This window comes from Armigeres subalbatus, chromosome 3 (assembly GCF_024139115.2).
Source record: "Armigeres subalbatus isolate Guangzhou_Male chromosome 3, GZ_Asu_2, whole genome shotgun sequence".
Taxonomy (NCBI): domain Eukaryota; kingdom Metazoa; phylum Arthropoda; class Insecta; order Diptera; family Culicidae; genus Armigeres; species Armigeres subalbatus.
The window spans coordinates 379,402,494-379,474,582 of NC_085141.1; the positions used below are offsets into that span (position 1 = coordinate 379,402,494).

At 42.3% G+C, this 72,089-nt stretch overlaps 1 protein-coding gene and 1 long non-coding RNA gene across 3 annotated transcripts; both read left to right on the forward strand.

Moving 5' to 3' along the window:
- Positions 1-31,631: 31,631 nt before the first annotated feature.
- Positions 31,632-35,230, forward strand: LOC134223741 (uncharacterized). 2 transcript variants are annotated; one of them, XR_009982699.1, is made up of 3 exons: positions 31,632-31,724; positions 34,905-35,015; positions 35,092-35,230. It is a non-coding gene; the product is annotated as an uncharacterized LOC134223741 (long non-coding RNA). The 2 variants fall into 2 exon arrangements; XR_009982697.1 differs by lacking the exon at positions 31,632-31,724 and adding an exon at positions 34,581-34,761.
- Positions 35,231-59,373: 24,143 nt separating this feature from the next.
- Positions 59,374-61,687, forward strand: LOC134222918 (uncharacterized). The gene is made up of 4 exons (XM_062702062.1): positions 59,374-59,751; positions 59,832-60,662; positions 60,782-61,078; positions 61,121-61,687. Exons 1-4 carry the CDS (start codon positions 59,374-59,376, stop codon positions 61,685-61,687), a joined length of 2,073 nt encoding a protein of 690 aa, XP_062558046.1.
- The last annotated feature ends 10,402 nt before the right edge of the window (positions 61,688-72,089 follow it).

The following is a 72,089-nucleotide window of genomic DNA, read 5'->3' on the forward strand; positions in this document are numbered from 1 at the left end:
GAAACTATGCAGTGGAACTGGTTGAAGACTGATGGGGAGAGTATGCTGACAAGCTCCTGGCGTACTACACAAGTCAGCTCAAGCCCGTACAGCAGTCTGCTGTCAATCAACGTAGGGGTAGTAGGGGCAATATGAACATACGGAGCAATATGAGCCACCCTTATTTTGAGCTTTTTGACAAGCTTTATCATGTAAAAGTTATATGATCTTTGGAAGAATGCTCCACATATGCCTCAACGTGAAAACCGCATTAAATTCGAACATGAAAATACCGAACCGCAATTCAATTCGAACATGAAAATACACTTGAAATTGTAAATTTTCGCTGCATAATCAGAATTATTATTAGATTTGAAGTTTATAAATGAGGTTTTGACACAAAATTGATTAAAATACAGGTCAAGAATACACCACAATCAAAAGATTTATTAAAATTGAGTATTGAAAACACATGTTTGTATTGATACAAATCTGAATTTATCATAAAACTTTTTTTTTTCCAAAACCAGTCTCTATGGGGCAATATGGGCATACCTGCACAGAGCAAGATATCAGGCCTTAAAATACGAACAAGTTCAAATTTCAGTAGTCAAATACAAGAATATTAACATATGTGTAAGATTCATTACGGAAAAATTTCAACAGCGCATTACTGCGATTGAAACAGAAAAAAATGACCATTGGCCAATTGAAATGTGGCTGTTCAAACGGTGAAGAGTGGCAAATCGATTTGGTCCGCTGTTGGGCGGTTTTTAATTTTATTTGGTATGGAATACTCACAACTGTTGTTGGAATATCATATTCTTCCATATTACGATACTTTTTTTCGCCTAAATAAACGTTTTGGATGGGTGGCCCATACTGCCCCAAATGGTGGCTCATATTGCCCCGTATAGTCGGGAACACACATTGAAATCAATACATTTTCAAAAGTGTATTCCAACAATTTCCAAACGCATTTTTCGTCATTCATCGACGTTATATGAAAGGTAACATTCTCTAGTATAAGTCAACTACATTTGAACGATGTTTTTTTGAGCTTTTCAGCGCTTTTCGGAACGATTTCCTTAGGTGGCCCATATTGCCCCGATCACCCCTACAATGAAAAAAAAACTTCATTCCGCGAATAAATTCAATATCTTGGTAATGTACACAGCAAATAATTTTGAAAATTCAACGACGTTTAAAATTGCAGCTTATCCCATCAAACGAATTAACATTCGATATATTTTGATAGAATTTTACAAGCAAGGGGCCGTCCAGAAACCACGTTGTCATATATGGGGGGAGGGGGGTTTGGAAAATGACCACGATAAGCCACATGGGGGAGGGGGTGTTGCTCTTGAACCACGTGGTTTTTTTTACACGGAAAACTTTTGGTGAATAACAATAGCAATGTAAAAAATACAAATCATTAAAATTTAATGATTTAATCATTAGAGGCAAAGCGCATCTTAGGACCGATGCCCACGTAGCGTCTTTTCAACTCAGCGTTAAAAAGACCTAGGTGTCCATCGAGAAAAACCGGTAACACAGCGTCGGTCGCAACGCCGATGCATATCTGCGTTATTTGACCATATTTGCCTTAAATCCATTTTTTTTTTTAAATAAACGAAAAGACAGGTGCGATTCAGACTCAATTTCTACAAAAATATTTTGGGAAGGAAAAAGGAAAAAATATTTTTAAAAAAATCCGCCGGCATCACGCCGCCGACACTTTTGCATCAGCGGACTGCAGCTACAATTTTGAAAAATGTTTATGTTTTTACAATAAGGCCGATACAAATATTTAAAATCCATTTTGTCTCCCCCCCCTCGGATATTTTTTGCCAAAAAATAATATTTTGATGGGGCAACAAAATAAAATTCGAATAATTTTGAGGATTTTCAAAACATTTGTTAACAAATCCGAGGAGTTGTTTTTTTTTCATTTTAATAATATTTTTTTCAATCCCCCCCTTGACCTTTCGGAGACCAGTACGACAAAAAGTTAATTAAATATTTGTAACGGCCTAATTCAAGAAAAAATCTCAAGAAAAAAACTTCAAAAAAATTTCTTGTGGATATTCAGGAAAAATCCAGTAAAGAAATTTCCTGTAAAACTTTGACATTATGTACTTCATACATTCAATGATTTTTGAACAATTCTCTCCGAAAAATTTTGCTTGGATATTTTGCTACAAATTGTTAATGAAAAAAAAAACAAAACATCTGCAGTGTAAATTCCGAAAAAAATTCCATGTAAATTCTATCTGAAAATTCAAAACAGTCCCGTGAGAAATACATATAAATTTCGGTGGAAAAAAATGTTCATATTTTCATATTTTTTTTACATTCAAATGAATTTCTTCGACAAGTTCTTCCAAATCTTCACCAGAAATTCTTCCTTATTTCCAAAAGAAGTTTTTCGTACATTTTAAGGAGTGCACTTCAAAATGTTCAGTCTCCAGTAAGCCTTGCAAGCAAAGGTGTTGGATTGCCATCCGGAGATGACGAGTTCGATTCTCGTTCCTGTCTAGGATGTTTTCGGATGGGAAACATTCTAGACACTCTAGGTATAGTGTATCCATCGTACTTGCTACACAAGATATATAATCGTGCAATGGCTGGCATATAAAAGCTTTCAATTTATAACTGAGGAAATGCTAATAGAATATACTAAGTTGAAAAGCAGCAGTTGCGGGCAGCAGGGACTATGTCCAAGGGCTTGACGATCCCTTCCCAGGCCATCTGCGAGTTGTGGATGTGGTGGGATTTGACAGTGGGCCCTGTTAAATTCCTATAAAAAGCTGCATGTATCCGCCCCACCAAAGCGACCGTGTGCCGCTCAAAGCGCACAAGCCCAAGTCCTGGTGCTAGGTAGGACGCTAAACAGCCCTGACACGACGGCCCTCCGACGAGACAGGAGGTTTGCGCAGGCACAATAAGCCGCCTGCAAAACCAATAATTACGAACAATATAAGAGATAATGCGACTCGATATAGTCGGCAAAGCGCCAAGTTATGTTTGTCTGACTGAACAGCTAGGAGGTTGCCAGCTAGTAGCGTCTGATGATGGCTGAAGCGTAGTAAGCCGAAACGCGTAACGCTAAATTTGCTGTTTTGATTTAATTGTCACCGAAAAAGCCAATTAAAACAACAAATAAGTTTCCACGGTGATTAAACTCCAGTCAGTATAGTCGGCAAAGACCTAGGCGACGAATAAAGGATCACGATTGGAAGCTTGGAACATGGAACTGCAAGTCGCTAGGTTTCGCAGGTTGCGACAGGATGATCTACGATGAATTACATCCCCGCAACTTCGACATCGTGGCGCTGCAGGAGATTTGTTGGACAGGACAGAAAGTGTGGAAAAGCGGGCATCGAGCGGCTACCTTCTACCAAAGCTGTGGCACCACCAACGAGCTGGGAACCGGCTTCATAGTGCTGGGTAAGATGCGCCATCGTGTGATTGGGTGGCAGCCAATCAACGCAAGGATGTGCAAGCTGAGGATTGAAGGCCGTTTCTTCAACTATAGCATCATCAACGTGCACTGCCCACACGAAGGGAGACCCGACGACGAGAAAGAAGCGTTCTACGCACAGCTGGAGCAGACATACGATGGATGCCCACTGCGGGACGTCAAAATCGTCATCGGTGACATGAACGCACAGGTAGGAAGGGAGGAAATGTATAGACCGGTCATCGGACCAGATAGTCTGCACACCGTATCGAATGACAACGGCCAACGATGCATAAACATAAACGATGCAGCCTCCCGCGGAATGGTAGTCCGAAGCACCTTCTTTCCCCGCAAAAATATTCACAAGGCCACATGGAGATCACCTAACCAAGAAACGGAAAACCAAATCGACCACGTTCTAATCGACGGTAAATTCTTCTCCGACATCACGAACGTCCGCACTTACCGCAGTACGAATATTGAATACGACCACTACCTCGTTGCAGTATGCCTGCGCTCAAAACTCTCGACGGTGTACAACACGCGTCGAAGTCGGACGCCGCGGCTTAACATTGGGCGTCTACAAGATGGTAGACTAGCCCAAGAATACGCGCAGCAGCTGGAAGTGGCACTTCCAACGGAAGAGCAGCTAGGCGCAGCGTCTCTTGAAGATGGCTGGAGAGATATTCGATCCGCCATTGGTAGCACCGCAACCGCTGCACTTGGAACGGTGCCCCCGGATCAGAGAAACGACTGGTATGACGGCGAATGTGAGCAGTTAGTGGAAGAGAAGAATGCAGCATGGGCGAGATTGCTGCAACACCGCACGAGGGCGAACGAGGCACGATATAAACAGGCGCGGAACAGACAAAACTCGATTTTCCGGAGGAAAAAGCGCCAGCAGGAAGATCGAGACCGTGAAGAAACGGAGCAACTGTACCGCGCTAATAACACACGAAAGTTCTATGAGAAGTTAAACCGTTCACGTAAGGGCCACGTGCCACAGCCTGATATGTTTTTTTAGCAAGGGTAAACGGAAATCTGCATCCAGACACCTGAGGAGGTTAACTCAGGTAGTGTGTTGATGGGTATGTTACCCGACCCACTAAAACCAAAACCCTTTCGCCAGTTCGTACCCCCGGCCCGCAATTAAGCAATACATCAGGGGGGGGACTATTGAGAACGCTCACGCCTATGCTAACGCACTTGACGTTAATACACATCGACTTCAAGGGTGGTAACCTCACCACCCGTCGATCGCAAGCTATGATAGTAACCTAGCGGTCCGTATCATAATCTCACGTTGGAGACGAGCACCCCGACAACAACCACCGCGCATGAACCGCAGTGACCTCTATATTTTCATACGGAGGTCCCCGCAGCCCAACCGCGACATGTTGGTTGTCGGGGTGAGCAAAGTGTTCACTGCATCACAGGTGCCCTTACTGCATTCGTTGGTTTTGTTCAAGACGCCACCACCGCTGCAGTTTCGACATAATCTGTTGAGATGCTGTGTTCAACTTCCTCCCGGCACATCCTCTCGACGAGGTTGTCCGGGGTTGTATCCATACCGCTAACAAGCAGCATGGCATTGCGTTCTACCTCGAATCGCGGGCATGCGAACATCACATGCTCTGCCGACTCTACCTCACCTACACATTCTGGACACTCCGCAGAATCTGCGAAGCCAAACCTGTGTAGGAATTTTTTAAAGCAACCATGTTCAGACAACACCTGTGTTAGGTGGAAGTTGACCTGACCATGTTTTCTATCGACCCAGTTGGACACATCCGGAATCAGTCTGTGGGTCCAACGACCTTTGACTGCGGTGTCCCATGCTCTTTGCCATTTGAGCAGCGAGGCTGCTCTCTTGACACGTCGCACTTGCACCGAGTCCCTTTCGTTGTAGCACTCCACATCTTCCTCTAGGAGTATGTCTATCGGCATCATCCCAGCTATAACGCATACCGCCTCATATGATATGGTGCGATGTGCGCTCGCGACACGTAGGCACATCAGCCGGTGTACTCTGATCAGTTTCTTTACATTGTACTCGGCCTTTAGTGCTACGGCCCATGCCGGTACGCCATAGCGGATGATAGACAATGCTACGCCCGCCATCAACCTACGCTCTTGACTATGCACCGCCGATCTGTTGGACATCATCCGTGAGAAAGATTTTATCGCCAATGAAGCCCGCTGACATGCATAATCGCCGCGGCTCGTAAAATTGAGCTTATCGTCGATCATCACGCCCAGATGCTTAAGAGACCTCACGGAGTTAACTGTGCAGGTCCCTACTCTTATCCTCGCTTGCTGCAACCCATAACGGTTATGCACCACCACGACTTCCGTCTTGTGGTGTGCAAGGGTCAACCGCCTCGAGTTGAGCCATTCCTCCACTCTGCCAATCGCGTATGAAGCCTTCAATTCGACTTCGTCGAGAGTGTCTCCTGTTACCTCTAGCATTACGTCATCCGCGAAGCTTTCTATTTTCACACCGGCCGGGAGACTTAAGCGTACTACTCCGTCGTACATAATATTCCACAGAACCGGTCCGAGGATCGACCCCTGTGGAACATCCGCAGACACTACGATCGACTTTTGACCAGCCGTGTCGTATATCAGCACCCTATTCTGAAAATAACTTTTCAGTATCCTGCACAGGTAATCCGGAACTCTCAATCGGTGCAGGGAGTCAGCAATAGCTACCCAGTTAGCATTGTTAAACGCATTTTTTACATCAAGTGTAATCATCGCCTGTTCAAACCTCTCGCTATCTTGGCCGTATCCGTTACCGATCGAATTGCTTCGACGGTGGAACGACCTTTACGGAAGCCATACTGCTTGTTTGATAGCCCACCAGTACGCTCGGTATAGGTCGACAATCTGTTCAGAATAACCCTCTCAAGCAGCTTACCAGCTCCGCCGAGGAGGCATATCGGTCTGTATGCCGAAGGATCTCCCGGGGATTTCCCAGGCTTGGGCAATAGCACCAATTTCTGTCGTTTCCAACGATCTGGAAAGTTTCCTTCATCCAGACAACGTTGGAGGCAGCTCCTGAACATATCTGGAGCGGCAAGAATCGCGTGTTTAAGGGCCAGGTTCGGAATACCATCCGGACCCGGCGCCTTATTGAGCTTAAAACCTCTTGCGGTTTCGATAAGCTCTTCGATAGTCACTAACGGGACCACGTCAACCGACCCATACGGTGTATCAGGCCAGTCTGGTGAATCATGCTTCGGGAACAGCCCTTCAACGATCCTAGCTAACATCTCCGGAGATCTCTCAGGAGGTGTGCTATTTGTTTTAGCCATCACTATCCTGTAAGCATCCCCCCATGGAGTGTTGTTTGCCATACTGCACAGCCTTTCAAAGCATGCTCTTTTACTACACTTTATTTCGTAGTTTAGAGCTCTGCTTGCTGTCTGGAATGTCCGGCGTCTATCAAGTCGATCAACTTCGTTTCTTGCACGTCGTAGTCTTCTTTTGGCTTTAAGGCAAGATCTACGAAGTTCAGCTATCGCGTCAGTCCACCAGTACGCTGGTTTGCGGTTCCCATATGGCTTACCCAGACAACCAGAATGCATGCATAATATAATTGTTTTTCGATATTGCGATGCCTATGCACACAATTTTCATCGCATGCCAGTCGCGAAAACGCTTTTTACGTACAAAAGTGGAGGCGATATATGTGTATTTCTTATCCGACGTTGCACGGTAGTGTATGCGATGTGCACGATTTTTATGCGAGTTTGTTTGTTATACATTGCGATGTAGTTTGTGATAACAAACTCTGTTTGACAGATAATCCGATTTCATTCGAGTTTGTTTGCAGGAATATGCGATGACACCAAATGAAACTGGAATTAACTCGTAAAATAGCCTACTATGCGGGAAAATTCATAAATAAACTGATGAACTTCGCACCACAAGCGATTTTGATGAAATTTGGATCGGTAAACGATGTTATTCGTGCATTCTTATGAGATGTGTGGTTGTCTGGGTACACTTCCTTGGCATAGCCATGTCGCAAGCTCGTGTCAAGACATCGGTCAACTCGTCACCATTAAGGTTCAAGGTCCGATCTTCCCACTGTAGTGATTCAATCAGCAGTTCTCGATCGAACTGTGAGGTACGCCATCCTTGGTCAGCACCTCTGACCTTTCTCGTAGCTCTAGATCCAGTGGGGGTATAGCTAACCATAAAACGAAGTTCCTGATGGTCACTGGCTGTATACCCTTCATGTACTCTCCAATCCGGATTCAACGTCCATCCCGCGCTGCAGAAGGTCACGTCGAATTCACCGTTCGGTCCTCTGAATGTTGACACATGGTCTTCATTCAGCAGGACTACATTAAGTCCCGCTAGAGACTCTAGCAGAATATGACCTCTAGCGTTGGTGAACCGGGATCCCTAGTCCACCGCCCACGCGTTGAAGTCCCCTGCTACTACTAACGGTTTTAGACCAGTTAGTTTGACCGCAAGAGTGTCCACTACGCTAGTATACTGCCCTATACTCCATCTAGGAGAATAGTAACAGCTACAAAAGTAAACTCCGTTTACCTTTGCTATAACGAAACCCTCATCGTTAGGAGATGATATTATTTCCTGAATGGGGAACCGCCCGCAAGTCCAGATTGCCACCGATCCGGACTTGTCAGCAACCCAACTGCCGTTTCCAGCAGGGATGCGATATAGGTCGGACAGCAAGGCAACATCAGCTTTACACTCAGTAACCGACTGTTGTAGCGAGGCATTCCACGGGGGCATGTCAGTCGATCCTGAGCAACCATTTCGAAAATATTTGAAACTCTGCACAGTTTTTCAATTTCATCTAAATCGTCATTTTTCGATATCAAATCTTCATATTGAGTCACGACTAACTTTTCAAAAGGGTGTATGTGAAAATGGTTCAAAAATATATAAAAAGCTGCACAGCAAAAACGGAATGTTCGATTGTTATGATTTTTTCAGCAAAGTTAGACAACTAAATGGTGATTCTTAAGAAAATGTGCACAGTAAAAAAAAAATTTGTTTTGCCTTTAAAAATATCATTTTTGTCACAAAACTCAAATATCTCAAAACCCTATCTTTTTCGAACGTAATTTTTTAGGAAAACGGTCCATTATATTAGCTATCTACCATAAAAATTTGGTGATGGTAAACTAATAAACAAAAAAGTTATGACATTTCAAACATTTTACAATTTTCAGATTTAGTAAAAAAAATTTTTTCTGTGTAAGTTATTTCGAGAATTGCAGTTTGATGCAGATTTTATTGTTAAGGGACGTGATTTAGACAAGTTGTTTTCATGATATTTTGATTTAATTATTCATAGCATCTATAAGAAACTTAGACACGATCCAGTGTTGTGATCAAAAGTATTGATAGTGTCATAATTTTCATTGCACGTGACTGGCGAAAAATTCTTTTAATAGTGTTGAAACCTGTTGATAATAACGTTGATAGAAACATATCAGAAATGTTATTTTTAGGACAAAAGCTGTAAAATCAAAGATTTATATACACGTGTACGTCTATAGTTTACCTGCAAAAATATACCTCTTAGAGAATAGACTTTATGATCGGGAGGAAACGGGTATCTTCAACAACAACAAATGCATGATAGGTACATACCATGACAATGCTCACGAAAAAGCAAAAAATTACTACTACTAAGGTTGTTAAAGATCTTATAGTAATTTTTTCTTCAGTCAAGCAAATGACACCAAACTAGTCAGTAAAAACTTAAAAGTGATTTTGTTTATTGAAATATTACGAACAACATGAGTAGCCGCTTTCTCAACTGTTGTAGGCCGTTTGATGGAAAAAGTGTTCAAAAGAGTTACGAAATCTCACCGAAAGCACCATAGATAAACTGAAAGCGACTGGTTATGCTCCAATGTCCACATTGAATACAAATTTACGCATTTGCACGTCCTGCCGTCTAAACGTTGACAAAAGAGCAATCTGTATATCATCGGTTGAGCAGAGCGCAGGAAGTTCGAAAACGACAGCAACTGAGGAATTGCCAGATGTATCGACAACAACTGAGGAATTACCAGAAGTATTAAGTGCTGAGAGCCTTGCCACCGTACCATCAGCGAAATCTGTTTCAACAAATCAATCGGAAGATGAGTGTATCCAAAAGGTCAACATCGAACGCTTTAACGAGGGCATAGCTGGGATAAAAGTGACTCCGATTAAATGGAGTAAGATGGACTACGTTTATTACCCGGAGAAAAATACCGTGAAATAAACGAAGCTGTACGAAGAAACCTCTTCAAATTAGGACCTGATGATGTGGAAAATACAGACTACGATGAGGTAATTATAAATGTGAAGGAAAGGTTCTCGAATGCAGCCACGACAAGGAAAGAAAAATTATTGATTTTGTCGATGCTGCCAAGTTCGTGGTCTATTCAGGATGCCATTGATGAGTTCAAAACCAATAGAAATACAGTAAAAGAGGCAAAACAATTGAAGAATAACTGTCTTTCAACCAAAAATACTAGGTCTAGTACTGCATTAACAGATGAGACAAAAGAAATAGTAGTTCAATATTTTGAAGATGATGAAGTAAGTCGAGCTATGCCTGGTCAAAAAGATTATGTATCAGTAAAAAAAAGATGGAAAGCGTCAAGCAATCCAAAAACGATTAATGATGACGACTTTGAAAGAAGCGTACACACGCTTCAAGGAAATTCACGATAATATTAAAATAGGTTTTTCCTCATTTGCAAGCCTTCGGCCAAGGCAATGTAAGCTTCTTTCCAATTCAGGAACACATAATGTGTGTGTGCACAACCCATGAGAATATTAATCTTATTTTACATAGTTTGGAAAGAATCAATTTAACAAAGGATATTAAAATGTTAACTGGTAGTCTTTTGTGTGAAAATACAACATCAAATTGCTATCTACGATCTTGTTCGGATTGTCCAGATTCTTCATCATTGGAAAATACTTTATTCGCTGAGTTTGAAGAAAAATATATTGATCAGTTATCATTTGAGCAATGGGTGACCACGGATAGGTGTGACATAGAAACTATTGTAAAACCTGTAGATGACCTGTCATAAGACGAGTTTGAACAATCCCATTGAATTCCACCACTTAATTGTATCCTGACAGATACGTATTTCGACCTCAACAGTAAGGCCGTCTTCAGTGTCTTGTTCTTGACTCGACTTACAAGCCACTAGCATTAATTTTTTCGCACAGCTGTGTAAAACAACTTGAAATGCATCATCAGAACCGGTGCCCACCACAATTGAGGCTTTATCAAAGAAATTTATCATGGGTTGTAGCCCCCCGAATCAGTTCATTATCGTAACAGCTACTGAAAAACGTCTCTCACGGTATGCTACCTATCGAGAGTGTATAGTATACACTGTATACAGACATGATAAGAGAGATTCTCATTCTTCTTTGGATTCAAATCCTGATTACAATTCTTTTAAACCGCAGTTATTAAATTATGGTCCGCATTTGAAAAGCAGTGTGATTTTAATTTTTCGTCCCGAGAATCTTTGAATCTTGCGCATTGGAAAATACATGGAAACATCTATGCGTGAAAAAGAATCACGACGCCTGACTCTAATTCCTCGGTTAAGCAATCTGAAAGCTGTCCATATGATTCATTGTAACGTTCATATATGATATATACTATAGTGTTAGGAACATATAATCAACAAGCGAAATGTAATCAGTATAGCTGACTACCAATTTACTTGCGTTTACATTTATAACCAATTGTGCTAGTGATATAACCTCACAAACCCAAAAAGGTAAGCTTTGAGGTATGATTCGAACAAACTTTTGTAACATTGTTCGCAATTATACTAAAAATTCTGGCACTTTAGGTCTCATAATACATCAGTCAGTAGAAGTTTGGTTTTAGAACTTTGCATCAATATGTTGATAAAGTTTGTACGTTGTTTACCTATAAAAAATGTGAAAATTCACAGAAAATTAGTAATTTTTTGAACTTCCGTACAATTTGTATGAAGCAAAAAAATATATTGAAAACTTTGCACCAATTTTTTTCAAAACTAATATTTTGTCGCTTAGAGCATCATTACCGGGCGCGAGTATTTTGATCACCCTCGCTGCGCTGTCATTTTAGTTTAGTCACTCTTTTTCGTATAGGTGACTATTTTGACAGTTGACAGTTGATAAAATAGCAGCGCTCTTACCGCGCTACCAAATTTGGTCGCCTGCCAGTTGCGCTACTGTTATTGCAGCGCGTTTAGTAGCGACCGATAAAGAATTAAGTGATGATACTGTGCTGCCAAACGCCTTAAACTCACCACCGGTAATCATGCTTTTACACCCCTTTGCATTTGCAATTGTTTATAAAAAATCAGTCAACAAGTGAAACAAATGTTAGAAATCAACAACACAATTATTGGAATAATTGTGACGTCATCTATAACAGAATGTGTTGTACCTGTTTAAGTTTCATATCTTTGCTGTGCTCATGTTTCTACTGGTATAATTTTATTTGAAATGACAGTTTTAGACTGACTTTTGAGAAGGACCAATTTTTATGTGGGATCAATGAAGGACCGACTGTTTACTTCGATGACATTTATTTCCAAGATGCAGCAGTCGTAAAAAGTGTAGACAACAACCTTCCGTGCACCATGTTTACGGTATTCGTCACTGAGTGGCGATATCGGCATTTCTATCTGTGTTGTTAAACCTACTACTCTATGTTTAGAGATTTTAACAATTTTCAAAATGAGCTAATGGAAGAATGGTAGTTGGAAATCGTTAAAATGTATGGGAAAATCAGGTATTTTGCAAATTTATGGAAAAATGTGGTGTTTAGAAAAAAGTAGTGATAAGGAATGAAGTATGAGGTGAAAAGATTATCTCCTGCATTTAGTTTGCACTGATTAGTAGTTTATAGTGCACGGTTCGTGGTTGCAAATAATCCCATTTGATTGTGCCATGATTGTGAACAAACCGTGTAAAAGTGTGAGTGAAATGTCCCTGTACACACACGCTCGCAGAAAGCCTAATGAAGCTATAAATGCTTGTAAATAAAACATTCCTAAAAGTTGACTAAAAGAGAAACTTTTACGACTCAAATAAAGTTTCATTCCGATGACATGTTAAGGTATTGCTGATCAAGTGTATCTTGACCTGACAATTGATAAATAAATGCATCTTTGGGAAGATCCATATAGTACGTCACAAAATTTGGAGATTTTCAACCCCTCCCCCTTCGTCACACTTTTGTAATAAACCTCCAATTTTTTGTATGAGTCGTCACGCTGCTCGAAACCCCCCTCCCCCTAGGAGCGTGACGTACTTTGTGGATGGCCCCTTTACATCATTAAAACTGATTAGCAATTAGAATTTAGTATGCTGATGTTTTATTGATTATGTCAAAATTCAATGCTTGATGGTAACTTGGGTGAACTTACTTTTCATATAAATAGAGATTTCATTGAATTTACTAGAGCAGGTTCTAGGTAAAACGCATACTAGTGAAGTTAGGTTGAACGTATATGTTAGTATAATCCATTCCAGTTGTCAACGCCACGGTTATACTTTTTGTTATTCATTGACAAAAAAAACCCAATAAAGAATTCGTCTCTTTTCAAGTGTCATGCAAGAATTATGCAACGAAAATTATACCATCATGCACTACAAAATGGAAAGAATGAAATTTGAAACAAATGAAGTGGGATTCTGAACCCCATTTTTATCCACTTTTCGACCAATGGATTTGTACTGAGATGTACTTCCGTTCCGTGATTAAGTTAACCTGTGGAACAGCGATGCGATAGTGAGTGCCTTCAGGCGTGAATTTCCTTTTCGGTTCATTTGCATGGCGCCCATTGTTCCACTTGACGCCTTTGTTTCAAGTGCGACGCATAATTCACATTTTGTTAATTTTAATTTTTCAATAGCACTTGTACTTGTAGGCGATGAGGAGCCACAGCTAATCAGACACATTCTCAAGTGGGGGTTGCGTCTCAATTGACTTGATAAATTGAAACGAATCCTCTTGCGTTTTTCGGCCCTGCGGTTTGCTGTGAGGCGAGTCTTTTCGAATCTGGGCCTTATTACACAATGTAAAGAAGAAACCTGAAAAAGTAGAAACATTCGTTGAATGGGACTTAATCCTAAGAAATGTTTTAGGTTTGAAAAGTTTCGAATTTTATAAACTCATAGGCGAAGAGTATAAAACAGTAAGGCAGATGCTCAGGAGATTTTGAAACTAATATCTTAGCGTAATTTATCAAGCAGCGAATTTAATTTCAATTCCACCCTATTTAATAATATACTTTTTTTTATCAAACTGAAGATCTATTTCCATTTATCTTTTATACCTAAGTACACCCGGTTCTTTTTTTACACGGGTGGGTTTTAGCTGATTACGACCTTCAGCGTTGATGAAACTATGAGTTAACCCCATGAAAAAATTCACAAAAAATCAAAGAAAATTCAGGTGGTATTTGAAAAGCTGTAAAAAATCAGGTTAACCGGGAAATTAAAGAATACCAACCGTGTAAAAAATATTAGGTGTACTGCTTCATTATTTCAGAACTCCTGAACTTATCAATTACTCTTTTCCACATTTCACTGCCTTAATAATTTTTGATCATTCTATGCTACATATATCCAAAAAGCGTACTTCCTACATACAAAACTTTATTGTTCGAAAAAGCTCAAAAATATCCACTTCCAATAACACCGCGAGCCTCCAACAACCATCGATTCGGTGATGTGGCCTGACCAGTTTTATCGACCGTGTAAATTGAAGAGCAAACAGACCGCAATTAACCTGGGCATCAATTTTCAGCATCAACACTTTTCGGGAATAAGCAGCAGAACCCGACAGACCACCACACCCCGGCGACGACGATGGGCTGCTGTGTGCAGGTGCCTAACGATTTTCCGTTGTGTACTTTGCGGTGGGATTGAACTGAACCGGAGCGCCTGCCCTGCCATCACTGAACGGACGGATGAATCCATCAGCATCAAAAGTGAGAGAACGCCGTAGAACGCCGGGTAGGTACCGCAAAAACGTCCATCCTGCTGCGTCCTGTCGGTCGGACGGTTGGTCGGTCGGAGCATTTTGGGGCCATTTTGTGTTTGTGGTGAAATTTGGATCATGTTCCATCCCTTCCGCTTCGAGTCTGTCTGAAGCGCAATTCACCGCAAAAGGGGATCAGTTTTGTGTTTACCGATTATGGCAGCTGTACGTGTTGGGCTACTTGCTCGCCTTTGTATTGCTCAAACAAGTAGGTGGTGGAGTGGCTGCGTGCATATTTTCGATGATTGACTGGAGTCAAGAGATGGACGGCCTTTGTTTGATAAGGTTCTGGGCTTGGGATCACCCTGAAGACGTGAATGAGTACCGAAATTAGAAGGATTGGTTGGTCAACAGACAAGGAGAACATACAGCACATATTGATCCAATCGTTACAATGAAGGAGGTTAAATGTTGGCATATCGAATAATCGGGAAAAGCGATATATACACCTTTTGAGTGTTTTATTTGTATATCAACAGAATCTGATTAACTGCAAGAATTGATTATTGTAAATAGGAAAGTTAAAGTAGTTTTTGTTTTCAAGAGAAAGAGTTATTAGGCTCAGTATGGCCAACTCAATGACGCTACCAGGATATTCTGTCTGGGTTTCTGTTGTTACAAATGTTTTCACCATACCCTAATTTGCAAATATTCCCAACATCAACTACCTCATCAAGACGCCAAAGTTAACAAGTACCGCCTGCATATTTCCGATGGCGTTCCAGGAAAGCTGTCTGCTATGGAAATTACCGAGTTGACATAGACGCTTATCTGTTGCTCTGTCTAGACGGTGCGCTCCAAGCGGTGCTCTTCATGGAATGTCTATTTCGAAGCATGGCGACCCTGTTGCTAAACGATTTAACATCAGTACTGACAAAACGTGCTTCAATGCGTTTTCCTCGAGCTTATGAGGCGTCGTCTCCAATGGTAATAAGTGGGTGCTGGAAACTCAATCAAAAAGTTTTGGCCATTGTCGAGGTAAGTATTTTACCATGAATTGTTTTCCATTAATTATGTCCCAACTGTTGCGGAGTTTAATTAATAAACCAACCTTAACCGCTCGCTTTATTTCGAATGGCTGACCAAAGCGCTAAAACTTTCTCCATTACACTACCCTTTGGTCCGTTTGACTGACATCGTAGCTCGCCGGGTCATCAAACATTTATTTCCTACACAATCACCGTTGAGTGTGGGATGAGAATACGACGCGAACGAGCAAAACCATGCTATGGGTGTTTCTCCGTAGGGAAAAAAAAACTTTAGAAAAGAACGATTATTTAAATTAATTTCTCACGCTGCATAGGTAACGGGAATGATTTAATTCATCACTCTTCTTAGAACTGGGAATAAGTCGTTAAGTTTGAGTACAGTGTTCGCCCAAATAGTGAGTTGTTTTGTGAGTTACATTTCCATATGTATACGATTACACCCAGGTCTTTTTTACGCGGTTGGAATTCATTAATTTCTCGGTAAACCTGAAGTTTCACAGCTTTTTAAATACCCCCTGAATTTTCTTTGATTTTTTTCGAATTTTTTCGTGGGGTTAACTCATTGCTTCATTGACGTTGAAGGTCTTTAACGACCAAAACCAAACCGTGTAAAAAAAACCTGGGTGTACTACAATTAGTATTCTTAAATGCTCGTAAAAATATCCTGCTTGACTCTACGAACTACCCATAATTCCCGAAAGCTACTACTCCAAACGCGACTACCCCGAATTCCGTTACCCCTAATGGGACACTACCCCGAATGAGCCAGTACCCTGAATTAGTCATTATTTCAAGTTTATACTAGTTATTCAACATCGCTTTGGAAGGGGTAATACGAAGGGCAGGGATCGACACGAGTGGTACGATTTTCACGAAGTCCGTCCAGTTATTTGGTTATGGCACGTAACTTTGAGAGGATCGATGAAGCCTACATCAGACTGAACAGCGAAGCTTAACGGATTGGACTAGCCATCAACACGTCGAAAAAGAAGTACATGATAGGAAGAGGCTCAAGAGAAGACAATGTAAGCCACCCACCACGAGTTTGTATCGGTGGTGACGAAATCGAGGTGGTTGAAGAATTAATGTACTTGGGCTCACTGGCGACCGCCGATAACGATACCAGCAGAGACATTCGGAGACGCATCATGGCAGGAAATCGTACGTACTTTGAACTCCGCAAAACTCTCCGATCGAATACATTTCGCCGTCGTACAAAACTGACTATCTACAAAACCCTTATTAGACCGGTAGTCCTCTACGATGTTCGTAGAGGACCAACGCGAAAACTGGGAGTTTTCGAAAGGAAAGTGCTGCATACCATCTATGGTCGGGTGCAGATGGCGGACGGTACGTGGAGGAGGAGAATGAACCACGAGTTGCATCAGCTGTTGGGAGAACCATCCATCGTTCACACCGCGAAAATCGGAAGATTGCGGTGGGCCGGGCTCGTAGCCAGAATGTTGAAGTGCAGCCATGGACGGAGCTGAATGGAGAAGACTTTTATGTATTGCACAGGCTACTCCGGCCTTAGCCTGGTAATAATTAAATAAAAATGTAATTTATTGCGCTGGTGAATTTAGGTCACCCGAATTTTATTAAATTCACAATACGGTCAACAATTTTGTCTTTCACTTCGAATTTGAATGAAACATGGATACAAATTTCATCCATTTGATTCAAAAATATACATGTTCGGACACAGGGAATCGAAATTCCGGCCTGTATTTTAACTGTTCCGGAAAATTTACCCGAGGTGTAATGCTTCCTTAGCGTACAAAAAAGCATTAAAGCCTTTGTGTCAACTTAAGCACATGCAAAAATCACCAATCTTTCTTGTACCGCCATTGGGTACATGACAATGGGTCTGGGGGGTGAGAATGGGTCATCGCTCTCACCGGTACCCTGGAGGTCGGATAGCAAAATCGTTCAAAAAGGTCTCTTATATTTTAGCCTTCTTACTCTCAGATACATTCAATGTAATCTATAAGTCCTCTAAATAGTTGAAACAGTGACCCATTCTCACCCCCATTTGACCCATTGTCACCCCCGACGACGCGACGGTACGTTAAAGGCTCCCCCAGACCTAAGCGATTTCATCGCCGCGACGGCGACAACTAGTCGCCGCGATTCTATCGTTGGGTCGCTACAAGCAATTTGGTATTTACGCTTCCATATTACCGACGACAGAATCGCTGTCGCCAAGCGATAGAATCGCGTCGCGACTGTCGCATCGCGTGTGTTTGGGGGAACCTTAATATATTCGAGCTACGTATTTAGATGTCCAACAATCAGTTAATGGATCCTCAATGTGAGGGAATAGATGTTCTTAAATAAACGGACAGTAAAGTTAGCAATCCATGTATTCAAAATGGGCAGGATCTTCGACTACGACAAAAATCCGTAAACAAGATTATCAACGTGTGAAGCTTCCTTGAACATTAAAATTGGACGACTGAAAGTGGGAACCAGCGATCGTTATTTTTTAGCCATTTATTCATTTTAACAGCGACCGTTCATTTGAGAGGCTTTGGAACAGTATGTCGAAAGACAAAAAGTTGAAGGGACAAAAGGTCGGAAGCCCAAAATTTTAAAATCTTTAATTCTGTACACATGAAAAAGACTAAATATATGACAACAAGTTTGAAAACTTATTTCTGCAGTAAAATCTAACTTATTACATTTCCCAGAGATTTCTCCTTCTTTATTTCATGGGCAGTACTTGAAATGAATTATTTCGCAGCCAGAGATGTCCTTATCCTCTGTGTGGCGGAGTGTAGGGGAGAACGGTCCAAAATGCATCCCTGGGGCAAAATGGCCTCACTCATAAAATCACTCATACAATCGGTTGTAGTACATTTATGAACGAATATTACCATTACAATTCATAATTAGTTATCCATCATTGAGCTCCTTTAGAAAAACTTAGCAAAATCCCTTCATATTCACTCAAATTTAACGATTTGCTATTCTTCCACCACATCCGTAAGATTGTAGTTAAATTCATTAAGAAAAAACAAACAACCATGCGTTCACCATCATTTTACATGCAACTGAGTCATCTTAGACCATCATTCGGGCGTTTTGCCCCAGGCCTATTTTTGAAACATTTTTTTAATGCGTTAGAAAGTCATGAAAACCTTATTGTTTTGAATAAGGGATCATTGTGAAATGTAGCTGTGTTTGTAAATTTTGCACCTATACGTTGAAATGGTTGAGAATTTTTGTTTATTTGGGCGAAAACATCGAAAAAGCTTAAAGGGTGCATTTTGGACCGTTCTCCCCTATTAAAAAAACACACTCTCGCACCGCTTGGTGCGAGAGTGCTACTCTTTTGTATTCTTCGTCATGTCTCTTGGAAAGCGTGTAGCGAGCGAAAGTGAAAAAAAATGAAATGACATACACTCAGCGCATAAAGAACTTCGGCGTGCAGAGAAAAGTCACTCGTATTCACCGATGCGAGTACTGTTAAACACACCGCTGCGTACGCAGCGATTTACACTGCCGCGTACGCAGCAGTTTACACTGCCATGTACACGCCCGCGTGTGCTTTTTCTGTATATGCGGGTGGTATTCCAGATTGAAAGTTTTTTTACTTTTGGTAGTGGCGATCTGAACACGGTGATACAATAATGCAAAATTAAATAATAATTACACCATGTTCAGTAATTAGGAGTGAGTGCTAGTAATGGACCCCTTAACGACTGAAATTTGCTTCAGTCGCTCCGCTAGAATGAGCTTTTTGATAAATTGTAGTTCTGCTGCACCAGATGACAAGCAACTGGTATCAGCAACGTGTTTCGTACATAAAACTAGCCAAAACATTCATTTTAACTACTAAAGCAAGCTTTTTAAAATGATTTTGCTAGCATGCCCATTATGGCCACCCCTGGGTCCATAATACGCAACGTCGGGTTTGTTTATATACGTATAATGGTCCCCCCATTTGATTTACATGTTTCATTCCCACATGTTCCTGATGCCTATTATAGACCCCCCCCCTTGTGTGCTAGTAATGGACCCTTTAGTGTATGTGCATTTACAAATTAATTTATTTAACTGAATTCCTGCTTCCCAGTCCATAATAAATGTATGGAGCAGCTGTCTTGTTACATAAAGCAACTCCTTCCGACGGAAGTTTACAGAAAATAGTCGATTCCAGCGTTTAATTTGGGGTTTTCTTCAGGGGGTCCATTATACGCACGGGGTCCATTACTAGCACTCACTCCCTAGTTGATGATAGTTTGGTTTTAGAATGAGAACGATAGCCATAGTTTTTATTTTGGATATGAAATAATGTGATTTTAATGCATTTATATACTATAGTGTATACACAGCGGGTTCGCTTCTTACGCGGATGTATTTCATCAATTTCCCTAACCTATTGGGGGCCGTACACATATTACGTAAGCATTTATGGGGGAAGGGGGGTCTGTCGTTTTCTTACGCTCCATATAAACAAAAAATCATTTGAATGAAAGAAATCTTACATGGAGTAGGGGGAGTCTTAAACTCCAGAAAAATTGCTTACGTAATAATAGACTTACAACAGCTATTTCTTTCTGTTCGGGTAGCAACACAGGAGGATCAAATTCGTGTAGACGTGGATCGACGTATAACGCTGCGATAAATGCTGGATTGTCGAACCACATTCCCTGCCGTTTTTGCAATGCTGTCAGCAGTTGCTTGGCTAAAGGATCGTTGATTTCCGCCAACTCGAGACAGCACTCTTTCCAGTACAAATACATTGTACCGCAAGTCAGGGATTCCTTTTGAATCCTTTTGGTAAGGATGTATAACGGAAGAGTGGATCGTACAAAACGTTCTGCTGTACTCCAAAATTTTTCATGGCACACTTTTTGAAGATCAGCTGGAAGGAGCTCTTGAATAGTACACTTCTGCTCGTGGATACGGTTAACCATTAAATGTGATGATCCCCAATGCGTTTCACCGTCTATCATTGGCATGTTCTTACCGTCATTTCTCTTGAAAGTATTATCATACGGCTGACAACGTAACTTTTTCACCAGATTCCTGACTTTTGCTAGAAAGTTCGAAACAGTTCTCTGTTTAAACACATCATAAACAGATAACTGGATATCATGTGCTGCACACCGAACTCCTGTTAAATTCGGTTGCTCAATAAGAGGTAGATCGTTTTCTGGGGGTTGATCGTAGTCCTGAGTTGATTCATATGAGAAATCCAGCATTTCACATTCACCTTCTTCGTCTTTTGTTTCGGTTTCCGGTTGCCTGTAGAGTAATGGAAAGATTTTTCCCCCTTTGATTATTCTATTCACAACTAATGATACTAATAGCAGTAAAACAACTTCAGAAATAATTTTGGTCAACAATATAAGAAATTACTAAATTCATGGGACATGTTTTGTTTGAAAACACGACCGGTAGTGTAGCACAAGTTCAGAAGCACACAAAGCAGCATTTTTTATAACAGAGGATGTTATAAAACATATACCACTACACTATGGGGAATTCTCATACAAACGGGTGGTCAAAAAAAATTTTCAATGAGAGCTGTTTCTATGCAACATATATTATGTGAAAGAACATTTTGGAACTCTTTTTTAACCATTCATTTATTTTTTTTTAAGACGGGAACACCGTCTTTGACCAGAGGTCGTACAGACTGAACACTTAACACCTAGCATGAGACAACGGGCAGAACACATAACACCCAGTGGACCAGTGGAGAATTTTTCGAACAAGAAAAGTTTTCTCTTTACCGGGCGGAAATCGAACCCACACTCCCTAGCACATGCGTCTAGACGATTGACGTCGCTAACGTCCACGAAGGGCTATCGTTAACCCTTCAAAAACTTTTATACACTAATTTTATAATATTTTTGAAATTTTTGGCCATTTTTTTGTTTGTTTCCATTATAGCAAGCATAAAATAGCAAAAAATACTGATGGTAATAATGTTGTCGATTTTCTTATCATTCATTTACTGAAAATTTGTGAATCAGAATTTACTTACATTCTGAACTGAAATCACCATCATCTGTTCATAATTTGAGAAAATATTAGTAAAAAACCCTGATTAATCCACCTAGCGGTAATGGTGCCTTTCTCGTGCATTATAAAAAATAGTATTTTGGCCATTACTCATAGTCCGATCTGCCCAATTTTCAATAGGAAGCAATGGTAGAGTATCTTGCGTCGAATGCAATTTGTTGCGAGTAAATCGGTTAAGGATATGTGCCTGAAAAATGAGTGACATTTTTTTACTAAATTTTTCTATAAAAAAGTGATATTTTGGCCATAACTTCCGAGCCCATAGTCCGATCTGACCAATTTTCAATAGGAAATAATGGCAGAATACCCCGCATCGAATGCAACTTGTTGCGAGTAAATCGGTTAAGGATAGGTGCCTGAAAAATGAGTGACATTTTTTTCACTCATTTTTTCTATAGAAAGTAGTATTTTGGCCATAACTTCCGAGCCCATAGTCCGATCTGACCAATTTTCAATAGGAAATAATGGCATCCTGCGTCGAATGCAACTTGTTGCGAGTAAATCGGTTAAGGATAAGTACCTGAAAATGAGTGACATTTTTTTTAAGTGGTATTTTGGCCATAACTTCCGAGCCCATAGTCCGATCTGACCAATTTTCAATAAGAAACAATGGCAGAGTGTCCTGCGTCGAATGCAACTTGCAACTTGCAACTTGCAACTTGCGAGTAAATCGGTTAAGGATAAGTACCTGAAAAATGAGTTACACTTTTTTGGGTGGGTGCGCACAGACGCACACACATACACACACACACACACACACACACACACACACACACATACACACAGACATCACATCACGCCGGGGGAAGTCAGGAGGATTCGAGTGAGGAAGTTTGCGGCACAACCGCCGAGGGATCGAGACGTAGCAGTGGATCTCAGCAAGCCAGTCGGCGAACTAGCCTAAGCTAGGGGCCGGAATTTTAGAAGAAGTGCATGAGCACAGCCCCCCCCGAAGTAGTCGCAGCATCCAGTGGTCCCGGGGGGATCGAGGCAAGGAGGATAAGGGACCCGGTTTATCCGGGAGGCACATTTTTAGCAGGTCGGGAGGAGCCCATCCCTGTTCGCCTTCGAGCATAGTGTGGATGCTCGAGGTGTCTGTCGCGCAGATTTTTGATGGCCTTTAACCCTTGCAAAAAAAAAAAAAAACACAGACATCACCTCAATTCGTCGAGCTGAGTCGATCGGTATATAACACTATGGGTCTCCGGGCCTTCTATAAAAAGTTTGTTTTTGGAGCGATCATATAGCCTTTACCGTATACTTAGTATACGAGAAAGGCAAAACAAGGTGGTGCTATTTTTATTTCGCTCAGTGTATATAGGGGAAAAGACGGCTTTGGCAGGTTTTGTTCTATTATTGTCAGGGGGTTTTTGTCGACCAAATTTTATGAAATTTGGCCACAATATTCTTCGATATGCAAAGAATGTTTAGGCCAAATTTGAGCATAATCAGTCATAAAAAAAACCCTGACAATAATAGAACAAAACCTGCCAAAGCCGTCATTCCCCCTATATAAATGAAATGGTCTGTGTTCGTATTCGCATAACTCGAAAACGGCTGGATGGATTTTCTTCATTCCTTCAACAGAAACGTTCGTTGAGTTTCCGACGGGTTTATATGTTATTCCCTCATGTGAAAGTGACAAGTGAAGTCGAGTAAATCATGGAAAACTAAAATTGAGATTCGTATGTAAATTTAGCATAGGCATTTCACAACGCGCATTTACGCCTACTATGCAGAACAACGTCTGCCGGGTCAACTAGTTGAAGACAGTATTTTTTTATTAACGGTTAAAAAAACGAAAATATAATAAAAGTTCTTCTAGTTCAACGAAAACATTACTAAATATGTTTTCAAGTGAACAAAAATATAACTCGATATGTTACGTGAAAACTGAGGAAAATGATCTAGGATTATAACAAATTATGTTATTAAAAGAACATAGTTATCACTGGTTGTGTCATAAATATTGCTATTCGTATTAATCATATTAAATACTGTTATAATTTTGATATGACGATCATGAATTCTTCTTTTCTTCATCCAATATAGAGATATTATAACAAAATAATTTCAGATATTGTTATTTGTAGCACATGTTGATCCAATTGTGATATAATTTTGTTATGACTATCTGGTCGGGTAAAGTTGACAAATTTCCATTAATGATCCGGCAATTTTCCGCTGCCAATAATTTAAAAAGCAACATTTCAGAATGTACAAACAAGACCTGCAAGTAAATAGTACATACTTTATAAATAATCCTGCATATCCATTGGAAATCAGAATTTGAAAAAAAAATCAATTTTCAGCACTGAATTACTGTTTTATAGGTGTTTAGTAATTTAGAAATATGTAAATTTGAAAATATAAAAATTAGGAAAGAATACCTATTGTTGATAACCTAAGCTTTTCACCAAATTATAAGATAAAACACAGATTAGACCACTTAGCGCTGTTGAGAGAAGAACATGTGAGAAGGTAAAATTTGCACTTTAGGTGGATATATTAACTTTTCCCTTCAATTTATCACTATTTGGGATATTTGAATGCATTGCAGCAGTTTCACAAAAAAAAAACTTGTTTAAATTAATAATGCCACAAATCGGCACATAATCCACTTTACGCAATTCTGAAATAACACGTTATAGAAATTCAGAAATATAAACTTTTTTAATTTGTAAAATGGAATAGTTTGAAGTTTAGAATTTCAAAATTTTAAATCTTCAAATTTTGATATAATGTTTTTTTTTAAATATTATCTACGCTATTTCTATTATATAATTCATTTTTTTTCGAGGATTTTGTAAAGATTTACCTTTCAGTAATGTCGCATTCTGGCTCGCAATCACCGGGTTCATTCTCGTCGTTGTTGATCAGTGCTTTCTCTTCTTCTGTAAAATCACAGGTTTCGATCTCGTTGAGAGCAAGCATCTGGGCTTTCTGTACAAGCTTAGCAGCTTTTATAAAGTTACTGCCATTGTCAGTAGTAATCGAGTATATGTTCTTGTAATCCATCTTATACTTCTCAATAATTTTTGTGACTTCCATAAAAATGTTCTCGGCCGTATTTTTCTCGAACTTTTTGACCATTGCCAATGTTACCACAACTATTTCGCCACGAGAAGCAAACTGCGCGTTAATACTCAATATCGATCGACCTTTGCGAGATGCTAGATCTGCTTTGATGCAAATCAATTTTCCTTGCATTAACTCAGTGATATGCGCCACTATTCGCGATTCGACCACATCGACATAACGCATAATGTTTTTCCGAGACACGCAGCTTATCTTCAGAGCCTTTTCAAGTGGCTGCAAAATGTTGCTTACACATTGTTTGGAGAAAAAAAAATTTGGCACGTTGCACTCAGTTAATCACTGTACTATCGAAGTCCATATACAGGGAAATTTTCTGCGGCTTTCCCGGTTCATCACCTTGCACTACTGGCTCTTCACAGTCCGCAACACTTTTTTTTCTCTTCAGCCACTTCCCGATGCAACGCCGTTACATGCCGAGCCAAATTATACGATGTCGCTCACTTCAACGGCTTGCCGCTATCACCACACAACGTGCACAACGATACCGAGATTTCATTCCCATCACTTAACCGTATTTTTTTTAATAAACAATTCCTCCAACACATCGACCCTTTCTTGTTTTTCGGACATTTTCAAAACCCGCAATCGTGTACACGGAACCGCGAAACAACTCACTTTACGGTTCTTTTCACTCAAATCCGCCCTTGCGTGGAAGAAGCCAAAAATAAGTAAAATGCGAAAAAATCCGGTGAGTACTTTGTCTTTACTCCCGTGTTGAATTTTCACCCACTATGAAGTTTCACCAACTCGTCATAACAACACAAACACACTATTGCAAACTGTTTATTTCGCACCGAATGAAAGAGTAGGGTAAGGTATAATATGCCCCCCTAAGGCAACTCCTTGCTAACTTTTTACTTTTCAACGCAATATATGCAAACTTTGTGTCCAGGAAGTCGCAAATGCATTGCCCGTGAGTAGTCATATAAAAATATTACAGATAACACGTAATAAAGCTTTTTTGAAAAGTCGTGAAAAAATGAATTTTTAAAAGTGCCTGGGCAATACGCCCCACCTCAACCAAAGACGTTTCATAGCCCTTCATTAGTATTTTATCAATCCCATAATAAAAAGGCTACAAATTATTATGCGCTTGACATTAAAAAACCAACATAGGTCCATTCAAGCAGGTGTGAATTACATTTTAATATTTTCCATACAATTTGAAAGCATCTGCTGCAGGCTCGCTGCGCTTGTGTCCAGTTGGTAAGGGCATATCGTCCTGCCTACACTGGGGCGTTTTGGCCAGTGAAACATGTTTTCGAAAATCGTTACATTTTTGAAGATGGATGCAATTTTATATCATATTAACCACTGAGAAAATTTAATTTGTTGCCCAACTGAGTGTTCCAGTGCAAGTTTTGCGGACAGTATGCTAGAGTCGCTCCAGAATGTTGAGCAAACAAACATGGAAAGTTACATCAAAACTGTAACTTTTTGTATTTCGCTATTATTTTCATTGTGTAATACATAAATACTTCCACATTCACATAGTATGATGGGTTTACAAATACTTATGGGTACCAACTGATTTTGACCCTTAATTAGTTATAGTTTTCTAGAAATAAAAGGGGGGCGTTTGGGCCAGGTGGGGCGCATTATACCGTCTTCCCTTATCTTGCTTACTGTGTGGCTTGATGATGATTGAATACACAGTGTAGATATGCACAAAACTTACGCGCTAATGTATCACGGGGGTGTAATTGCCATCTCTAAGATTCCATTTCGCGACTACGAAGTTAAATTCTTCACGCACAGTCTGACAGTTCCTTATGGATTTTTACTGTGGAGGGACAAGAAGGGGTGATTGGGTGTTTCACGCACAGTCTGACAGATAGCATTGAGATTTTCCCATAAGAGTGAGTAGATGCATTACCTTCGTATTCGCGATTTGAGAGCCGCGGCTCAAAATTATAGAGTCGTTGTTCGTTCGTTCTTTCTCTCGAACCGGTTCAAATGAACAAGTACACGCTAACTTTCACCTACTCAGTGACTGAGTAAAATTGTATTGCTCTCTCTTTCTATCCCACGGAAATTTTACTCATTTTCCGTCAAAAGCAGGACAACTCAAAACTATGAGTAATCCTGCTTTTGACGGAAATTGAGTAAAATTTCCATGGGAAGTAAAGAGACGGCAATACAATTTTACGCAGTCACTGAGTTGGTGAAAGTTAGAGTGTAGTGGGTTGCCCTTCGCTCGCTCTTGCAAGGTAAACAAAAACTGAGTACGGGTACACGGACGAAAAAAAGTACCCAAAATTGAGTACTTTTAAACTTACTTTTGAGTTATTTTTTCTCTTCGCTTTCATCCACTCTTTCTTTTGTTGTCAAAAACAAAGGAGCCAAACAATCCAACGACGCCAGTTCAATACGGGAAGCCAATTTTGAGTTTTATTACCTGAGGTCGAAATTGAGTGAATTAAACTTAAATTTGGGTCAATAAATTTTCCGTTGGGTACTTTTTTAACATGGGAGTAAAGGCAAACTACTTCGACCCTACTTACTCAATTTTGGCTTCCCGTACGGATGTTCGAGGTTGGGTGAATTAAACTCACTATTGGGTAGTTTATTTCTTCCGTGTAGGGTGACCATATGATTTTTTTCCAAAGGAGGACAATTCACCAGAATTGAGCGAAAAAGGAGGACATTTGGTTTAAAAAGGAGGACATTAAAAAATATCCATCGATTTTAAGTTTTTTATATGATTAAGAATATTATATTTGTTAGATTTTTGCACTCTAAAGTCTATTGGAAGAAGTTTTTGTAAATCGAGGCAAATACAACACAAACACAACACTTCTATTTTAATAACATAACAGATTACTTTATTAAGTCCGATGGAACGTTTTCGACTATCATTATAGTCTACATAAAGCACTTTCTAAGTATAAACTACCAGCAACCTCTTTTTAATAGAAAGATTTTAGCTTCAACTAATTTTAAAATCAGTTGCGAACAAATGTTGAATATTATTATGCTGGCATTTTCAGCGATATTCCACAGAATTCTAACAAGTATCATTGTTTATAATTCTGAATGTTTATTGCTAAAATAGACAACAGACCGAACATTAGGTTCTATAAGGACCAAGTACAAGATACTTAGTTGTCCAGCGAGTTTTTTTTTTCTTATATTCCATTGAGAATCCCAATTTAAGGCATGTGAATTAGAATGATACCGTTAACTGCATGACCATTACATTCTCGATTAAACAAATTCTAAACTGTTTAGATTAGTTCTAGGTATTTCTATTCAATTCTAGGCAGGGCTAGGTGGCTGCTCTCTGCCTCATATATTCAAGAAGCATACCGTGCAATGCGTTTTAAAGGCAAAGTGATGAGTGTTTACTCGTAGAAACATTTGAGAAGCATTAGCATTTTTTTTTCCTAATCCATTTTTCACAATCCCGATGCTTCTGATATTTTTACCCCTGTATTACTGTAACTCATGGCGTTGCAGTCTTGGATAATCAAAACGATTTTTTAAGATGTTTCCCGACGATACACCAACATCAGTCGAACCCTCTACATCAGCGGTTCTCAACCTGGGGTACATGTACCCCTGGGGGTACCTTCGCTGGCCCTAGGGGGTACCTCGGATAAAAATTTATAATGGCGGACGTATTCCAATTCTACTCAGAGCTTATTGATAAAGTTTTGATGATTGTGATTTTTTTGGAAATCTTCCGTTTGAGAGGCATGAAGGCTTTTTTTTCAGAAAATTTCAGTTGCTTCGTTGCAAGAGGTTGAGAAGCATCTTTCTACAGTTAACGGAAGCCGTCTTTGCCTTCTTTATAGATGTTCAGAAGCCTTCTTTTGAAAGGTTCGAAAGCTTCCTGTGAAGATCTGTGTCTCCTTGCAAGAGGTCCGGATGCCTCGTTTTAGTCGGAAGCCTCCTTTCAAGAGGCTCGGAAGCCTCCTTTCAAGAGGCTCGGAAGCCTCCTTTCAAGAGGCTCGGAAGCCTCCTTTCAAGAGGCTCAGAAGCCTCCTTTCAAGAGGCTCAGAAGCCTCCTTTCAAGAGGCTCAGGAAGCCTCCTTTCAAGAGGCTCAGGCCTCCTTTCAAGAGGCTCAGGCCTCCTTTCAAGAGGCCTGGAAGCCTCCTTTCAAGAGGCCTGGAAGCCTCCTTTCAAGAGGCTCAGGAAGCCTCCTTTCAAGAGGCTCAGAAGCCTCCTTTCAAGAGGCTCAGGAAGCCTCCTTTCAAGAGGCTCAGAAGCCTCCTTTCAAGAGGCTCAGGAAGCCTCCTTTCAAGAGGCTCAGAGCCTCCTTTCAAGAGGCCTCAGAGCCTCCTTTCAAGATGCTCGAAGCCTCCTTTAAGAGGCCTGGAAGCCTCCTTTCAAGAGGCTCAGAGCCTCCTTTCAAGCGGCGCCGAAGCCTCCTTTACAGGGGCTCGCAAGCCTCCTTTCATGATGCTCGGAAGCCTCCTTCAAGAGGCTCGGAAGCCTCCTTTCAAGAGGCTCGGAAGCCTCCTTTCAAGAGGCTCGGAAGCCTCCTTCCAAGAGGCTCGGAAGCCTCCTTTAAATAGGGCAGAAAGCCTTTTTCAAAAAGCTAGGAAGGGTCGTTTTAAGAATTCCGAAAGCCTACTCTCAAGTGAATCGGAAGCCTCGCTTCAAGAGGCTCGACTTCTTCCAAGAAGATTGAAAGCATACTTTCAAGAGGTTCAGAAGCACGCTTTAAAGGTGCAAAGGAAGCCTTATTTTAAGTAGCTTAAAAGCCACCGTTCAAGTTGCTCGAAAGCCTCTCTACAAAAAGCTCAGAAGCCTTTTATCAAGAGGTGCGGAAGCATATTTTCAAGAGATTCAGAAGCTTTTTTCACGAGGCTCAGAAGCCTCCTTTTAAAAGGAACAGAAGCATTCTTTCAATATGCTTGGAAAGCTTGTTTCATAAAGCTTGAAAGCCTTCTTTCAAGAACCTCGGAAGCCTCCCTTCAAGAAGCTCGGATTTTTTCTTTAAATAGGCTCAGAAGCATCATCACCCAGTGACTCAAAAGCCGCTATTCAAGAAACTCGAAAGCCTCTCTACAAGAGGCTAAGAAGCCTCTCATCAAGAGCTGCGGAAACCTACTTTCAAGAGATTCAGAAGCTCCTTTCAAGAGGCTCGGAAGCGTCTCTTGAAAGGGCTCGGAATTATTCTTTCAAGAGTCTTGAAGCCTACTTTTAGGAGGGGGTACCTCAATTAATACAACAGTTTGAAGGGGTACCTCACAAGAAAAAGGTTGAGAACCACTGCTCTACATCATCATCGCATTATTTTATTCCAAATCTTTAAGGAAAATATTTCAGAATTAAAAACAGAAACGTAAACGTGTAGAATGTTTTGTTACTGGACTTCTGTTGTATTATTGTTTGTTAAACTACACACCTAAAAATATTCATGTAATTTTTGGTGTTGTGACGCTGACATATACGAGCGTCATTTTGACGTAAAATTAGGTGATACAGGGTTGGAACGAGAATCAAACATAAGCCCGTTGAGTGAGAGCCCAACACCTTACCACTCAGCTATCTTCGTTTCTTGAAAGAGGGGTGATCGAAGTAAAACATGTTTCACGATTTGCACTGAACAAGTATTTCACTGCATCAAGTCATCGACTGCTTGTGCGTTAGGTGCGTCGCATCGGGTGCTGCGTTTAGGCTGAGATGAGATAAGACAACTCGGAGCTGAATGCCTTCCCATAATTTATGCTCGATTCACGCGACGGGCAGTTCCAGTGTGACCATCTTTTTTTCACCAACTAAAAATTAACAAGACGAAATAGTTTATATCAATAATTACCTAATGCTGAGCAGTTGAACTGTATTCCTCAATTGCTTCGTGCATAGATGATGAAAACAATTTTTTAATTCCATTTCGCGTTCAAATTGGCAATGAAAAAATTTGTTCATGTTGATTTATTACTTTCAAATCTGAAGTTGAAAAATCCCCGACTACTAGAAACACCACGAAATCAATAACAAAGTACCCACCCGCAAAATAAAACAACGCTTAGCTCGCCGGCGTCTGTCAAATCGCCCAATAAAAATTGGTCTTTTCTGACAGGCAAATGGTTTCAAAAGGGGACAGTGAGATGTCTTATCTCATCTCAGCGTTTAGGTTCCGTTACATGTAATTTTAAATCACGTGACAATGAAAAATATACGATTCAGTTTATGTCATATGGTTTTGTGTCATTTTATTGAAATACATGACCTGTAATATTCATAATTTTTTAGTGTGTAGTTTTTTTTTTCAGCAATAGGTAGTTATACATGCAACTATTTTTTCAAAATTTCCAAAAAGGAGGACATTTTAGCGCAAAAGGAGGACATTTGGTTTTTAATGAAAAAGGAGGACATGTCCTCCTTTAGGATACCATATGGTCACCCTAAGTACGGGTCAAGTCCGATTAGATGCTGGCAGAGGAATGGAAGCAAGTTTTTTCTTGCCTTCAAGTTGCTGATAAGAATCCCGGATAAAAATTACAGTAACTTGTATGACATAACCCATTGAAATACAATAGATTGTGTGGCAAACAATACAAACTATTGTATGCTTATTGTAAAATATTTACGGTTGTAAAAGATCTTTATTGTACGTACATTAAAATAACAATATATTTAAATGTTTCTGATATATTCTATTATATTTTTATTGTTCGCTTATGTTTAGTATTGCTCATCCAAAAACTAAACAAATTTTAAAAGTATTCGGTTTGGATGATCTGGAAATCCGTCTAATGTTATTGAATTAATAAAATTTTGGAATATTTCATGGAATTATTTATTGAAATAAAAATTGAAAACAATAAAATTACAATAGCTTTGTTTGTTAAATAAAAAAAAATGTTATACCGATTCTCAAGTATATATTTTCATATTGCAGGTCTTGTTGCAGGTCTAGAAATGTTATGTAATACAAATTTGATTTTAAAAAAATGAAAGGGAACAAAAACTTTTGCTTATCATTTTACTTGGAGAATGGCTGGATTCATTTGAGCGTGTACAGTTTTGTTTATAGTTAGTGAAGAGATGAAAATAATGAAACTGTATGGTGCAGAAAGTGTTTTTTTCATTACAGTTTCTGCTGCTGGGCAAGCGGTAGCTCACTATGGCTTCTGTACCGTGGTAAGTATCTAAAGTGTTGAAGCGCGTTAGAGCATCATTACTGGGCGCGAGTATTTTGATCACCCTCACTGTACTGTCATTTTAGATTAGTCACTCTTTTTCGCATCGGTCACTATTTTCGGTTATCATTTTGGTGGCTGGATTGTACGACAATTCCCCGAAAACCAATTCCCCGAATGCAATTTCCCCGAATGAAATTTCCCCGAATAACAATTCCCCGAACGTAACATTTCCCCGAATGTAACAATTCCCCGAATGCAACATTTCCCCGAATGTAACATTTCCCCGAATTGTTTCCACAGTGCAGATAAAACTAAAACTGAAAAAGGAGTCTGCGTCGTTTAACATAAAGTCGCATAATTGGCTTTTGACATAATTTTGAGTTGCAACAAAAGTGAGGGTCGTGTGGGCCGAAGACAATTGCAGTCAAACCTCCATGAGTCGATGTAGAAGGGACCGTCGACTCATGAAAATCTCGAGATGTGGAATAAAAAATCCTTTGGAAGCTGATTGAAGGGACCATCTAAGTAACCCAGGAAATATTTTTTAATATGGCATAATTTGCTTCCATAAGTCGATATCGAGTCATGAAACATCGACTCATGGAGGTTTTACTGTATGCCGAACCGTCATTAGGCCGAGTGAGAAGTAAGAAGTGAAAAGTGAATAGTGAGTAGTGAGAAGTGAGACGTGAGAAGTGAGAAGAGCGTAATGAGAAGTGAGTAATGAGAAGTGAGTAATGAGAAGTGAGGAATGAGAAGTGAGAAGTGAGAAGTGAGAAGTGAAAAGTGAGATGTGAGAAGCGAGATATGAGAAGTGAGATGAGAGAAGCGAGATATGAGAAGTGAGATGAGAGAAGTGAGAAGTGAGAAGTGAGAAGCGAGGAGTGAGAAGTGAGTAGTGAGTAGTGAGTAGTGGGAAGTGAGAAGTGAGAAGTGAGAAGTGAAAAGTAAGAAATGAGAAGTAAGTACAGTAAGTAAGTACATAGTTTAAGAAGTGAAAAGTATGGAGTAAGAAGTGAGAAGTGAAAAATATGATGCAAGAAGTGTTATGTGAGGAACGAGAAAGAGCGAAATACGAAGTGAGATGTAGGAAGAGAGAATGAAAAAATTAGGAAGAAGAATAGAGATAAAGGAAGAAAATTAATGCGTCTTCCGGTATAAGGCGAAGGAAAGGGATAATGTTTTTTGCCTTTCTCGTATACTAAGTATACGTAAAGGCTATAATTTCACTCCAAAACCAAACTTTTGATAGAAGGCTCGGAGACCCATAGTGTTATATACCAATCGACTCAGCTCGACGAATTGAGGTGATGTCTGTTTGTGTGTATGTATGTATGTGTGTGTGTATGTGTGTATGTGTACAAATTTTGTAGACACACTTTTTGGAACTTAGCATTACCCGATTTACTCGCAACAAGTTGCATTCGACGGGGAATGCGGTCCCATTGTTTGCTATTGAAAATTGGCCTGATCGGACATTGCATTTCGGAATTATTGAAAAATCATTGTTTTTTCCCAAGGGTCCCCCCTTGGAAAAAAAAATTCAAAACCGAAAAAAAAAATTTTTTTCAAGAATGGTGGGAATGCATAGTAATTAATGCAAAAACATGCAAAATGATAGAAAATATGCGATCTATCCCCCTAGAGTGCTTTTTTGACCTTTCCCATGTGATTTTTTCAGTACATTTTACGATGCACGAGAAAGGCATCATCGCCGCTAGGTGGATTAATCTGGGTTTTTTATAATCGCTTCGCCCGGTATTAGGGGAAGACGAGTTATAATGCCTTCTTAAAATGAACACGTTTGCCCAATATAAGACAAAGAGGGTAGATAGACCCTTCTTCAATTGTACACGTTTGCCTGGAGTAAAGCGAAGGAAGGAGATAATGCCTTCCTTAAATGATCGCGTCTACGCAGTATAAGGACAATGAAGGAGATACACGTCATTTTTTTCGGTTTATATAAATGATATTTATTGCTAGATGCGATCTCATATATTATATCTATTCCAGCCAAACTCGTCTACATCAAAGGAAGAGACTTCATTTATCATAACCTTATTGCAGGCAAATTTCTACTTCTGAAAAGGTAATTTCATTCTACTTTGGCTTATTTCGAGCTAACGCCTAACTTTAATTAATTGATCACATCTACCGTTTCCATATACCAGGTAGAACCAGATTTTTGAAGAAGGAATAACATTCACTTCTTCATTATTCTGGAAAAACACCTACTTTCAAAGTAGAGATCAAATTATTCCATTGCGTTATTCCGAGTAGATGTACTACTTTTAAAGAAGGGATCACATTCACCGTTGCCTTTTTCCGGGCATACGCATTATTTTTTTAGGATTCATATCCACGATTACAATAACTTCTTTAGAAGAGATAGACCTTACATAGGAAAGGAGTTTGATTTTACAAATTTTTACCATGATGCTTTCAAACGGAATTTATGTTCGCGATTCTGCTCCACCAAATAAATTCAGCCTATGTTCGAATATTTTAAAAAAATGAATAGGAAAACACTTTATTATAATATCTTTATAATTTAACAATAAGATATATAATCAAGGAAGATCAAGGGCATACAATACTATCGAAAGATTTGGTCATGTTCGGCATCTCCAAAGAGACACTCTGGAACAAATCTTTTAACGCTGCTCTGTTCGGGCGTCAATTGTCGATGACAATTATGTGTTTGCAAAAACTACTTTATTTTCGGGGAAATGTTACATTCGGGGAATTGTTACATTCGGGGAAATTGCATTCGGGGAATTGTTACATTCGGGGAAATTGCATTCGGGAAAATTGCATTCGGGGAATTGGTTTTCGGGGAATTGTCGTACAATCTGGTGGCTGCATTCCGTATCGGTGACGTTCGACGTTTGATAGTTCATCAAATAGTAGCGCTGTTATTTGGTCAATTTGGTCACCTGTCAGCTGCGCTACTGGTTTTAGCAGCGCGTTTAGTAGCGACCGGTAAAGTGTCAAGTAATGATACTGCGTTGACAAACGGTTTATACTCACCACCGGTAATCATAATCTTATATGTACTACAAAAGTTTAATGTAAATAATGAACGCAGTGGTTCATCCCGAACAAAAAATAAATGAAAATTTTATCATCATAATATCTGATGACATGCCTGGTAACATGTATCCTTGTTCCTTTTCAGAAATGAAGCTTATGATAAATAAAATACTGCTGCTTGCTGGTCACTGATTGAAGATCGTTCAGTGGCTACCATTGGCCAATCTCACCAACGGGATAATAAGAACTGATGCAGGTAATTTTTTTCTTTTCTTCTCGACGTATTTTTTCTAGTAAAACTGACATTCTTTTATAATTTACATTTTTCACAGGTTTATATCTATATGTATTGTCTATTCGGAACAAAGTTAGTAAGCTTTATAAACCGATGTTGGATTTTTCTCCAGATACAGGCAACCCACTTAACTTTGGAAGTAGTGCGTTGGATTCGTCTAAAGATATGCAAAACAATCGGAGGAAAATAAAATAATTTGTAAAACAATTAATTGTATTGTATTTTTATTGTAATATTGGAGTATAATGCATTCTAAATCCTGTTGTATTTCTATTGTAAAACAATAGAAACAGTAATTGAAAACATTTAAAACACAATGTTTTCTATTGTTTTGTCGCTCGAAATCATCCCATTGAAGAACCGTAAAATCAATTGTTTTGCTCCGAATTTTGTATGGAAAATTTTCGATTTTTTTATTGTAAAGATACATAACAACCCCCCTTTTTAATTGTAAAAGTCCCATTTACCATTCATTTTATCGTGGAAAACCATTAGGGTAAGACGGTATAATATGCCCCCCTAAGGCAACTCCTTGATAACTTTTTACTTTTCAACGCAATTTATGCAAACTTTGTGTTTTTTGGTAGTCCAGGAAGTCACAAATGCATTGCCCGTGAGTAGTCATATAAAAATATTACAGATAACACGTAATAAAGCTGGAGCGCAGCGAGCGAGATGGGCAGACCAGGTGCAGAACGACTTGGCGAGCGTGGGGCGTATTCGAGGATGGAGAGATGCGGCCTCGAACCGTGTATTGTGGCGTCAAATTGTTGATTCAGTGTTATCTGTATAGATGTAGACTAAATAAATGAATGAACGTAATAAAGCTTTTTTGAAAAGTCGTGAAAAAATGAATTTTTAAAAGTGCCTGGGCAATACGCCCCACCTCAACCAAAGACGTTTCATAGCCCTTCATTAGTATTTTATCAATCCCATAATAAAAAGGCTACAAATTATTATGCGCTTGACATTAAAAAACCAACATAGGTCCATTCAAGCAGGTGTGAATTACATTTTAATATTTTCCATACAATTTGAAAGCATCTGCTGCAGGCTCGCTGCGCTTGTGTCCAGTTGGTAAGGGCATATCGTCCTGCCTACACTGGGGCGTTTTGGCCAGTGAAACATGTTTTCGAAAATCGTTACATTTTTGAAGATGGAAGCAATTTTTTATCTTAATAACCACTGAGGAAAGTTATTTTGATGCCCAACTGAGTGTTCCAGTGCAAGTTTTGCGGACAGTATGCCAGAGTCGCTCCAGAATGTTGAGCAAACAAACATGAAAAGTTACATCAAAACTGTAACTTTTTGTATTTTGCTATTATTTTCATTGTGTAATACAAAAATACTTCCACATTTACATAGTATGGAGGGTTTACAAATACTTATGAGTACCAACTGATTTTGACCCTTAATTAGTTATAGTTTTCTAGAAATCAAAGGGGGGCGTTTTGGCCAGGTGGGGCGCATTATACCGTCTTACCCTATTTCTCATGTGATTTTATTGTAAAAATTCCATTATATTCAATGGTAAAAAATATGTTTTAAATGGTGTTGTAACAATAAAATTTATGATATTTTAATAATATTTTTTATCCGGGATGTTTTTCTGGTACGAAAAGGTAAGTAAATGAAGTATGAACCTTAACTATTGTGGAATCTGGTAGTCAAATACTACCAGAATATAAATACTTCCGGTATTTATTTTAGCGGTTAAACCAAAACAATAATATCTACATATGTTTGCTTCAATAATTACGCTGGTTGAAACAACTTGAAATGCATATTTGATTCAAAAATGGTTTTATTCGCTTCAAATGTAGCAATATGTTTATTTCAAACATATTTAGGTTTGGTGCTAGAACAAACTGAACTTCTGTTCAAATTTACCTTAAAATTGTTTGTACCGTACTTTTTTCTGCGTGAATGAAAGCAGTTTTCGATAGATTTTGGAAGTGAAGTGAATTAATTGGTGTTTAACATTAAAGAAAAATGTAAAACTCAGTTAGTGAATAGTGTTCAAGAGTGAAAAAACAAGAAAACATACGATTCGTATGATACGAATGTCGGCCAAGAAAAAAAAGCAGTTTGCAACATTTTTCATCAATTATTCAGTAATTGTTAGATTAGATGAGAAAAAAAACTAAAATGAAAACACCATGAATATTCAATAGAGTTAGCTTAAAAATATAATTTAATTCAAAACTCCGTTAGTACTAGTGAGGATTCCAATAAAATCATCGTCAGATTGATTACGGTTTATAGAGCCTTAAAAACGGTGCTTATGGTAATGGGTGGTAATGGTTTCCTTTCGGCTCCTTGAGACATAGCACCTTCAAATCTCCGTATTTGTACTTCCGATCCAAAAATACGAGGTCATGGCTCGTCCTATATATGGCTCCCCCTAGTAACATTTTGGTTTTATACTGGATTTATAACACTCTCGAAGAGCAAATTATGGTCTTCAAGAGCGTTTTAAGGGCTGCGAAATGGTGAGTTGACATCCGGGAAGGGGCGCCTAACATAGCTCTGGTCCTCACAAGTTCCAATACTCACGCTTCCACGGGTCTTCCGATGACAATTGACCGCCAGCTAAGGGTTGCGTAGTGCAGCCTGGGCACTGTTGTCCTTCTGACATCAGCTAGAGTGAGAGGGTGCGTACTGTGGGGTCTGCCTAGGATGTGGTGGGGTTCGACAGTGGGCTCTGTTGAACTTCTATAAAAAGCTGCATGTGTCCCCAAGCAGGCCCTATCAAAGCGACCGTGTGCCGCTCAAAGCGCACTAGCCTAGTCCTGGTGTTGGGTGGGACTTTAAACAAATTTGACCCGACTGATCGAGCGTCTGTCCACCAAGGAGGTGCGGCTCCAACAGCGTCTGTTCTGGCATCCAGCGGCTGAGTATGAAATGCTATTCCCCGGAAGCTATACCTAAGATGGCAGCCCCATCCCGGTGGATAGGGAACCTTGGGCCAACAACCTACTGTTCCCGAAACATCAATTTGTTCGAGAATCCGATAATGAAAGAATACGGACTGATTTTACGGCGACGACTCTTAGCGCGAAACAACGGACACGAATAGGAACATGGAACGTTTTAACCCTAGCCCAGCAGGGTAAATTGGCACAACTTGCCAATGAGGCACGCCGCATGAAGCTTGAGATCCTGGGACTGAGTGAAGTCCGTTGGCCAAACTTTGGAGAACACAGAACGCCGTCGGGACAAGTTCTGCTATACTCTGGTTTACGAGGTGAACACGCTCCCCGGCATCGCGGAGTTGGCTTCCTACTAAGCGCTCAGGCACACTCTGCGCTTATGAAGTGGGAACCTATAAGTGAAAGGATAATCGTTGCCAGATTTAGAACACGGGTCCGAAACCTTACTATAATCCAATGTTATGCGCCAACCGATGCTGCCGATCTGCAAGACAAAGAGAACTTCTACAGTCAACTCAATGCCGTCGTAGATAGAATTCCGAAGGGTGATATCAAGATCTGTTTGGGCGACTTCAATGCGAAGATCGGATCCGACAACTCGAACCATGAGCGCATTATGGGACGCCATGGTCTCGGAGAAATGAGCGAAAACGGAGAGCTGTTCGCAGAATTTTGTGGTAATAACGACATGGTGATCAGGAGATCGCTCTTCCCTCATCGACCGGTTCACAAGGTCACGTGGGTCTCCCGTGACGGCTTTACAGAAAATCAAATCGACCACATCTGCATCAGCCGAAAATGGAAACGGAGCCTTCTTGATGTACGGAATAAACGTAGTGCCGATATCGCGTCTGATCATCACCTCCTCATCGGCGAAATACGCCTGCGCATTGCGTGGATTCGTCGGCAGGAGGAAAGAGTTGGACGACGATTCAACACACGCCGACTGGAAGATGCCACGGTGAAACGGTCCTTCGTTGAAGAACTGGAGACGCGTGCTGCAGATATTCCGGAAGGTGGCAGCGTGGAAGACCAATGGACCGCCATCAAGAATGCCTTCATCGCCACCAGCGAGAACAATCTGGGCGAACTACGCACCCAGAGAAAACAATGGATCACCGATGAGACCTGGAGGAAGATAGAGGAGCGAAGAGAAGCCAAAGCCGCGATAGAGCGATCGAAAACCAGAGGAGCCAAAGTCTTAGCCCGTCAACGATACACGGCTCTTGAGAAGGAAGTAAAACGCTCATGTCGACGGGACAAGCGAGCGTGGGCAGACTCTCTGGCCGACGAAGGAGAGAGCCGCCGCAACCGGGGACATTCGCCTCCTCTACGATATCTCACGACGCTTAAGCGGGGCGAAGATGAATGCAACGATGCCTGTGAAAGACGCGAATGATCAGTTATTGACCGACCCAACTGACCAGCTGAAACGCTGGTTCGAGCACTTCGAACAACTTTTTCAAGTGCCAACCAGGCCATCACCACCTCGGCATGATCTGCCTAGGATCCGACGTATAACACGTGTCAATACCGAAGCTCCATCACTGCTAGAGATTCAAACAGCCATCCAAAGCATGAAATCGAATAAAGCCCCAGGGGTCGACCGCATATCAGCCGAGATGCTCAAAGCTGACCCCATGACATCCGCTCAACTACTGCATCGTTTATTTCGTAATATCTGGGACACCGCAACTTTCCCGGTCGACTGGATGCAAGGTATCTTAGTGAAGGTGCCCAAAAGGGTGACCTGACTGTATGCGATAACTGGCGAGGCATTATGTTGCTGTGTACCGTTCTCAAAGTTCTGTGCAAAATTATCCTAGCCCGGATTCAGGAGAAGATCGATGCGACTCTCCGGCGGCAGCAAGCCGGATTCCGTGCCGGAAGATCCTGTGTGGACCATATTGTCACGCTCCGCATCATTTTGGAGCAGGTTAACGAATTCCAAGAGTCCCTTTACTTGGTATTCATTGACTACGAAAAAGCTTTCGACCGTCTCAATCACGAGAATATGTGGGGCGCCCTGAGACGCAAGGGGTTCCTGAGAAAATCATCGGCCTCATCGAAGCACAGTACGAGGCCTTTTCGTGTAGAGTGCTGCACAATGGGGTCCTGTCCGACCCTATCCGGGTCGTAGCTGGTGTGAGGCAAGGATGTATTCTATCACCGTTACTGTTCCTCATCGTAATCGATGAGATTCTGGTAGATGCGATTGACCGTGAACCAAACCGCGGGCTGTTATGGCAGCCTATAACCATGGAGCACCTAAACGACTTCGAATTGGCGGATGACGTTGCACTCCTCGCGCAACGGCGCTCTGATATGCAGAGTAAGCTCAACGACCTTGCCGATCGCTCCTCCTCGGCAGGTTTAGTCATCAACGTCAACAAAACCAAATCGTTGGATGTAAACACGGTGACTCCTTCCAGTTTCACAGTAGCCGGGCAACCAGTGGAGAATGTTGAAAGCTTCCAATATCTTGGTAGCCAAATGGCGTCAGACGGCGGTACCAAGATCGACATAGGCGCACGGATCAAGAAAGCAAGGGCTGCCTTTGCGAGTTTAAGAAATATCTGGAAAAACAGGCAGATAAGTGAACGCACCAAAATACGAATTTTCAACTCTAACGTGAAATCTGTGCTGTTATACGCTAGCGAAACATGGTGTGTATCAGTGGAGAACACTCAACGGCTGCAGGTGTTCATTAACAGATGCCTGCGGTATATAATTCGGGCCTGGTGGCCTCACAACTGGATCTCAAACAACGAGCTCCATCATCGTTGTCACCAGAGGCCGATAACAACAGAAATTCGGGATCGGAAGTGGGGCTGGGTCGGCCACACTCTACGTAGGGGCGGAAACGAAATCTGTAAGCAAGCATTAGACTGGAACCCAGCGGGACATCGCAGCAGAGGCAGACCCAGAGGCTCATGGCGGCGAAGCCTCAATAAAGAAATAAAAGAAGTCGACCGAAATCTAACCTGGCAACAGGTTAAAGCGATAGCCGGGCATCGCTCAGGATGGAGATCTTTCAAGTCGGCCCTTTGCACCACCGGAGGTGTACAGGATCCATAAGTAAGAGCGTTTTAAAACTTAAAATATTACTTGGGCCATCGTTCTGCTGTGTTGCTGGTTTTTAGGAATGGTGGTACCTCAAGGGTGAAGAGAATCACTTACAGGTTAACTAAGAGCGTTACTTCTAAGGATAACATCAATCTTTCTCGTGCTGTAATGACTTCTTCTCAACATTTGCGAATAAATCTTCAAAATTTGGAGTTACAAAATAACGTTTTCAAGAAAACCCTTTCATACGAGCCTGCTGCTGTAGCAATCATATCCATCACGTGATAACACGAAGCGCACCATTGGAGACACAGCTCTACACTTATTTATTTATATGCCCTAAGCCATCTCGACCGGCGCCCTTTCCCCAAATCCCAGCTTTGATGACACCGTCAGTCAGCTCCCTTCGAGTTGGGGTTAACGTGCCGCAAAGCCTGCGTGTCCTTTTCGTGGGGCGTACAACGGCAAAAGCCATTCCGACAATACAATAACGACTAACAACGAACAAGCGCCTGAAGTCGTCGGCAACGCATTAAACGAAATTAATGATTCGAAATGGTAATGTGACATGCAATAAATTAAAATTAAAAATTCCCATTTCCTCGGCACTGCTGGCGTTGCGAGCCACGGAGAAGTGATACATATCCCTCAACAAGGGGTTGGGCTGCAGAATGTAGGAAGAAAAGGATCACTTTCGGGGTCGCTTTATGGCACATTATGTAAATTTACGCATAAATTGGAATGCGTGGAAGTGCAAGTTCTAGAGGGAACGGAATGAAGGTGGAAGGCGCATTTGTTCTTCAAGCGGAATTGATTTTTTTAATATTGGCATATTAGGCTGAAACATGAGGCACAGTTTTATGGTTGGTCAGTAAAGGATGTAATTAAAAGTTATAAAATTTGAAACAAACACAGCACATAAAACTGGATGCTAACAGGATTCAATTCTAGCGCTCATGCACATGAAAAGTTTAGGACCGTAATTTGCGGAACAAACAAGTTAATTTCAAAAGTTTTTCGTACTACTCAACACATTCAAAATGTCTGATAACAAGGAAGTCACATAACCAATCCCATTGTCTCCTACTATTGTGCAGAGCGTTTTCTCGTCCCACCCCGGTCTGTCAGGTGGAGTGTTTTGCCATCGACTATTCTTAATAACTAGTCCCATTGTTCGATTCCACGATTTCGTCGATTGAGACTCTACAAAAGTTTCCAATGGCAGCGCAACAGCAGCAATCTTTTGTTGGCTAGGCTAGGATGATAATAATGATCCAATTATAATATTGCTCATAATAATCAAAAATAATGGGCGTTCTTTCATTCGATTCGCTCCCACTCTGGGATCAGCAATGGAAGGTGGGAAATCTTAGCAATTGATAACGAGGCGCATCTTCTGATGCTTTTAATTACTTGCTTGGGCATCTTGCTGCACCTCAAGTAGAAAATCCGTGATAAAACGTGCTCAAGAATGCTCGCTGCACAACATAATGGCAAGGGAGCTCGAAGACTTCAGTCATGATGGTTCAATAGCGGTGCGCCCAAGGACATTACAATTGAGGTACTAAAATCTGCTCGGAGTAGGAAGCGCGACGAAGGGAATTTGTTTTGCAATCTTCGACGATGATGATGATGATGATGATCACTTGAGCACAAGAGTTTTGCAATAGTTTTTGCTTCTTTCAGCGAATGGCACTCCTCAAGGGCGGATTGTTTTTCTAAGAACTCTTGCGCGAATTAATTGGTTGAGGAAAAGTTTCCCGGTGCGATGGCTGAAAAACACTTAATGGTAAATATTTTGCTTCCAGAGAATAAAACCGTTGAAATTTCCGAGCGACAGCGTCGTCCATCATTTGTGATGAATAATCTCGGCATGAAACGCCCGATATCGCACCCGTCCAGACTCAATCAGTCATCCCGGAGGGTGGAAATAAATCCCGACAATTTAATCCTATCGCCATTTCCGCCAAAAATTAATTTCGTTTCTACGAGTTGCGGAAGCATTTGATGGCGTGGGTGGCGACTAGCGTGACGATGAGGACGCCGAACGAGTGCAGCAGATTGGATCGGAATGACACAACACACGAAACGCTTGACATCTGAGCTCATCGAATTACGACGGGAATTCGGCGAAGCGGACCGATGATAGCGCGGGGTGATAGTAATGGGACGAAGTGGGGCGTTTCATCGAACAAACTGAGACAAATTATTCATTGGAATCAGACAGATCAGTGGTGGACAGAAGTTTCGAGGCGGTTCTTCAAAACATTTATCTTAATGGCAAAGAAGTGGCAAGTTTGACGCCCACTTGCTAAGAGACTACTCCATTGTCCCCAATTCGTATAACATTTTTCGTCATCTTGTTGCAAGAAAAGTCACGTTTTTCTATTTTTTCATTATTTCACTGACTTTTTCTCAAAAATTCCATAAAAGCTCTTCGGACTGTTCATAGAAATTTTTCCATAATTTCTTCGCAAAAAAAAATCCGCTAACTCAAAAATATAATTTCTGAAAACTCGGAAGCAAATTCTCTAGTGGAATTATTCGGGTTTTCCATCATAAATTCTTCGGATTAACCATGTAAAATTTGTCCCGGATTGACCATGAGCATGAGTAGGGGAAAGTGAGAAGACTTGATCATCCCCTGTTTTATCGAGATCAATTTCCCCCGAATATTTTAAAAGTCGATTTTTGACAGCACTCCAAAAAATCGATTGTGTATCAATAACAACAATAATTTGAGGACTGTCATACATCAGTAAAGTTTAATACACCCGATTCTGTTTTTACATGGATTTTTTTACACGGCCGTGTAAAAAATATCCCATACAAAATTTGTGCAAAGTTGCTCCATTTTGCATGATTTATCAAGAAATCATAAAACTTTTTTTACGCAAATTTTCAAATTTGAACTGAAAACTTTTTTTACACGGAACGCATCCCCCGTGTAAAAAAAGAATCGGCTGAATCAGAAAAGGGGATCAAATCTCCCCAGTCCCCCCTACAGATGATTAAACAATTTTTATTTGCCACTTTGCGATTTATCAAAATAATCTTATTTCACGAAGAACTAGCAGGTGGAGCTTGGCTCTCTATTTTCAATTTGCACAGGCCGAGAATCAGCACCAGCCACATCCTCACGGTCATCAGAGGAAGGAAAGTTAGTGCGGTATCCATTTTAACACAAAGTACAGCACGAAGAACAGCTTTGCATCCTCACGGTTGTCACGGGAAAGTTTTTCTCATGGGTGGAGTGGAGATGATAGTTACGTAAGGCAGGATGCATATTTGTTAATGAAACCCGATAGGCCGATAGTCATTTGGCTGAAAATGTTATTTTGCAGAAATGGAAACACGGTCGAATAACATGTTAAGCCGATCTGACCGAATAAGTCAATTTGTTAAAACCATGTTTGGTCGAAATGGTCTTTTGGTAGAGAGGGCCATTTTGTCCGAAATTGACATAAGGCTTGCTGACGAATAGTCACCTTTCTCTTGCACGCTCACAAAGCGAATAGGATTTGTTTTCATCGGGAAACGCTTCTAAACAAATCCTATCCGCTCTGTGGGCGTGCAAGACAAAGATGATTGAACGTCAGCAACTTTATTTGTAGGGGCCCTCCTTAGCCGTGCGGTAAGACGCGCGACTACAAAGCAAGACCATGCTGAGGGTGGCTGGGTTCGATTCCCGGTGCCGGTCTAGGCAATTTTCAGATTGGAAATTGTCTCGACTTCCCTGGGCATAATGGCCCGTTTACATATGAGCTAGTTCTAGCGGACAATGGACTATCCGACAATACTAGCGCGATATTAGCACAATGTAAACAGGAATTGTCTTCGCTAATAAGCGTTTACATTATGCTAATTTCGTGCTAGTATTGTCGGATAGTGTATTGTCCGCTAGAACTAGCTCATATGTAAACGGGCCATAAAAGTATCATCGTGTTAGCCTCATGATATACGAATGCAAAAATGGTAACTTGGCTTAGAAACCTCGCAGTTAATAACTGTGGAAGTGCTTATGGCCCGTTTACATATGAGCTAGTTCTAGCGGACAATGCACTGTCCGACAATACTAGCACGATATTAGCATCATGTAAACAGGAATTGTCCTCGCTAATAAGCGTTTACATTATGCTAATTTCGTGCTAGTATTGTCGGATAGTGCATTGTCCGCTAGAACTAGCTCATATGTAAACGGGCCATTAATGAACACTAAGCTGCGAGGCGGCTCTGTCCCAGTGTGGGGATGTAATGCCAATAAGAAGAAGAAGAAGCTTTATTTGTCCGGGAATTTTTTTTTTGGAACAGGTCATTTGGCCAAAAAAAGTCATTATGCCAAATAGGTCATTTGGTCGAAAACGCCGTTTGTCCGAAATGGTCGTTTGACAGAATGTTATTTGGCCTAATAGATAATATCAATACCGAATTTTCAAAACGACTTATCTGCTCTTGTAAACAAAGATTCAAACGTTAATTTGTCGAAACTGAGAGCAATCCCAGGCAAATCAACATCATCAGCAGGTAGCCGAAGTCTGATGGTGTTGGTTTGCGTGGGGCTGCGCTCAGATTCGACAAATCGACGTTTGAATTTTTGTTTACAAAAGCAGATAAGTCGTTTTGAAAATTCGGTATTGATATCAATGAAAATGTCAATTCGCCGAACAATATGGCCACATGTGGTCGGGGTTCTGTAAACCGAACCAAGTGTTTTTTAACTGACTTGTGGTATTTTGTTCGTGAAAGGAAATCGGAAATCATTTCATATCAATTCAAACGTACATTTGTTGTAGATGATTTGTGATCAATTCAATCTGTTGAACGAAAGATTGGGCACAAAAAAGGAGAATTGTTTGTTGACCCTTCTCAAGATTTTGCAGTACCCTGGCCATATCAGTATGTTACCGTAGATTTCCTTAATTATTTTTAACACTCATAGATGCAAGTATATCGCAAAATGACAATATTTACAAAGGAAAAAATACACTTCTTAAAGAAACGCAATAAAAGTTCTTTTTAACTAACATTTTCGATTTTTCGTTTCTTCTTCTTTTCTTCTTCTTCTGCTTATTGGCATTACATCCCCACACTGGGACAGAGCCGCCTCGTAGCTTAGTGTTCATTAAGCACAGTTATTAACTGCCAGATTTCTAAGCCAAGTTACCATTTTTGCATACGTATATCATGAGGCTAACACGATGATACCTTTATGCCCAGGGAAGTCGAGACAATTTCCAATCCGAAAATTTCCTAGACCGGCAGCCACCCTCAGCATGGTCTTGCTTTGTAGCCGCGCGTCTTACCGCACGGCTAAGGAGGCCCTATCACGGCGACCGTGCGCCGCTCAAAGCACACAAGCCCAACAGGAGTGCCAACCGGCACATCAGTGGGGAACTGCAGCGATCTCCAGTGATGTCGCAGGCAGCAGTAGCGAGTACCAGCAGTATGGCCAAGACTGCTGAGAACCAGGCAGGCCAACAGGAACTAGGATCCGAGAATAGGGTGTCCACCCCAAAATCGGAAAGCAGTGCTACTCAGGAGGGGCTACAACTTGGGAGGTCCAACCTGATGGAGGTACGAAAGCGAGTCAACGAGCTTCATGACTTTGTAAAGGACAAGCACAATGTTCACAATAAGATCAAACTTCTAGTGACAAGCATCAAGTCCGCCGTTGAAGCTGCTGAGCACGAACAGAAGCAGGGACTCGTCAGGAGAGCAGGAAGTCCCGAAGAAGCAGCGGAACGTGCAAGATTGTGCTAGCGTACTGAAGGAAGGCGTCAAGAACGGTGATTGACAAACCGTGGAAAGCCAGCGAGAGAAAATGAAGAAGCAGAAGGTGACTGTGGAAAAGAAGTAGGAGCAGAAGAAGAAAGAAAAACGTTGATCTCCTTGGGAGAGATCAAGGACGACGCCCTGATCACCGAAGCGAGCGATAGGACGACGTATGCAGCAATCCTAAGGAAATTGAGCAAAAACCCGAAGCTCAAGGACTTGGGTGAGAAAGTAGTGAGGACTAGGCGTACCCAGACGGGGGAGCTGAAGAAAGATCCTACGATCAAAAGCTCGGCCTTCCGGGAGCAGCGAAGCAAACGTAAGAGCTCTAACACAGAAGACCTGTCGGAAGACGAACTGAGGGAGGCACTAGTCTCGCAATGTATGCTGAGTGAGGTGCAGATGACGATCCGGCTGAGGAAAGACCAGCAGTTACGGCGGAACTACCACCGAGTGAACTGGCAGCGTTTCCAGCAGTGCGTCGATAACACCGTCGACTACGAGGTGCGTCCGGAGACGCCGGAATCGCACTCTCCCAGATTATGCTAAGCCGTTCTGGAAAATGACCAAAATTCTAAAATCCAAGCCTCGGCCCATTCCACCTTTGATCCCACTAGACAATAATGGCTCTAAGGATCGCTTGATAACTCCTGCAGAGAAGGTCGCTGAAATAGGTCGTCACTTCGTCAGCTCACACAATCTTGGGCAGAACATCATCAGTCCACACGAAGCAGCCGTCAACGAGCATGCTAACAACATCCATTTGATTCCCAACGACTTCTCGGAGGAGTTGGAGATCTCAGCTGACGAATTGACGGCCTATATCAAATCGTCGAAGAACATGAAGGCCCCAGGCTTCGACAGCATCCTGAATCTCGAGCTCAAACACATGAGTGCTCCGTTCTTTGAGCACCTCTCGCTGATCTTTAATCAGTGTCTCCGGCTTAGCTACTTCCCATCGTCCTGGAAGTCAGCGAAAGTCATCCCCATCCGGAAGCCTGGGAAGGATCCTTCCTCCCCAAAAGTTATCGACCCATCAGCCTTCTCTCAGGGTTATCCAAGCTATTCGAAAAAGCTATTCATCATCGGTTACTTGAGTCTGCCGAAAATCTCAACATCTTGCTCGAGGAACAGTTTGGTTTCCGACGCGGTCGGTCAACTGTACACCAACTGACCCGAGTTACCAACGTCCTCAGACGGAACAAGTTTGTCTCGAAAACATCCGCCATGGCCTTACTCGATGTCGAGAAGGCATTTGACCATGTATGGCATGATGGCCTGGTGTACAAACTACAACGCTACAATCTTCCCAGCTACCTGGTGAAAATCATCAACAATTACCTGTCGGCAAGGACATTCCGGGTCTCAATCAGCGGAGCGAGTTCCAATGCGCACAACATCGTCGCAGGCGTCCCCCAGGGCAGTATCCTCGGGCCCCTGCTTTTCAATCTGTTCACCTCCGACATGCCAGAATCTCCAGAAGGCGGCATTCTGTCTCTGTTCGCAGATGACACCTCCATCGTCTACAACGGTAGAGCAAAACTCCAACGAGGCCTGGATGCCCTGACAGAGTACCTCACCAGCTGGAAGATCTGTATCAACGCGGCGAAGACCCAGGTCATCATTTTCCCCCACTCCAAATCCCCTAAACTTGTTCCGCCTGGGGACTGTAAAATCATCCTCAATGGCACGACTGTGAAATGGGCCAATGAGGCCGACTACCTTGGCTTGACACTCGACAGCAAGCTTATTTTCAGGCAGCAGGTTGACAAAACGGTGACAAAGTGTAATGTCTTGTTGAAACTACTGTACCCTTTGATCAACCGCCGGTCGTCATTGTCCCTGAAAAATAAGCTTGCTGTCTACAAGCAAATCATCCTCCCTGTGATCGAATATGGCATACCGGTCTGGGAGAGCTGCGCTAAAACCCACCACCTCAAACTTCAACGGGTCCAAAACAAATTCCTGAGGATGATCCTCAATACCCTCCCAGGACAAGAACATCCGAGGTCCACCGTCTGACCGGAATAAAAACCTTACATGAACGCTTTGGTGAGTGTTAAAAAAAAGTTTAGGGTCCGTTGCTTGCATTCGGATCAGGCTCCAATTAGGGCGCTAGTTCCAATCTAGGTTATCAAATTTTTATTGTAAATATTAGTGTACATAGTAGTTAGGTTATCAAATTTAAAAAAAACACACCAGCGCCTCCTAAAGGCCGTCATGATATATCATATTAACACTTAAATAACAATGTAAACATAAAAATTTAAAATTGAAGTTGGAGGGCCAAGCCGGCCGAGCACTGTACATGTAGAAAAATAATAATTGTAGAACAGAAAATGATTAAATAAAGAAGAATTTTACTACTACTAGCCTGAGGAAAGCGTTCGGTGGTAGGTACACAAGTAGCACCGATACGATTACCAGCGGTTACTGCCAACAAAATGGTGGAAACGAGCAAGGTGAAAGTCATATGGTCGGGGTGTCCGTTGAGACTCACCCCTCGATTCACCATACAGATGAAGCGATGCTTCAAATGCACGGCGTTTGAACACCACGCGCCAAACTGCGAAGGCCCGGGCAGATCCGGGCTATGTAGGAAATGCGGTGAAGAAGGACACAATGCTAGGGACTGCACGAAGCTTGGCATGAAGCGACCAAGATGCCTGCTCTGCAAACCGGAGGACGGATGTGACCATATGACCGGTGGCTTCAATGCCCTGCATACAAAAAGACTATGGCAGGCCGGGATTAATGGAGAGCATCCAGTTAAATATCAATTATTGCGACACCGAACAGATTCTGTTGTGGCTGTCGACAACAGATGCAATGTGTGACGTAGCTATATTCGCTGAGCCGTTTCGGATCCCTTCTGACAACGGTAACTGGGTAGCGGATTCATCGGAGATCGCAGCTATCCAAGTGATGGACAAATTTTATATTCCAGAGGTAGTATGCACTTCAAGCAAAGGTTTCTTAATCGCCTAAATCAGCGGTTTTCAACCTGGGGTACATGTACCCCTGGGGGTACCTTCGCTGGCCTCAGGGGGTACCTCGGATAAAAATGTGTAATGGCAGATGTATTACAGTTCCAATCAAAACGTTGAATGAACATATTTTAAAAATATTTAATCTACATAATTAATCTACAAAATAAATGTTGAATAAAATGTTAAGAATATGGTTCTGAACTAAAATCTAGAGCCTAAAGAATCGGTAGCCGTGATTTAAGAGACGTGAGGGCTTTGTCCGAAAAGTTCAGTTGCTTCTTTGCTAGAGCCTGCTTTCAAGAAGTTCGGAAGCCTCCTTCCAAGAGTCTCGGAAGCCTCCTTCCAAGAGTCTCGGAAGCCTCCTTCCAAGAGGCTCGGAAGCCTCCTTCCAAGAGGCTCGGAAGCCTCCTTCCAAGAGGCTCGGAAGCCTCCTTCCAAGAGGCTCGGAAGCCTCCTTCCAAGAGGCTCGGAAGCCTCCTTCCAAGAGGCTCAGAAGCCTCCTTCCAAGAGGCTCCGAAGCCTCCTTCCAAGAGGCTCAGAAGCCTCCTTCCAAGAGGCTCAGAAGCCTCCTTCCAAGAGGCTCAGAAGCCTCCTTCCAAGAGGCTCAGGCCTCCTTCCAAGAGGCTCAGAAGCCTCCTTCCAAGAGGCTCAGGAAGCCTCCTTCCAAGAGGCTCAGGAAGCCTCCTTCCAAGAGGCTCAGGCCTCCTTCCAAGAGGCTCAGGCCTCCTTCCAAGAGGCTCAGAAGCCTCCTTCCAAGAGGCCTCAGAAGCCTCCTTCCAAGAGGCCTCAGAAGCCTCCTTACAAGAGGCTCAGAAGCCTCCTTCCAAGAGGCTCAGGAAGCCTCCTTCCAAGAGGCTCAGAGCCTCCTTCCAAGAGGCTCAGAAGCCTCCTTCCAAGAGGCTCAGCCTCCTTCCAAGAGGCTCAGAAGCCTCCTTCCAAGAGGCTCAGAAGCCTCCTTCCAAGAGGCTCAGAAGCCTCCTTCCAAGAGGCTCAGAAGCCTCCTTCCAAGAGGCTAGGAAGGCTCCTTCCAAGAGGCTCAGGCCTTCTTCCAAGAGGCCCGAAAGCCTCCTTCCAAGAGGCTCGGAAGCCACCTTCCAAGAGGCTCGGAAGCCTCCTTCCAAGAGGCTCGGAAGCCTCCTTCCAAGAGGCTCGGAAGCCTCCTTCCAAGAGGCTCGGAAGCCTCCTTCCAAGAGGCTCGGAAGCCTCCTTCCAAGAGACCCTCCCTTCAAGAGGCTTCTTTGGCTTCATTCAAGAGGCTCTGAAGCCTCCTTTCAAGAGGTTCGAAAGGCTCTTTTCAAAAAAATCGGAAGCCTTGTTACAAGAATCTCGGAAGCCTCGTTTCAAAAAAATCTCAGAAGCCTTCTTTCGCGAGTCTCAAAAGCCTTCTTTCAAGAAATTCGATTTTGCTTGTTCAAGAGGCTCGAAAACTTTATGTATAATTTGAATTGGAAAGTTTCATGTAATAACGAAAATTACAAACAATTTTCAAAATAAAAACCATATGAATAATGGAGAGCCATATATCCCGTTAGATTTCAGGTCTATATTTCATATATCTTGTTAGCTACGCTTATTTTCATTGCGGCTATAAAAATGGGGGGTACCTCAATGAATGCAAAAGTTCGAAGGGGTACCTCTCAAGAGAAAGGTTGAGAACCGCTGGCCTAAATGAACGCTGCTACGCACACCCAAAGTGGACTCCGGAGCAGTATAACCGCGCTACAAACACTGACGAAGACCAGCTTACGGCAGAGAGATGTGTAAGACAGTTGACAAAAAAACTGCTCCTTTATTTTTTACAATTTTAAACATTCAAATAAAATTCATTCAGTGAGTGCAACTAATAGATGGATATTTGAGTTTTCTAAATGTCACTTCGATCTGTCAAAATAATACACGCCGGGGCCACGCGGGCGCGCGCACAGCAAATACACCGGCGTGTAATACACTTGAGACACTTTCAGGAGGTAAGGACTGAAATGGTCAGAGAGGAGCGAAAGATAGTTTTACGTAAAGCTAGAGATGCTTTTAAAAGGGAGATCAAAATAAGCAAGTCCAACTGCTTCAAGGTGTTGTGCCGAGAATTGCGCTGATCCTTGGAGCAACGCTTATCGTGTTGTAACAGCGAAGATCAGTGGTCCAGCGAGGCCAGCGGACATGTGTCCAGACAAGCTGAAGAACATCGTGGACGGTATTTTCCCGCAGCATGCTTCTACGATGTGGCCGTCTACACCGTACGAAAATTAAGACCGAGCAACCGCTAAAGGTATGCAAGTCTCCATTGACGAACTGTCATTAGTGGCGAACGGTTTAAAGCTGAAGTTACTTTCCTGATACGTAGAAGATCCAGTTTGCTGCTGCCAACCCTAGTAGCACAATTTATATCTATTTTGTTGCAGCAACTTCAATGTGACTTAATTTGGTTGCATATGAGTCATAGTGTCTGATATATGACAAATGTGTTACTCAGGAAAATCAGGAAATCGCCAGGGAATCCAGCATCGTATAGGCCCATATGCCTGCTGGATACACTGGGGAAGCTTCTGGAAAGGATCCCGAATAGCACACTTGTCGTATACCAGTTACTGTGACTTTTATGCAACCAAATCCAGTCACATTGGAGTTGCTGTAACAAAATCGATCGGAATTGTGCTACTAGGAATGCAATCAGTACGGTCGTTGAAGTTGCAAAGAGAACGTTCAAGAAGAAGAGGTGCGGCAACCGGTTCTGCGCAGTAGTAACGATTGACGTCAAAAACGCGTTGAACAATGCCAGCTGGGATGCCATTGCCATTGAGCTACACGGAATGCAGGTGGTCCCTGGCTACTTGTGTAGAATCCTTAAAAGCATGTTCCAGAACCGGATTCTGGTTTTCGAAACGAATTCGAGGCAGAAGTCGATTAGGGTAACGACGGGCGTTTCGCAAGGCCCCATACTCGGCGCAACGCTGTGGAACGTTATGTCAACAGGATGCTAAAGTTGAAGTTGCTCAAAGGCTGAAGATCTTCAGTTTCACGGATAATGTCGTCCGGAGAGTCGATGGAAAAAAGTCAGAAGGCTAGCAAGAATCATGCCGAACGTCAGCGATTCGTAGGCAGCAATACCATAGCAGCACACTTATCCTAAAAAGGTTACTACAGCTAATATGTGACCAGATTCAGTCACAATCAAGTTGCTGCAACCATTTTAGTTCGATTTGTGCCGCTTCTGGGCGTCTTCTGGCGACAGTGTGCAAATGTGTCACGATGAAGGTACGTGGAATGCTTTAGGTAGAGTCGTGTCCCAAATACTGTGAGAGCTACAGCGTAGATGGAGAAGGGACCAGCGAATGAGTGTCGGCCTCGGGTCGTCGAAGCGCTGGTGAATCGGAAATCTTCTGCCAACTAGTATCGTCGGAACAACCTCGGAACTCGAACAGTCAATCTGCTGAAGAAAGAAGAAAGAACAAGGTACTTTGGGTATGTCGGACCACCTCTGCAACCCAAAGACGTAGTCGGCGCAATGCGCAAAAGCGTCCCCTGCGATAGCCGCCGCCATCAGAGCGGAAGTTTCGGAATTCGACTCACTATCATTAAAAATGAAACATCCTAAAATTTGAGTAAAAGATGATCAGAGTTTGCAGAAATCGCTCTCAATAGCTAACGAACAACGATAAAAGAGAGGGAAAAATCTCTTCGAATCATAACAAGCCATGAAAACAAGTCTATCGCACTATGTTTCGGATCTTGTTTTCTTTTTAAACACCCAAATGAGTGCTATAATGAATATTATGTAACCCATTTGAGTTGCATAATGTTCATTAACGCATCCATTTCGTTGGTATGGAAAAGTAAACCTTTTTATCAGTCAAACTCGAATTGTAAACCAGGTATTATGATCCGGAATTGCAAAAAAAAAATTTATCATGGGGTTCTTCCTAGCTTCTCTAATCAGTTCATTATCGTAACAGCTTCCGAAAAACGATGATGATTGAAATGAAATTAGGGATCTGTTTAGTGTAAAATACACTCATATATTGTTTCCACTTGTTAAATTATAAAACGACGGAGGATTTCTATTTTATCTCAAAATCACTATTTTTACATTTACTTACATTATCATTTCGAATTAAAATGATTTCAAAAGCTATGGTTCCGATACTAAAATACAAATCATGACTTCGTGCAGTGCATTTTCATCACATCATGTTAGGCATGCAGTCAGGCCAGACGTTTCAAACCACCCCGAACAAATTTGAACGATTCGAATTTAGTCACCCATACGGTTGAGGGATTAGCGTGTCCAGCGATGCTCCCCAAGCTCCATCATCATCGGTCTCACAATGACAACAGCCGTCCAACAGAAGAGAATGCGGTAGGTACCAGCCGTCGCTCCATTTACCACCAGAGGTCATTTCCTGGTTGGGATTGTGGCAACCACGAGGACGCGCCGACGATGATAGTGGCTGACGATGCGATGCTGGATGTTGGGATTGTCCCCGCCAACGGGGATCAAACTGATTGACTGCGCGGCTGACGCAATTTGTCTCGTCCGGAATACCTTTATGATGATGATGGCCGTCTGGGTGGAAGGCACTACACAATACGGGCTCGATTGCCAGACGAAACTCGATTATGAGAAATGACATTTTGAAAAGTGAAAGTGATTCGATTGCAATTCAATTCGTCTCTTTTTTGAAGTTGATCAGCGTGGTGGTAAACCAAACGAATGATTACCTACTCGGAATTGAAACCCTCTGATTGTAAAAACATAGGATCTGGATGGGATTCGTTTATCTATGCACGTGACCAGCAGATGCATAAACAAAGCGATAGCATCGTATGCAAACAAACTGAGCAATTTCATGGGCGCAATCTTAAGCACCGCTAGGTTTCTTATCAAAACAGTGCGCGCCAAGAAATGTCCTTCTCTGGTGCAATTTCCATTTCCAAGCGCGTGCAACCAAATAACTTCCGGAGATATTTTTTCCCTGCCCTGAGTTTCCACTTCTTGAGAGCGGCGCTATTATAGCCCCGACAGGAAACGTATGCTAATCAGCGTCGGCAAATCATATGCAGAGGACGCAGTCCACCTCATGGTCGCTGAGGGTATGTGACACATGATTTTCTTACTTTGTGTTCAGCATGAAAAGAAAATCGACCTTGCTCTTCCTCACAATTATATCGAAAGTTCGTGCAATACTGGCACAGCTCAAAACTCTTTCTTTTTTTACATTTTGATGGCAAAGCACGGAAAATAATACGAAGTTTCACCTGATAAAAACCTAAGGCGAAACTCACAATGTACGAAAATTATGCCAATTTTAAAGTTTGACGATTTTGCTAAAAATGCATGATTCCACAAATTTATTGTTTTTTAATGTATTTTTCTGAAACACGCAAAACAAATCCTGTTGTATCATCACATGCAAAAATGCAAGGGGAAAATTTTATAACTTCGTGTCTAACATTTACATATTTCGAATTGTCTGCGCTTTTAGGCTTGATAGTTCTTCATGAAATTCAAAAAATGTTCTCTTCTAGTGAGGACGAGCGGAAAAATTTGATCCGCATACCGAATACCCTCGACAACCACCGAGAGAGCAAACCCGCACGCCGCAAGTTTGCTTTTTAAGTATGGCCACGTGCACGACCGCACCCGTCCACACGTTCACCGCATTCCGCACCCAAACAGCGAACTGCGCGCACATCATATCGCAACGATCGTCGCTCATAAACAACTCATTCCTGGCTTACATGCGGTACAAAACGGTTTAATGCACAAATGCGAAATGATTCAGTCAAATCCCATTCTCCAGCAGCGGCAGCTTATCTCGGTAATTCACCACCGAACCGCTATGATACCTACCCTACCCGCAAGTGAAATTCTATTGCGGAACCGCGCGACGTGGGTCGTTGTTTGTTTAGCATTATTTTGATAACTGGTTCGAATTTGGGTGGGACGTTATCCCGAGCTGCGATTAAACGATGCGATAAATTGAGTTTCCTCTTTTCGAATTGGCAATTGATGGGAAAGTTTTTGGAACGGTTGTTTGTGCATCGGGAAAATCATAACAAGATTATTTAATTTTTCGTGAGGAATTAGAAACGAAAGTCATATCCGCAATGACTTGCCACAACCATTATTTCATAATAGTTGCTTTGAATTATATTTATTTTCGTTAAATTTTTATATTTCATGCAATTCTATTCAATACTACATGACTGTTTTTTACTTGATGGTTTAAAATGTGACCAGAACTCGTGCACGAGAGTTATAAAACCACCAGTAGCATTCCGCTTCTCGCCTCGAGACGAGCAAACCATGTAAACAGGGTATGACATTACGCATCTCCAATCGAATCACTCGATTCGTACATTTATGCTCTCGATACGAAAAACTGCGGCAGTAGGGCTCATTCACAAATTGCACAATGCAAAAAAATACAGATTTGAACCCCCACCCACCCCTTCTGTTGCTCGTTTGTAACATTTCCTTTATACCCACCCACCTTTATTTGTGACGCAAAACGTCCTTCTAAATTTCACAAAAAATCTTCGTATTTTTAGTGAGCTCCACTTAAACTTTCTACAAGAGAAAAATGATGCTGTCAAATTTCAATTTAATTAGTTAAAAACTTTGAATGATGATGTGGGAGTTCATAGCACGTACTATGGATTTAGAGACTCCAAGCGTTACTTGATTGCTGTTTGCTATTCTTGCGCCGTCATAGCATTACGATTATCATCGCAGTAGCCTGGCACCTAGCTTGGTCATTTCGCCTCGTGTGCGTCGTCCGGATAGGTCATGAATTGAGGCGATTCTTCCGCAGCAGGAAACTGATTCACCACAAAATTTTAGTGATGGTTAAATTCATAGTTAATTGAAACAAATATCTGTTTTTTAAAAGGACATTTTCATTTATGCCAGTATTGTTTAGAAAAAAACCCAGATTAATCCACCTAGCGGTGATGGTGCCTTTCTCGACCTTCGTAAAATGTGTGTGCTTGAAAATAGATGAGCTAGTAGCTAGGAGTAAAAAAGACAAATTTCTTTGTCCGTTCTATGAAAATCAGATTATTTATGGCAAAGATATTGTAGATCCAGTTGAAAACCGAAAATCATATTTTGTCCCATTCCCGGATATCGCGACTGCATCGCGAGTGGTGCCCGACTATGCGCACTACTCGCGATGCAGTTGCAACATCCGGAAATGCGAGAAAACTCGATTGTCGCGAAACCTCGGTTCGGTTTTCAGCTTGATCTACAATATGCTAATAAGAATTTCGACATTTTTGTTTCCTTTTCCAATCTTTTTGACGTACATACCCCTGTTTTATTTTACCCAGTCATATATTTTAAGGATATTACTTTTGGATGTAAATTGAACTGAAGCTCCGACTACACAAAAAGAAAACGAAAATGTCATTCCCAGCAATCGAGCGGAGGGCAATATTTGTTATGATATAAATCTCATGACCGTCTTTCTGCCAAACTCCCGTATGAAGAGGGAGGGAAGTGTATCAGTATGGAAGCATCCGATAGTTCGTTTTCGGAAAGAAATTATAGCTTTGTTGCACAAGAAAGGCAAAAAGTATTTTGGCCATAATTTCTAAGGTAATAGTCCAATCTAGCCAACTTTCAATAGTAAATAAAAGAACAGGATTCCGCGTCTAATGCAATTTGTTGTGAGTAAATTTCTTTGAGGGTAAGTCCATTAAAAGTCAGCTAGTCTTTTTTACTCGCTTTTTTATAACACATAGTATATTTTGACCATAATTTCTGTGCCCATGGTCCAAATTTTCAATAGAAAACAATACGACAGGATTCCGCGTCGAATGAAACTTGTTGGAATTATAGATAGTGGAATTTATAGATGAGTGAAGATAAATCCTCTGTCTTCAAACGAACTGTCAAACGTGTCTCCAAACGAGCATGACGTCACGATTTCAATGGAAACGTTAAGGGCTGTGACTTCATATGAGCGTGTGCACGGATAAAAAAAAATCGACTCAGCCATGCTTTCGCTCATCTATATATTCTACTATCTATAGTTGGAATTAAATCGGTTGAGGATAAGTTCCAAAAAAGTGAGCTAAACTTTTCGCTCTTTTGGTGCGCGCACACCCACACACAGAGACATCATCGCAGTTCGTCGAGCTTATATGTATACAACACTATTGGTCTCCAGGCCTTCTGTGAAAGTTTGGTTTTGGAGCGAACATACAGCCTTTTCGTATAAAAAGGCAAAAATGGTGTTTCGGCCATAACTTCCGATCCCATGGTCCGACCTGACCAATTTTCAATAGAAAACAATGGGACAAGATTCTGCGTCGAATGCTATCTGTTGCGAGCGACCTGAGAAGCACACATATTGCACATCAATCACAGTAACTTATATATGACCGGATTCAGTCACAATATGGTTACTGCAACCATATTTGTTGAACTTGTGTTGCTTGGGGAATAGATGAAGTCTAAGTGCTAAAAAAGTGAGCTAGACTTTTTCGAACTCTTTTTCGCAATAAATAGTAATTTGACCATAACATCTAAGCCCATAGTCCGATCTGGCCAATTTTCAATAAGAAAATATGAGACATTCTGCGTCGAATGCAATTTAATGCGAGCAAATCGGTTGAGGAAAAGTGCCTGAAAAATGAGTGACATTTTTTGAGTAGTTTTGCACACACACACACATAGGGTAAGACGGTATAATGCGCCCCACCTGGCCAAAACGCCCCCCTTTGATTTCTAGACAACTATACCTAGCTAAGGGTAAAAATCAATTGGAACCTATAAATATTTGTAAAACTATCATACTATGTGAATGTGGAAGTATTTTTCTATTACACAATGAAAATATTAGCAAAATACAAAAAGTTACAGTTTTGATGTAACTTTTCATGTTTGTTTGCTCAACATTCTGGAGCGACTCTTGCATACTGTCCGGAAAACTTGCACTGGAACACTCAGTTGGGCAACAAAATAAATTTTCTCAGTTGTTAAAATGCTATAAAATTGCTTCCATCTTCGAAAATGTAACGATTTTCGAAAACATTTTTCACTGGCCAAAACGCCCCAGTGTAGGCAGGACGGTATGCCCTTACCAACTGTACACAAGCGCAGCGAGCCTGCAGCAGTTGCTTCCAAATTGTATGGACAATATTGAAATGTAATTCACACCTGATTAAATGGACTTATGTTGGATTTTTAATGCCAAGCACATAATGATTTGTAACCTTTTTGTTATGGGATAGATAAAATACTAATGAAGGGCTATGAAACGTGTTTGCTTACGGTGGGGCGTATTGCCCAGGTACTTTTTGAAATCCAGTTTTTCACCACTTTTCAAAAAAGCTTTACTACATATTGTCAGTAATATTTTTATATGACTACTCATAGGTAATGCATTTGCGACTTGTTGAACTACCAAATAACACAAAGTTTACATAAATTACGTTGAAAAGTAAAAAGTTTTCAAAGGAATTGTCTTAGGGGGGGCATATTATACCGTCTTACCCTACACACAAGGAGGAGGTTTGGAGAGATCTCCACCCAACGCATCGGGTGCGAGAGAAATGGAGATGAAGGACACGAGTAGCGAAGTAGTCGTCGTGGAGAGCGATAACGATACGCCAATAGTCGATAAGCAGCAGCACAATGCAGTGGAGATAGGGTCGAGTGGCATCCTGCCGAGCTTGACCGTCGTCATGGTGCAACTCGATGACATTATCGACTTCACCAATGAACGGGGCAATATGTCGAGGGAGCTGAAGCTGAAATTGCTTAAGCTTCGCAATTTGGTTCTTGCTGCCAAGCAAGAACAGGAAGTGCTTGCGGCCAGGCTGGAAGGCTGTGGTAAAGCGGAGAAGAGTACACAGACTGCTCCCTTCTCCTTCCATAGTACCACAACCATGGCACAGGAGGCGTTAGATTTTGCCCTCAGCGACAGAGCGGTAGAGAGGAGAACAGATAAGCGAGCCAGGGACTCGCCTGGCATTAAGCGCTTTAAACAGAACGCAAAAGGCGTCGGGAGAGCGCAAATCAGAAGAGCGGGCCCACGGAAGTTGCAAACATGGGAGAACGGCGTAAGAAGAAAGCGAGGACGAAACGAGCCAGTCGGCCACCGGAGGAGGGAAGCCAACCCGACCAAGACAACCTGCGGTCGGACGGTCCCTGGCAAACGGTAGTAAATAAACCGAAGGTGAAAGCGGCAATCACGCGCCCGGCGAGAGCCAGACAGAAGGGTGAAGCACTTCTCATTAAAACAGAGAAAGAGCGCTACGCCGACGTGCTCAAGGCGATGCGCAGCGCCGAGAAACTGGCGGACCTCGGTAAAGAGGTTCGCAGCATAAGACGGACGAGAGCGGGCAAGATGATGATTGTCTTAAGGAAGGGCTCACAGGCGAACGGTACCTCATATGGAGCACTAGCCCTAGAAATCCTAGGCGAGTGTGTAGTAGTAAGGGCTCTTTACGACGAAGTGACCCTCCAATGTAAGGAGCTGGATGAAGTCACGACATCGAAAGAGATCGCCTCGGCCATCAAGGACCAAGGTGGAGTGGTGGTAGCAAATGCGTCCATCCGTCTGCGAAGAGGACCGCAGGGGACGCAGATTGCCACGGTGAAGTTACCGGCCATCGACGCTAACAAGGTGATCAAAGTTGGTAAGCTGAAAGTTGGCTGGTCAGTATGTCCAGTCAGCCTCTACCAACCACTGGTAGTCCACAAGTGCTTCCGCTGCCTCGAACCGGGACACAAATCGTGGGCGTGCAAAGGGCCGGATAGGAGTAACCTATGTAGGCAATGCGGCGAAGAGGGCCATAAGGCGCACACGTGCGAGAAAGCACCATCGTGTACGCTATGCGCGAGCAGGAAGCAGGAACATAACCACGCTATGGGTGGACCTGCGTGCCCGTTGAGTGGTTATACGAGGAAGCCGTGCAAGTAACGCAGCTCAACCTCAACCATTGTGCGGCCGCCCAGCAGTTGCTGTGGCAGTCGGTAGTAGAAGCGAGAACGGACGTCGCTATCTTGTCGGACCCGTACCGCATCCCCGCGGATAATGGGAACTGGGTAGCGGATAGATCCAAATCAGCGGCGATTTGTACGACGGGAAGATACCCGATCCAGGAAGTGCTGAACACAAGAGCGGAGGGTACTGTTATAGCGAAAATAAATGGAGTGTACTACTGCAGCTGCTACGCCCCACCAAGGTGGCCGATAGAACAATTCACCGAGATGGTCGATCGGCTAACATCAGACCTAGTGGGTAGCAAGCCAGTAGTAATTGCAGGAGACTTCAATGCGTGGGCGATAGAGTAGGGAAGTTGCTTTACTAACTGGAGAGGGCAAACGCTGCTAGAGGCTTTCGCCAAGCTGGATGTCGTGCTGTGCAACGAAGGCTCCAAAAGTACCTTCCAGCGAAACGGAGTGGAATCGATAATAGACGTAACGTTCTGCAGTCCAAGTTTGGTCGGTGATATGCAGTGGATGGTCGACGACGGTTACACCCACAGTGACCATCTAGCTATCCGGTACAGGATAGGCAGCGAGGCAAGAAGAGAAAGCCGGAGAGCTACTCCCACAACCCGGTCGTGGAAGGTCGCCCACTTCGACGGTGGGACCTTCAGTGAAGCTATGGGTCTGGAAGAAAACACGGGAAGTTTAAGCGGCGACGAACTGGTTGCGGTCCTGTCTCGAGCTTGTGACGCGACCATGCCGAGGAAGGTGCGACCACGGAACTGCAGGCCACAGGTATACTGGTGGAGCGATGAAATTGCAGCCCTTCGAGCAGCCTGTCTCCGGGCTAGAAGAAAAACGCAAAGGACACGCTTGGCGGAAGTGAGGAGGAACGCATCGAGCAATTCAAAGCAGCGAGACTGGCTCTAAACAAGGCCATCAAAGAAAGCAAGAAAGCCTGCTTCGACAGACTGTGCCAGAGCGCCAACTCGAACCCATGGGGAGACGCCTATCGGGTGGTGATGGCCAAAACAAGAGGAGCACTGGCTCCTCCCGAGCGATGTCCAACGAGGCTGAAGACTATAATCGAGGCACTATTCCCGCACCACGGCCCAACCCACTGACCGCCAGCAGCGAGGGTAGCAAATGATGAAGCGGTGGAGAGGGTGACGGTAGAAGAGATATTGACGGTGGCAAAGTCCCTCGACCCGAGTAAAGCACCTGGTCCGGACGGGATCCCGAATATGGCATTGAAGGCAGCCATAACGACTAACCCGAACATGTTTAGGTTGGCCATGCAGAAGTGTCTGGACGAGAGGACATTCCCGGATATATGGAAGAGACAGCGTTTGGTCCTGTTACCGAAACCTGGCAAGCCACCAGGAGACCCCTCAGCGTACAGACCAATCTGTCTTATAGACACGGTAGGGAAGCTACTGGAGAAGTTGATCCTGAACAGACTGTCGCCGTACGTCGAGGAGGTAGGAGGATTATCGAGCGAGCAATTCGGCTTTCGGAGAGGAAGGTCTACTCTGGGTGCCATTAAATCGGTGGTTGACACTGCAAAGGTCGCCATCGAATGCAAGCGGCGCGGTATACGTTACTGCGCAGTAATAACACTCGCGAACTCGTGGCTTCGGCTGGGAGTACCGGTAAGGCTGTACAAGATTCTGGGAAGCTACTTTCAGAAACGAGTATCGATCTACGAAATAGACGAAGGCTTGGCTAGCGCCCTCATCACGGCAGGTATCCCACAGGGATCCATTTAGGGTACATTTCTGTGGAACGTGAAGTACGATGGCGTGCTGCGGTTGAAGCTCCCGCCAGGAGTCAAGTTAGTGGGATTCGCCGATGACGTAACCATGACCGTGTACGGAGAATCCGTCGAAGAGGTCGAATTGACTGCAGCCTATTCGATCAGCCTAGTGGAGGAATGGTTGCGCAGCAAGAAGCTACAGTTGGCGCATCATAAAACGGAGATGATAGTCGTTAACAATCGGAAATCGGTTCAGGAGGCGACAATTAGAGTCGGCGGCTGCGACATCACCTCCAAGAGATCTCTGAAACAATTGGGGGTGATGCTCGACGATAAGTTGAGCTTTAAAAGTCATGTCGACTACGCCTGCCAGCGCGCGTCGACGGCGATAGCGGCACTATCGAGGATGATGGCGAAAAACTCTAGGGTGTGCTCCAGCAAGCGCAAGCTGCTGGCAAGCGTGGCGGTTTCAATACTACGATACGGAGGACCAGCTTGGGTGTCAGCGTTGAGCGTAAACTGCAACGTGCGAAAGCTGGAGAGTACTCATAGGCTAATGTGCCTGAGAGTTATCAGCGCATATCGCACCGTATCTCGCGAAGCGGCATGTGTACTCGCGGGCATGATGCCTATCAAACTGGTGGTAGAGGAAGACGAGGAGTGCTACGCCCTCAGGGGCACCGATAACGCTCGAAGGAATATAAAGGCAGCAACGGTAGCCAAATGGCAGAGAGTGGGACAACTCGCCTAAGGGAAGGTGGACCCATCGCTTAGTCCCAAGTGTGTCGGCATGGATTAGCAGACCTCATGGGGAGCTAAACTTTGGCTTGACCCAGTTCTTAACAGGCCATGGATGCTTCAAGTGGTACCTACACAGGTTTGGTCACGCGGCTTCTCCCACCTGTCCGCAATGCCCAGACGTGACAGAAACGGCTGAACACATCCTGTTCACATGTCCTCGGTTCGAAACGGAGAGGAGTGCGATGTTGGGGGCATGCGGAACGGACACCAACACCGATAACATCGTCATAAAAATGTGCCAGAACCCAGAACAGTGGATAGTGGTTGCAATAGCGACGTCCAGGATAGCCGACATCCTGCAACGAAGTTGGCGCATAGAGCAGCAGCAGGCAGCCGTTACGGATAGTGGACCATGAGTCGTGGAAGTCGTGAATATATATGTCGATAATGGATGGGAACGACAGCGTCGCAACTGTATTCAGCTTGCGGCGAGCGCGTAGCCGCAGAACGTGGCGAAACGGCCGGGTTCGGAGGAGCTCCCGCTTTCGGGGAACTTCTCGTCGGAGTAGGTTAGATCCGCCGTCGGGGACTATCCGAGTCGTTCGCGATCGCGACCGAGGCGGGAGCTAAATGGCTCAATGAATAAGGTGAGAGCTGAATGGCTCAAGGCAAATGAAACTCGGTTATCGGAGTAGGCTAGGTCCACCGCCGGGGATCAGCTGAGTAGACCGTGGCGTGCGAATGTACCGGCTTCGGGTCATCAGGGCACCATTGAACTGGAAGTTATCTCCACCCGGAATCTTTGGATCGACCTCGGCACTCGCCCGGTCACCCGTTGAGACGGGTCGTCGGTTACGGGGAGCTTCCGACGTCAGGGAACTCCTGTCGGAGTAGGATTGATCCACCGCCGGGGACTATCCGAGTAGTCCGCGACCAAGGTGAGAGCTGAATGGCTCATCGGTTAAGCAAGAAGCTGAAAGGCGCAGTTCATGGGAAATCGGTTAATCGGAGTAGGCTAGGTCCACCGCCGGGGACCAGTTGAGTAGATCGTGCCGCGTGAATGCACCTGCTTCGGGTCGTCGGGGCACCACTGAACCGGAAGCTATCTCCACCTGGAATCTTTGGCCTGACCTCGGCACTCGTCCGGTCACCCGTTGAAGTGAGAATGTGCGTAGGACTTGACCGGATCTATGAACATGCATACCAGGTGAATGTGTAGTGTTGGTAATGTAACAGCCATCCACGAATGCGGGTCGTCGGTATCGGGGAGCTTCCGCCGCCGGGGACTCCCCGTCGGAGTAGGGTAGATCCGCCGCCGGGGACTATCTGAGTAGCTTGCGAGCACGTGGAGAGCTAAATGGCTCTAAAAATAAAAAGGAAAGTAGATGCGTTGCTGAATGGCACAAGGAAAAAAAAAGTAAAGGGCTTAAGGGCCCACGCTTTTTTTTTGTGTGCTTGCTGGCACCAATAAAGGGAGCCAAAGGGCTCAGACGTATGACAAAACATCGCAGAGAGGCACTGTGAAAGGTGTTGTTTTGGGAGGAGTACTTTTAGTACTGCTTTCCCCACAGAAGTAATACTGAAAGAGTAGTCCAGGGGGAATTGTGCATTAGAAGAGAGGGTAACTCAAGTAACCTTCTGTTGCTTGGGTGGGTTTAGTGGGTTCGGCGGTCTGGCCTTCTGCCAATCGCGCCAACCCCACTCCCTGAGTGATAATTCCAGGTGTCTGTATGCACATTTGCCTTCATCCTCTATAAAGAAAAAAACACATACGCACACACACCCACACACACACACACACACACACACACACACACACACACACACACACACACACACACACACACACACACACACACACACACACACACACACACACACACACACACACACTCACAGACATCACCTCAATTCGTCGAACTGAGTCGATTGGTTCTTCTTCTTCTTCTTATTGGCATTACATCCCCACACTGGGACAGAGCCGCCTCGCAGCTTAGTGTTCATTAAGCACTTCCACAGTTATTAACTGCGAGGTTTCTAAGCCAGGTTACCATTTTTGCATTCGTATATCATGAGGCTAACACGATGATACTTTTATGCCCAGGGAAGTCGAGACAATTTCCAATCCGAAAATCGCCTAGACCAGCACCGGGAATCGAACCCAGCCACCCTCAGCATGGTCTTGCTTTGTAGCCGCGCGTCTTACCGCACGGCTAAGGAGGGCCGAGAGTCGATTGGTATATAACACTATGGGTCTCCGGGCCTTCTATAAAAAGTTTGTTTTTGGAGCGATCATATAGCCTTTACCGTATACTTAGTATACGAGAAAGGCAAAAATGGTATAATTTTCGATCCCATAGTTCGATCTGGCCAATTTCAAATAGGAAACAATGGGACAGGATTCTGCGTCGAATGCAACTTGTTGCGAGCAAATCGGTTGAGGATAAGTGCTCGAAAAATGAGTGACAATTTTTACGCGATTTTTTCGTTTGAATTTGTATTTTGGCCATAACTTTCGATCCCATAGTCCGAGCTGGCCAATTTCAAATAGGAAACAATGGGACAGGATTCTGCGTCGAATGCAACTTGTTTCGAGCAAATCGGTTGAGGATAAGTGCCCGAAAAATTAATGACATTTTTCACGCGATTTTTTCGTATGAATTTGTATTTTGGCCATAATGTCTGATCCCATAGTCCGACCTGGCCAATTTCAAATAGGAAACAATGGGACAGGACTCTGCGTCGAATGCAACTTGTTGCGAGCATATCGGTTGAGGATAAGTGCCCGAAAAATGAGTTACATTTTGTACGGGATTTTTCGTATGAATTTGTATTTTGACCATAACTTCTGATCCCATAGTCCGATCTGGCCAATTTAAAATAGAAAACAATGGGACAGGACTCTTCGTCGAATGCAACTTGTTGCGAGCAAATCGGTTGAGGATAAGTACCCGAAAAATGAGTGACATTTTTTGAGTAGTTTTGCGCACACACACACACACACACACACACACACACACACACACACACACACACACACACACACACACACACACACACACACACACACACACACACACACACACACACACACACACTCACAGACATCACCTCAATTCGTCGAACTAAGTCGATTGGTATATAACACTATGGGTCTCCGGGCCTACTATAAAAAGTTTGTCTTTGGAGCGATCATATAGCCTTTACCGTATACTTTGGCCATATCTGTTTAATTTTCAATACGAAACAATGGAACAAGATTCTGCGTCGAATGCAACTTGTTGCAGGCAAATCGGCTAAAAGTAAGTGCCTAAAAAATGAGTGAGAATTTTTCTTGCCAACAAATTTATTTTGGCCATTACTTTGAATCCCATAGTTCGATTCGACCAATTTTCAATACGAAACAATGGGACAGGATTTCGCGTCGAACGAAACTTGTTGCGAGCAAAACGGTTAAGGATAAGTGCCTGAAAAATGAGTGAGAATTTTGTACGTGTTTCTCATGTGAAAAAGTGGATTTTGGCCATAACTTCGAAACCCATTGTCCGATCTGTCCAACTTTCATTACGAAACAATGGGACAAGATTCTGCGTTGAATGAAACTTGTTGCGAGTAAATCAGCTAAGAGTAAGTGTCTAAAAAGTGAGTGAGAATTTTTGTTGTAAAAAAATATATTTTGGCCATAACTCCGAAGCCCATAGTCCGATTCGGCCAATTTTCAATACGAAACAATGGGACAAGATTCCGCGTCGAATGCAACTTGCGAGCAAATCGGTTAATGATAAGTGCCTGAAAAATGAGTGAGATTATTTTGCGCACACACATACGCACACATACACACACACATACACACACATACACACACACACATACACACACAGACATCACTTCAATTCGTCGAGCTGAGTCGATCGGTATATAACACTATGGGTCTCCGGGACTCCTATAAAAAGTTCGTTTTTGGAGCGAACATATAGCCTTTACGTATACTTTGTATACGAGAAAGGCAAAAAGCTTTTAAAAATACTTTGATTCAAGCGGCTTCAAACGCTTACAAATTCCAACAGGATATTAAAATGCTGCTCCATATAGGTTGTGGGAATTGGTGTGGAACGAATCTTCGACACTTTCAACCTATCTAAGTTACTTTTCATAATACGAGTTTGTACAATTCCATTTAATTCCACCACTTGATAGTACCTTTAACAGATACGTATTTCGACATTAACAGTAAGGCCGTCTGCAGTTTTTCGTTTTTGACTCAACTTACGACTAAGTCGATTCAAGTACGAGACACTGCAGGCGGCCTTACTGTTGAGGTCAAAAGGTACAATCAAGTGGTGGAATTAAATGTAAATACATACCATTAAAAGCTCAAAATAATTTTCCCATCTAAGTTGTCTGAATCAACAAACTCTATCCAACCATTCTGCATTCCATTCTTCATCGTCGTCTTCAAAGTTGGCCAAAACCTCAGATTTTATTTTGGCGAGGAAAGTTTTCGCTTTGCGTTTGATTACAGATTTTCGACTACCATGGATCTTACGATGACTTTTTACCGTGGGGCATCGAAATCCGTACACTTAAGCACCTTAGTATATGAAAAAGTTATTAGAAAATAGGAACCGAATGTAAATAAAACGTTTGTCATTGACACAGGCGCATGAAGGCTGCTACTTTTGAAGTGTTTCACATTTACTCATGAAAAACTAAGACCAACATGGTAAAATAATGAATTAAATCAACTACTCCTGACTCGAAATCCGTTCACCGTGGACGGATTTAGAATCAAAGGATCAAAATCGGAACAGCTATTTCTGAACTAAATATTTAAATTGAAACAGTCTGATTGACTAAACTATCATTGTAAATAGTTCGATATGCACCTTGAGAGCGATCCCTTCGATTTGTATTCCGCTTATCTTATGTGACTTTTGGTGAAATTATGCTCTACCCGAAAACAAAATGGCTGCACAAACTCCACGTTTGGTGGGATGAGATTAGTTTTTGATTTTTGTGGTTTTAATTTCAAAGCCTTCTTTCCCATTCTATGCCCTAAAAGCTTACTGTCAAGTATCTGAACAGGATAAGATTAATTAGTCCTACATTAATTACCTTTAACCTTCTTTAATTCATTGATATCTCATGAGGTGGACGGATTTCGGTGCTGTATGGATTTCGATCCCGGACGATAGAAGAGTCGTTGATGCAAAATACAGTATGGTCCATAAAAAAATGCGAAAACATCAAAATTATAGTTACGTAGTTACACAGTTGAGAGACTATGTTACATAGTAACATTTTTTTTTTTTCAATAATACATTCACTAGATACAAATGTTTTTTTTATGATACGTTTGCTTACACACGTATATACGAATAGTAAAAATAACCATTTAATGTACAAAAACACAAGTTGAAAAAAAAATTGCATTTTTTTTATGGACCATACTGTAGGTTAGGCACTCTGAACAAAGACAAAGGTTGAAAGGACTAAACGTCCAAAAGACAAAATATTGAAAGTAGCTAAAGATCGAAAGAACCAATGGTCCAAATGAACAATAGGTCGAAAAGGACAAAAAGTCGAAAGGGACAAAATGTCGCAAAGGATGAAAGGTCCTACACCACCCAAGTGCCCAATAGTGAACCCCCAACCAATAGTGGACCCTCCGACCATTTTTGCATTATTACAGCACAATGTTAACAATTTGCTATGAAATTCAATCGGGAGAACCAACCTTACAGTCCTATGATTTGATAACAAGCATTGGAAATGCAATGGAAAGTAAAATTAAATTATTTTTTACAATTCTATAAAAAATAAACACGAGAGTGTCCATTATAGGAATATTTTGGGGGGTCCATAATAGGGAAGAAGAACGTCCCGAAACGGAACATAAAAATCAAATGAAGTGTCGACTATAGGGAAGCAAATTCCTTTTATGGACCCCCAGGGGGTCTACTATAGGGCGAATTCAGTCAGACATTAAAATGTTAATTTCAACGAATAACGTCGTGAATTTCAGTGTTTTAAGTATGTATCTTGAAGAGGAGATGTAGAACTTGGTATTAGATGTCAAGCAGAATCAATATGTTGAAAATTTCTACTCCTTATGACAAAAAGAGCAAAATTTAGCTACTAGGGGGTCCACTATTGGGCATTTTACCCTATGTTGCTTAGCTGGCAGCAATTAACTTCGCTTTGGGGATAATTTTCAATCAGCCCGTAGACCATTATTTCATCTTCTCGGATAGTCTTAGTTCTATCGAGGCACTCCGGTCGATGAAACCTGTTAAGCACGCATCTTACTTTCTTACAAATATAAGAGAGCAGATGGGTGTTTTGGTCGAAAGTTCATTCAAGATTACCTTTGTTAGGGTCCCATCTCACTGCTCAATCTACGGCAATGAGAAGGCAGACTCGTTGGCAAAGGTGGGCGCACAGATAGGTGAGGTTTATGATAGACAATACTAGAGCAACGAGTTTTTCCCATTAGTCCGTCAGAGTACTCTTCAAAGTTGGCAAAGAAATTGGACACACAACGAACTTGGACGGTGGCTATTTTCCATAGTTCCAAATGTTTCTGGGCGAGCGTGGTTCAGAGGTGAGGACTTAAGTCGAGGCTTCATTCACGTGATGTCGAGGCTTATGTCTAATCACTATTCACTAAACGCACATCTGTACAGAATAAACCTTGTCGATAGCAACTTATGTAGGTGCGGAGCCGGTTATGATGACATCGATCACGTAGTTTGGTGCTGCTCGGAAAATGACGCCTCCAGAGAGCAATTATTGGATACCCTTGTGGCCCGAGGTAAACAACCCTTCAGTGAAGTTCGAGGTGTTTTTGGGAGATCGTGATGTTGTCTATATGCAGGCCATTTATAGTTTTCTTTATGCTTCTGCCATCAAAATTTAATATTTTGTCTTTTTTTCTTTCTTTGTTTTGTTTAGTCTCTGCCTTTTTGTTACGTAGAGCTCCATAGCTCTTGCCATCCGGAAGATGCTCCCAGTCGAACCATTAATCGAGCACGACGAAGCGCCACATCGTCACTGACGTCAAATGCCCGGATGAGCAGCTGAAATTTGCTGATCCCAAATCCTAAGCCCCGTCCATCCTTGAACATTGTAAACTAACCTCGAGTCACCACGAGTACTCTGGCTCCTACCCCTCTCGTATTAACTGTATAATAAAACGATATTGATTGTATATATCACAAAGAACCATGGCTCCGTAAAGTGTTATACACGCATGAGCCTACCAAGTAAACGAACTTGAAAAAAAACCCTGATTAATCCACCTAGCGGTGATGGTGCCTTTCTCGTGCATTGAAAAATAGTATTTTGGCCATTATTCTTGAGCCCATAGTCCGATCTGGCCAATTTTCAATAGGAAACAATGGGAGAGTATTCTGCGTCGAATGCAACTTGTTGCGAGTAAATCGGTTAAGGATACCAGATCCAGCATCGGTTAAGAGTACCTGAAAAATGAGTGACATTTTTTTTGGGTGGGTGCGCACAGACGCACACACATACACACACACACACACACACACACACACACACACACACACACACACACACACACACACACACACACACACACACACACACACACACACACACACACACACACACACACACACACACACACACACACACACACACACATACACACAGACATCACCTCAATTCGTCGAGCTGAGTCGATCGGTATATAACACTATGGGTCTCCGGGCCTTCTATAAAAAGTTTGTTTTTGGAGCGATCATATAGCCTTTACGTATACTTAGTATACGAGAAAGGCAAAAAGTATTTTGGCCATAACTTCCGATCCCATAGTCCGATCTTTCTAATTTTCAATAGGAAACAATGGGACATCATTCTGCGTCGAATGCAACTTGTTGCGAGTAAATCTGTTAAGGAAAAGTGCCCGAAAAATTAGTGACACTTTTTCACGCGATTATTCCGTAAAAAAAAGTATTTTGGCCTTAACTTCCGATCCCATAGTCCGATCTGGCCAATTTTCAATAGGAAACAATGGGACAGGATTCTGCGTCGAATACAACTTGTTGCGAGCAAATCGGTTAAGGATAAGTACCTAACAAATGAGTGACATTTTTTAATCAATTTTTCGTATGAATTTGTATTTTGGCCATAACTTTTGATCCCATAGTCCGATCTGGCCAATTTTCAATAGGAAACAATGGTAGAGTATCCTGCGTCGAATGCAACTTGTTGCGAGTAAATCAGTTAAGGATAAGTACCTAAAAATGAGTGACATTTTTTTGGGTTGGTGCACAGACACACACACATACACACACACACACACACATACACACAGACATCACCTCAATTCGTCGAGCTGAGTCGATCGGTATATAACACTATGGGTCTCCGGGCCTTCTATAAAAAGTTTGTTTTTGGAGCGATCATATAGCCTTTACGTATACTTAGTATACGAGAAAGGCAAAAAGGATGAAAGATAAAATATGAAGTAAAAAGGAAAAGCAAGGAAAATAGAAGCAAAAATAAAGAAGGACGAAGGAAGAAGGAAGAGGAAAGACAGAAGCAGAACGAAGGAAGAATAAAGTGGAAAGTAGAAAGAAGGGAGCAAGAACAAGAAAAAAGAAGGAAGAAAAAGAAAGAAGAAAGAATAAAAAAGAAGAAGGAAGAAGGATGAAATAAGTAGGAACAACGTCAAAGAAAGGAAGAAATAAGCATAAAGAAAGAAGTAAGCAAAAGGGAAGCACACAGAAGAAGGAAAGAGGAGAAAAAAGAAAATAAGAAGGAAGAGTGAGAAGGAAGACGAAAGAAGGAAGTAGGAAGATAGAA

Bases quoted from the DNA above. Each gene is read 5' to 3' on its own strand.
- LOC134222918 (XM_062702062.1), top strand. From the start codon at position 59,374: ATGGAGATGAAGGACACGAGTAGCGAAGTAGTCGTCGTGGAGAGCGAT. The intron at 59,752-59,831 runs GTAGAGAGGAGA...AGGCGTCGGGAG, and splicing joins TTGCCCTCAGCGACAGAGCG to AGCGCAAATCAGAAGAGCGG. The intron at 61,079-61,120 runs GTAGTAATTGCA...GCGATAGAGTAG, and splicing joins ACCTAGTGGGTAGCAAGCCA to GGAAGTTGCTTTACTAACTG.